Source organism: Bos indicus, chromosome 7, assembly GCF_029378745.1.
Source record: "Bos indicus isolate NIAB-ARS_2022 breed Sahiwal x Tharparkar chromosome 7, NIAB-ARS_B.indTharparkar_mat_pri_1.0, whole genome shotgun sequence".
NCBI lineage: Eukaryota > Metazoa > Chordata > Mammalia > Artiodactyla > Bovidae > Bos > Bos indicus.
Window position 1 is genome coordinate 95,278,763 of NC_091766.1, and position 72,089 is coordinate 95,350,851.

Sequence of the window (72,089 nt, forward strand, 5' to 3'; positions counted from 1 at the left end):
ACTCCCTTGAAGGACATATTGACCTCTCAGCCAGTGTTCTTTCTCTCCACCCTTGCTTCCTCCTAGTTTCTTTCTTGAATGCCTTCCCCTCATCCTTTCTTCTCTTGGATAATTCCTGCCCAGCTTTCAGATTTTGATCCAGCTGTTACCTCCTCCAGGAAACCTTTCCCCGGCCCCATCACGAAATGTTCCCACCTTACCTCTTCTGACCACCGTGCATCACACAACATGAGGGCAGGAGTACTGTTTTTGTGTTACTTACTCAGCATTTAGCAGAGTGCCTGGGGAGTTACAGGTGAATGAACACAAAGAGTAATCGGAGAAAGTCACAGAGAAGGTGGAGCTGAACTGACTCATTTTTTAATTTTCCTTTTGTTTATTGTAGGCAATATACAGTATTAGGATTTGGTTTACCATAAACAGGGTACATGCATTTGAAAAGTAGTGCTGGTTTTAATGAAAATTTTTAAAATTAAAGTAATAAGAACAGTGGGAATGTTTTATATCATTTCAATGACTAATTCCTATTCAAAATTAATTTCTCCAAAGTTCCACATAATATATTCATAAGACTCATCAAGGTTTGTTTATTAAAGTCACGAACTGACTCACTCTTGAGGGAGAAATAAGACAATGTATTTGAGGCAAACAGGATAACATGTACCGGTGCTTGAGACAACTTGCCATGTTTCGAGAAACTACAAATGGTTTAGAGCTGCTAAAGAATCAAAGGTGACATACAGAATTCTGTGGCACGAACCATACTCAGAGTTATGACACATTTGTTATTATCTGTGACCAGCTTCTCTCAAGGGTTGGAAAGGCTTCCTGTTGCTTTTCTTGAGACTCTAGGTACAGTTAAAACTGAAGCAGTGTCTGAACAGAATTACACTGGTAATATTCTTACATACTTACATTTAACAAATTAGCCCTTTTGACGTAAAATATTACAATGCAGTTTAATGTTATTATTAATGAGAAGTAATTGGATAAACATACAAGAAATATAGTACATAAATATGTATATAGCACACACATATATATGTGAATGACTTTTTTTTTTTGTAGACTGTAAGAGGTATGATCAGGTAATGGACTTGGACTACAGATTAAAATTTGTGAGATGAATGTCTCTTGTTACTATTGTTGCATGTCTCTAGGGCTATATATAGAGCCTCCTTGGGAGGTTATGTCAAATGTCTAATTTTGAAAATTTGATCTGGGAGCCAAAGAGTCCTTCATAACTCTCGGTCCCTTATCCCCTTCCTGTGGATCCTGTCTATGAAATGCTTCTTGGAAAAGTCAGGTTGAATGCATTACTCCTGGGAGCTTTCTCAGCTTATTTCCATTTTTTCCCGTTTTTGACTGCTTAGAAAGTGACAAAAGGGAAAAAAAAGTTACAGTGAGAAAGGGGAACATTTGAAAAATGAGAATAGAAAAGGAAAGACACATTAAAGAAAATATTCAGGGAAAAATGATTAAAATTTGAGGTAAATAAATAATAAAAAATAGAAAAAAACCCCATATTTACTTAGAAAAATAAAACAAATTCACAATTTCAAGTAAAATAGGTTGCCAACTCAGTAGAAATATTTAATTACCATCATTGAAGAAGATGGGCAAAGTGTAATTTCTTCATGCAAACAGTGGGTGCAGGAACAAGTAAATCCGGCTTGGATCAAGCTAGTAAGCAGACAGACCTCCCTGACCTGGCCAGCAGGTTCAGCTGTCCATCCTCCAGACTCCTGGAGAGTGTGAACTGCATCTAAAACCAAGCTGCCAAACAAATCTGTTTATTAAAGATAATTGTTCTATATGCAGTTGTGTGTGGTTCAGCGAGAAAGAAACCGCCTGCAATGCAGGAGCCACAGGAGACTTGGATTCAAATCCCTGGGTTGGGAAGATCCCCTGGAGGAGGGCATGGCAACCCACTCCAGTATTCTTGCATGGAGAATCCCATGGACAGAGGAGCCTGGCAGGCTACAGTCCATGGGGTTGCAGAGAGCTGGACATGACTGAAGTGTCAGACTTTATTTTTGGGGTCTCCGAAATCACTGCAGATGGTGATTGCAGCCATGAAATTAAAAGACGCTTACTCCTTGGAAGGAAATTTATGACCAACCTAGATAGTATATTCAAAAGCAGAGACATTACTTTGCCAACAAAGGTCTGTCTAGTCAAGCCTATGGTTTTTCCAGTGGTCATGTATGGATGTGTGAGTTGGACTATGAAGAAAGCTGAGCACCGAAGAATTGATGCTTTTGAAGTGTGGTGTTGGAGAAGACTCTTGAGAGTCCCTTGGACTGCAAGGAGATCCAACCAGTCCATTCTGAAGGAGATCAGCCCTGGGATTTCTTTGGAAGGAATGATGCTAAAGCTGAAACTCCAGTACTTTGGCCACCTCATGCGAAGAGTTGACTCATTGGAAAAGACCCTGATGCTGGGAGGGATTGGGGGCAGGAGGAGAAGGGGACGACAGAGGATGAGATGGTTGGATGGCATCACCAATTCAATGGACGTGAGTCTGAGTGAACTCCAGGAGTTAGTGATGGACAGGGAGGCCTGGCGTGCTGTGATTCATGGGGTCACAAAGAGTAAGACACGACTGAGCGACTGAACTGAACTGAACTGAAGTGACTTAGCACTCACAAGCAAAGTTTTTTCATAGAAACACACAATAGCATATGGAACCCTATTTTTTCTTTTTCTCTTTTACACTGTTAATGTACCTATTTTCTCTTCTTGCCATCAGATAAAGAATGCATGGGCATCTCTGAGAATATTCACAACAGGAAACATACTTACATTTTTAAAATGATCAAGCTGTTATGTCTTCATTCTCTTGACAGAATTTCTTAAATTCTTCATCTGGGGTGAAATTTTCCAGATTACTTTTAGTACCTGATGCAGCTTCATTAGAAAAATTCAAAATTTATACATCAAGATTTTTCTCCCTCTGGAGTCAGTGCAAATTTTTTCTTCAAATGAAAATGTGGGCAAATCCTGATGAGTTTCCAGATTCTGTGTATCAGGGTCTGCTTTTGTCCTTTGCCTCCTTCCTGGGGCTGCTGTTACCTTCTGAGGTGGACTTGGGACACTAGGCATCAAACGGTCTTGAGGATCCACAGTTAACTTCCCAAGAAGATTGGTAAGACTTGCAAGCCACCATTTGCTATTTTTTCTCATTTCTGTCTTTGATGTAACTGTGACTCTGGTCTTTGTTTCTCAGACGTAGAAAAGTGAGGTGTGGGCAGCTGGAGTATAACTGGTGACTCAGTAGTAGAAGCTAGTTTAGGAAGAATCGTTGTTATTTAGTTGCTCAGTTGTATCCAACTCTGTGCAAACCCACAGATGGTACCCTACTAAGGTCCTCAGTCTATGGGATTTTCCAGGCAAGAATACTGGAGGAGGTTGCCATTTCCTTCTCCAGGGGATCTTCTTGACCCAGTATCAAAATTATGGCTCCTGCCATGTCTCCTGCATTGCAGGCAAATTCTTTACTGCTTAGCCGACAACTTCCCTAACTCTGGCATAATTCAGTTCAGTTCAGTTCAGTTCAGTTGCTCAGTTGTGTCCAATTCTTTGCAACCCCATGGACTGCTGCATGCCAGGCCTTCCTGTCCTTCACCAACTCCCAGAGTTTACTCAAATTCATGTCCATTGAATCAGTGATGCCATCCAACCATCTCATCCTCTGTTGTCCCCTTCTCCTCCCTCCTTCAATCTTTCCCAGCATCAAGGTCTTTTCACATGAGTCAGTTCTTCGCATCAGGGGGCCAAAGTATTGGAGTTTAAGCTTTAACATCAGTCCTTCCATGAATATTCAGGACTGATTTCCTTTAGGATGGACTGGTTGAATCTCCTTGCAGTCCAAGGGACTCTCAAGAGTCTTCTCCAACACCACAGTTCAAAAGCATCTTGTGGCTAAGTGGTAAAGAATCTGCCTGCAATGCAGGAGACCCAGGTTTGATCACTCAGTTGGGAAGATCCCCTGTAGAAGAAGATCCCCTGGAGAAGGGAATGGCTACCCACTCCAGTATTCTGGCCTGGAGAATTCCATAGTCAGAGGAGCCTGGTGGGCTACAGTCCATGGGGTCACAAAGAGTCAGACACAACTGAGTGACTAACACTTTCACACTTTCACTTTCCCTAACTCATGCTCCTGTGTTTTTATTCTTCTCAGTATTTCTCAGGTTTTTTCTTTACTAGTGGAGTAGGGGAAATATGGTTTAATACTTAAATGACTTTATATACAGGTAAGTGGAAAAAGAGTCAGACTTGCAATATTTCATTTATAGTTAGTTGCATAAGTACACAGACACTAAATAGGAAAGTCAGAAGTTATAACATTCATTGTTGCTATATAAAACATTCAAAGGAAGATTAGAAATGGCAGCTTTGTCTGTTTTTGTTTTAAAAAATTTTGTTGGATTATAGTTGATTTACAATGTTGTGTTAGTATAGGTGTACAGCAAAGTGAGTCAGGTTTATATATACCCACTCTGTTTTTAGATTCTTTTTCTAAAGAGATCATTACAGAATATTGAGTAGAGTTCCTTGTGCTATACAGCAGGTCCTTATTAGTTATTTTATATATAGTGGTGTGTGTATGTCAATCCCAATCTCCAAATTTATCCCTTCCCCTGCCCCTGTTGTTGTCGTTTTAAGCAATTGGAAAACCTCAGTGACACCAGTTTTCAAAACGCAACATTTTTCTCATTTCTATAAAATATATGAGGAAGATAACAAAGGTGTGTTAACTTCTTATATACACATATATATGCATAACACTTAAATAAGGTCCTTGTGATTAAAAAAAGCCTTTCATATTTAGTTTCCATCTTTAACTTCCTCAGTGAGGTTCTTCATATCCTTGAAAAAACTTAGAGTTTCTCTCTTCCATTTGTATGCCCTGGCAAATAGCCCTCTGGATCAGAAGTCCCTTCATATTTCTTAGGGTGTTTCCTAATTAGTCTGTTAGTGGCCTGTAAGGCACTAATGAGAAGGTATCTGGTGATATGAACTGGACACTCTTGGCCAGTTAAGAAGTCCTCACTCATGCTTGGGAGTAGGGTCTGAAGTCAAGCATGGGTTTCACCTCTAGAGCCCTCCTCTGGGTTAGGGTGAGGAAAGAGGAAAGCAAGATTCTACTTCTGCTTCAGATTCAGGTTCTGGCTATCACCTGGGACTTAATTACAGGTGGGACTAGAGAAAGACTTAATCATGGAATCTTCTTTGGAAAAGGATGGATTGCTTTTATTTATTTTTTTAAATTAAATTTAATTTAATTTTTTAACTTTACAATATTGTATTGGTTTTGCCATATATCAACATGAATCCGCCACAGGTATACATGTGTTCCCCATCCTGAACCCTCCTCCCTCCTCCCTCCCCTTACGATCCCTCTGGGTCATCCCAGTGCACCAGCCCCAAGCATCCAGTATCATGCATCAAACCTGGACTGGCGACTTGTTTCATATATGATGTTATACATACTTCAATGCCATTCTCCCAAATCATCCCACCCTCTCCCTCTCCCACAGAGTCCAAAAGACTGTTCTATACATCAGTGTCTCTTTTGCTGTCTTGTATACAGGGTTATTGTTACCATCTTTCTAAATTCCATATATATGTGTTAGTATACTGTATTGGTGTTTTTCTTTCTGGCTTACTTCACTCTGTATAATAGGCTCCAGTTTCATCCACCTCATTAGAACTGATTCAAATGTATTCTTTTTAATACATTACATTACATTACATGAGTAATACTCCATTGTGTATATGTAACGCAGCTTTCTTATCCATTCATCTGCTGATGGACATCTAGGTTGCTTCCATGTCCTGGCTATTATAAACAGTGCTGCAATGAACATTGGGGTACATGTGTCTCTTTCAATTCTGGTTTCCTCAGTGTGTATGCCCAGCAGTGGGATTGCTGGATCTATTTCCAGTTTTTTAAGGAATCTCCACACTGTTCTCCATAGTGGCTGTACTAGTTTGCACTCCCACCAACAGTGTAAGAGGGTTCCCTTTTCTCCACACCCTCTCCAGCATTTATTGCTTGTAGACTTTTGGATCGCAGCCATTCTGACTAGCGTGAAATGGTACCTCATTGTGGTTTTGATTCGCATTTCTCTGATAATGAGTGATGTTGAGCATCTTTTCATGTGTTTGTTAGCCATCTGTATGTCTTCTTTGGAGAAATATCTATTTAGTTCTTTGGCCCATTTTTTGACTGGGTCATTTATTTTTCTGGCATTGAGCTGTAAGAGTTGCTTGTATATTTTTGAGATTAGTTGTTTGTCAGTTGCTTCATTTGCTATTATTTTCTCTCATTCTGAAGGCTGTCTTTTCAACTTGCTTATAGTTTCCTTTGTTGTGCAGAAGCTTTTAAGTTTAATTAGGTCCCATTTGTTTATTTTTGCTTTTATTTCCAATATTCTGGGAGGTGGGTCATAGAGGATCCTGCTGTGATGTATGTCGGAGAGTGTTTTGCCTATGTTCTCCTTTAGGAGTTTTATAGTTTCTGGTCTTACATTTAGATCTTTAATCCATTTTGAGTTTGTTTTTGTGTAAGGTGTTAGAAAGTGTTCTAGTTTCATTCTTTTACAAGTGGTTGACCAGTTTTCCCAGCACCACTTGTTAAAGGATTGTCTTTAATCCATTGTATATTCTTGCCTCCTTTGTCAAAGATAAGGTGTCCATATGTGTGTGGATTTATCTCTGGGCTTTCTATTTTGTTCCATTGATCTATATTTCTGTGTTTGTGCTAATACCATACTGTCTTGATGACTGGCTTTGTAGTAGAGCCTGAAGTCAGGCAAGTTTATTCCTCCAGTTCCATTCTTCTTTCTCAAGATTGCTTTGGCTATTCGAGGTTTTTGATATTTCCATACAAATTGTGAAATTATTTGTTCTAGCTCTGTGAAGAATACCGTTGGTAGCTTGATAGGGATTGCATTGAATCTATAAATTGCCTTGGGTAGTATACTCATTTTCACTATATTGATTCTTCCAATCCATGAACATGGTATATTTCTCCATCTATTAGTGTCCTCTTTGATTTCTTTCACTAGTGTTTTATAGTTTTCTATATATAGGTCTTTAGTTTCTTTAGGTAGATATATTCCTAAGTATTTTATTCTTTTCATTGCAATGGTGAATGGATTGTTTCCTTAATTTCTCTTTCTATTTTCTCATTATTAGTGTATAGGAATGCAAGGGATTTCTGTGTGTTGATTTTATATCTTGTAACTTTACTATATTCATTGATTAGTTCTAGTAATTTTCTGGTGGAGTCTTTAGGGTTTTCTATGTAGAGTATCATGTCATCTGCAAACAGTGAGAGTTTTACTTCTTCTTTTCCAGTTTGGATTCCTTTTATTTCTTTTTCTGCTCTGATTGCTGTGGCCAGAACTTCCAAAACTATGTTGAATAGTAATGGTGAAAGTGGGCACCCTTGTCTTGTTCCTGACTTTAGAGGAAGTGCTTTCAATTTTTCACCATTGAGGATAATGTTTGCTGTGGGTTTGTCATATATAGGTTTTATTATGTTGAGGTATGTTCCTTCTATTCCTACTTTCTGGAGAGTTTTTATCATAAATGGATGTTGAATTTTGTCAAAGGCTTTCTCTGCATCTATTGAGATAATCATATGGTTTTTATTTTTCAATTTGTTAATGTGGTGTATTACATTGATTTGCAGATATTGAAGAATCCTTGCATCCCTGGGATAAAGCCCACTTGGTCATGGTGTATGATCTTTTTAATGTGTTGTTGGATTCTGATTGCTAGAATTTTGTTAAGGATTTTTGCATCTATGTTCATCAGTGATATTGGCCTGTAGTTTTCTTTTTTTGTGGCATCTTTGTCAGGTTTTGGTATTAGGGTGATGGTGGCCTCATAGAATGAGTTTGGAAGTTTACCATCCTCTTCAATTTTCTGGAAGAGTTTGAGCAGGATAGGTGTTAGCTCTTCTCTAAATTTTTGGTAGAATTCAGCTGTGAAGCCGTCTGGACCTGGGCTTTTGTTTGCTGGAAGATTTCTGATTACAGTTTCAATTTCCATGCTTGTGATGGGTCTGTTAAAGTTTTCTATTTCTTCCTGGTCCAACTTTGGAAAGTTGTAGTTTTCTAAGAATTTGTCCATTTCTTCCACGTTGTCCATTTTATTGGCATATAATTGTTGATAGTAGTCTCTTATGATCCTTTGTATTTCTGTGTTGTCTGTTGTGATCTCTCCATTTTCATTTCTTATTTTATTGATTTGATTTTTCTCCCTTTGTTTCTTGATGAGTCTGGCTAATAGTTTGTCAATTTTATTTATCCTTTCAAAGAACCAGCTTTTGGCTTTGTTGATTTTTGCTATGGTCTCTTTTGTTTCTTTTGCATTTATTTCTGCCCTAATTTTTAAGATTTCTTTCCTTCTACTAACCCTGGGGTTCTTCATTTCTTCCTTTTCTAGTTGCCTTAGGTGTAGAGTTAGGTTATTTATTTGACCTTTTTCTTGTTTCTTGAGGTATGCCTGTATTGCTAAGAACTTTCCCCTTAGGACTGCTTTTACAGTGTCCCACAGGTTTTGGGTTGTTGTGTTTTCATTTTCATTCGTTTCTATGCAAATTTTGATTTCTTTTTTGACTTCTTCTGTGATTTGTTGGTTATTCAGCAGCGTGTTGTTCAGCCTCCATATGTTGGAATTTCTAATAGTTTTTCTCCTGTAATTGAGATCTAATCTTATTGCATTGTGGTCAGAAAAGATGCTTGGAATGATTTCAATTTTTTTGAATTTACCAAGGCTAGATTTATGGCCCAGGATGTGATCTATCCTGGAGAAGGTTCCATGTGCACTTGAGAAAAAGGTGAAATTCATTGTTTTGGGATGAAATGTCCTATAGATATCAATTAGGTCTAACTGGTTTATTGTATCATTTAAAGTTTGTGTTTTCTTGTTAATTTTCTGTTTAGTTGATATATCCATAGGTGTAAGTGGGGTATTAAAGTCTCCCACTATTATTGTGTTATTGTTAATTTCTCCTTTCATACTTGTTAGCATTTGTCTTACATATTGCAGTGCTCCCGTGTTGGATGCATATATATTTATAATTGTTATATCTTCTTCTTGGATCGATCCTTTGATCATTATGTAGTGACCTTCTTTGTCTCTTTTCACAGTCTTTGTTTTAAAGTCTATTTTATCTGATATGAGTATTGCTCCTCCTGCTTTCTTTTGGTCCCTATTTGCATGGAAAATCTTTTTCCAGCCCTTCACTTTCAGTCTGTATGTGTCCCCTGTTTTGAGGTGGGTCTCTTGTAGACAACATATGTAGGGGTCTTGTTTTTGTATCCATTCAGCCAGTCTTTGTCTTTTGGTTGGGGCATTCAACCCATTTACGTTTAAGGTAATTACTGATAAGTATGATCCCGTTGCCATTTACTTTATTGTTTTGGGTTCGAGTTTATACACCGTTTTTGTGTTTCCTGTCTAGAGAATATCCTTTAGTATTTGTTGGAGAGCTGGTTTGGTGGTGCTGAATTCTCTCAGCTTTTGCTTGTCTGTAAAGCTTTTGATTTCTCCTTCATATTTGAATGAGATCCTTGCTGGGTACAATAATCTGGGCTGTAGGTTATTTTCTTTCATCACTTTACGTATGTCTTGCCCTTCCCTCCTGGCTTGAAGAGTTCCTATTGAAAAATCAGCTGTTATCCTTATGGGAATTCCCTTGTGTGTTATTTGTTGTTTTTCCCTTGCTGCTTTTAATATTTGTTCTTTGTGTTTGATCTTTGTTAATTTGATTAATATGTGTCTTGGGGTGTTTCGCCTTGGGTTTATCCTATTTGGGACTCTCTGGGTTTCTTGGACTTGAGTAGTTATTTCCTTCCCCATTTTAGGGAAGTTTTCAACTATTATCTCCTCAAGTATTTTCTCTTGGTCTTTCTTTTTGTCTTCTTCTTCTGGGACTCCTATGATTCGAATGTTGTAGCATTTAACTTTGTCCTGGTTGTCTCTGAGATTGTCCTCATTTCTTTTAATTCGTTTTTCTTTTATCCTCTCTGATTCATTTATTTCTACCATTCTATCTTCTAATTCACTAATCCTATCTTCTGCCTCTGTTATTCTACTATTTTTTGCCTCCAGAGTGTTTTTGATCTCATTTATTGCATTATTCATTATATATTGACTCTTTTTTATTTCTTCTAGGTCCTTGTTAAACCTTTCTTGCATCTTCTCAATCCTTGTCTCCAGGCTATTTATCTGGATTCCATTTTGATTTCAAGATTTTGGATCAGTTTCACTATCATTATTTGGAATTCTTTATCAGGTAGATTCCCTATCTCTTCCTCTTTTGTTTGGTTTGGTGGGCATTTATCCTGTTCCTTTACCTGCTGGGTATTCCTCTGTCTCTTCATCTTGTTTATATTCCTGAGTTTGGGGTGTCCTTTCTGTATTCTGGAAGTTTGTGGAGTTCTCTTTATTGTGGAGTTTCCTCGCTGTGTGTGGGTTTGTACAGGTGGCTTGTCAAGGTTAGTTGGTTAGGGAAGCTTGTGTCGGTGTTCTGGTGGGTGGAGCTGGTTTTCTTCTCTCTGGAGTGCAATGAAGTGTCCAGTAATGTGTTATGAGATGTCTATGGTTTTGTAGTAACTTTGGGCAGCCTGTATATTGGAGCTCAGGGCTGTGTTCCCGTGTTGCTGGACTGAAGATTGGATTCTTAAAGGTACAAAATTGGTAACAAATACCAAAAAGCAAAAATTAAAAATCTAGAGTAGAGTTTGGAATTTCAAAAATACAATGTTAAAGAAAAGAAGAAGGAAAAGAAAGAGAGAAAAAGAAAAAAAAAGTCACAAAAATTATAAAGAAAATATAGGTACAAAATTGATAACAAATACCAAAAAGCAAAAGTTAAAAATCTAGAGTAGAGTTTGGAATTTCAAAAATACAATGTTAAAGAAAAGAAGAAGAAAAAGAAAGAGAAAAAACAAACAAACAAAACAAAGTCACAAAAATTATAAAGAAAATATAGGTACAAAATTGATAATGAATATGAAAAAGCATAAATTAAAAATCTAGAGTAGAGTTTGGAATTTCAGAAATACAATATTAAAGAAAAGAAGAAGTGAAAGAAAGAGAAAAAAAGTCACAAAAATTATAAAAAAAAATATAGGTACAAAATTCATAACAAATACCAAAAAGTTAAAATTAAAAATCTAGATTAGAATTTGGAATTTCAAAACTACAATGTTAAAGAAAAGGAAAAAAAAAAAAAAGCAAGAGAAAAAGAAGAAAAAAAAACAAGGTCACAAAAATTATAAAAAATATATATATGAAGTTTGCTTTTAAAAAAATAGGGTCTTTTAAAAATTTTTTTTGCAAAGTAATAGTAGGTTATAAAAGTGAAAATTAAAGGAGTAATAGAGGATTAAAAAATTTTTTTTTAATTAAAAAAAAAAAAAGAAAGAATGATCGTAAAAATAGTAAAATATATCTAGGACTTTCTCTGGTGTTGTTGTGGGTATTGTGGGGTCAGTTCATTTTCGGCTAGTTCCTTGTTCCGGCTTATATTTCTCAAGATCTATAGGCCCCTTCCTATGTAGTCGGTACTAACCACAGGGTTTTAATCTATTGCCTGTTGTTTCTAAGGCAGTTCCCTCTGTTATAGCTTCTTCTCTTTGCTGGTCTCTTCAGTGTCTGGTTTCCGCCCTGACACAAAGGGGGTGGTGGTGGACACTTTTTTTTTTTTTTTTTAAGGCTCACTTGTTCAGTCACGCTGTGGGGAGGGAGGGACGCTGCAAAGAAATAACACTGGTGTGTGCTCGCAGTGCCTCAGCCACACTGGGCCTGCCCCCACTCATGGCACGTGTAGCCTCCCTGCCCAGGCTGCTCAGGCTCTAGGTTGCTCTGCCGGGAACCATCCGTGGCCGGCCCTGGGCTGCTTGCACCTCCCAGGTCTAAGCCGCTCAGGTTCAGGCACTCAGGTAGTCCTCAGAGGTGCAGAGTCAGTTGGGCCTGAGTTTTGTGACCTTCCCAGGTCCCAGCAGCTCAGGTGATGAGGTGTTTGGCGAGCGCGATTGCTGCGACTTATCGCCTCCCCGCTGCTCGGTTTTCTGGGTGTACAACCGGTGCACCTTCTCAGGCGGGTGTTGACCGTCCAGAACCCCAAGAAGTCTTAGTTAGCAAAGAAGCCTGCTTATTTTGTAGATAATGTTTCTCTGGGGCTGCGATTGCCCCCTTCCGGCTCTGGCTGCTTGTCACTGGAGGGGGATGGTCTGCAGCCGGCTATCTCTGTTCAGTCCTTTGTTCCGTGCGCGGGCCTAGCGGTGTCTTAGGTTAGTGCGCGGGCCTAGCGGTGTCTTAGGTTAGGGCTGGCTTTTCGCGTGGTAGTTATCCCAGTCTGGTTTGCTAGCCCAAATTAGTTTGCTCAGATAGCGCTTGGGGCATTCAGGCCAGATCCTTACCTAAGCGATGCAGCCCACACCTCCCTGCCCAGCTCCCGCTTGCTACTGGCGGGTGCAGGCGTCTGCGCTGCTTCTCTGCTGGGGGAGTTACCATTGGGCTCGTAATCTGTGGATTTTAATTGTTTATTTATTTTTCCTCCCTGTTATGTTGCCCTCTGTGCTTCCAAGGCTCGGCACAGACTCGGCAGTGAGGGTGTTTCCTGGTGTTTGGAAACTTCTCTCTTTTTAAGACTCCCTTCCCGGGACGGAACTCCGTCCCTCCCTTTTTTGTCTCTTTTTTTGTCTTTTATATTTTTTCCTACCTCCTTTTGAAAACAATGGGTTTCTTTTCTGGGTGCCTGATGTCCTCTGCCGGCATTCAGAAGTTGTTTTATGGAATTTATTTGGCGTTTAAATGTTCTTTTGATGAATTTGTCAGGGAGAAAGTGGTCTCCCTGTCCTATTCCTCTGCCATCTTAGCTCCTCTCCCTGGATTGCTTTTAAATCAAGGGTAGCTGAAGTTTTGAACTCTTCCAAATTTTAGTGTTACATATCAGATTTTTATCATCTAAATACTGGACATAATATGTAATATACAAAGGTTGCTTGAAAATTTTAATCCTGGAGGACAACATGGCAGTATTAACTAATTTATTTCTTCAACTAAGATATATTGAGTATATATATTCCATAAGCCAGATGCTATCATTCAGTTCAGTTAAGTCATTCAGTCATGTCCGACTTTCTGCAACTCTGTGGACTGCAGCACGCCAGGCTTCCCTGTCCATCACCAACTCCCAGAGTTTATTCAAACTCATGTCCATCACGTCGGTGATACCATCCAACCATTTCATCCTCTGTCATCCCCTTCTCCTCCTGCCTTCAATCTTTCCCAGCATCAGGGTCTTTTCCAATGAGTCAGTTCTTTGCATTAGGTGGCCAACTGGAGTTTCCAACTGATGCTGGAGTTTCAACTTCAGCATCAGTTCTTCCAATGAATATTCAGGACTGATTTCCTTTAGGATGGGCTGGTTGGATCTCCTTGCAGTCCAAGGAACTCTCAAGAGTCTTCTCCAACACCACAGTTCAAAAGCATCAATTCTTCAGTGCTCAGCTTTCTTTATAGTCCAACTCTCACATCCATACATGACCACTGGAAAAACCATAGCTTTCACTAGATGCACCTTTGTTGGCAAAGTAATGTCTCTGCTTTTTAATATGCTGTCTAGGTTGGCCATAATTTTTCTTCCAAGGAGCAAGCATCTTTTAATTTCATGGCTGCAGTCACCTTCCAAAGTGATTTTGGAGCCCCAAAAGATAAAGTCTGTCACTGTTTCCATTGTTTTCCCATCTATTTGCCATGAAGTGATGGGACCAGATGTTATGATCTTAGTTTTCTGAATGTTGAGCTTTAAGCCAACTTTTTCACTCTCCTCTTTCGCTTTTATCAAGAGGCTCTTTAGTTCTTCTTCAATTTCTGCCATAAGGGTGGTGTCATCTGAATGTCTGAGGTTATTGATATTTCTCCCGGCAATCTTGATTCCAGCTTGTGCTTCATCCAACCTGGCATTTCGCATGATGTACTCTGCATATAAGTTAAATAAGCAGGGTGACAGTATACAGCCTTGACGTACTCCTTTCCCGATTTGGAACCAGTGTATTTTTCCATGTCCAGTTCTAACTGTTGCTTGTTGACCAGCATACAGATTTCTCAGGAGGCGGGTCAGGTGGTCTGGTATTCCCATCTCTTTCACAAATTTTCCACAATTTGTTGTGATCCACACAGTCAAAGGCTTGGCATAGTCAATAAAGCAGAAATAGATGTTTTTTTCTGGAACTCTCTTATTTTTTTGATGATCTGACAGATGTTGGTAATTTGATCTCTGGTTCCTCTGCCTTTTCTAAATCCAGCTTGAACATCTGGAAGTTCACAGTTCACATACTGTTGTAGCCTGGCTTGGAGAATTTTGAGCATTACTTTGCAAACATGTGAGATGAGTGCAATTGTGTAGTAGTTTGAACATTCTTTGGCATTGCCTTCCTTTGGGATTGGAATGAAAATTGACCTTTTCCAGTCCTGTGGCCACTGTTGAGTTTTCCAAATTTGCTGAAATATTGAGTGCAGTACTTTCACAGCATCATCTTTTAGGATTTGAAATAGCTCAACTGGAATTCTATCACCTCTACTAGCTTTGTTCATAGTGATCCTTCTTAAGGTCTGCTTGACTTCAGATTCCAGGATGTCTGGCTCTAGGTGAGTGATCACACCATCATGGTTATCTGGGTCATGGGTATCTTTTTGGTATAGTTCTTCTGTGTATTCTTGCCACCTCTTCTTAATATCTTCTGCTTCTGTTAGGTCCATACCATTTCTGTCCTTTATCGAGCCCATCTTTGCATGAAATGTTCCCTTGGTATCTCTAAATTTGTTGAAGAGATCTCTAGTCTTCCCCATTCTATTGTTTTCCTCTATTTCTTTGCACTGATCACTGAGGAAGGCTTTCTTATCTCTCCTTGCTGTTCTTTGGAACTCTGCATTCTGATGGAGAGTTTGCTTTTCTTCTTTGCTTTTAGCTTCTCTTCTTTTTCTCAGCTATTTATAAGTCTTCCTCAGACTACCATTTTGCCTTTTGCATTTATTTTCTTGGTGATGGTCTTGATTGCTGTCTTATATACAATGCCACTAACCTCCATCCATAGTTCTTCAGTCACTCTGTCTATCAGATCTAATCCCTTGAATCTTTTTGTCACTTCCACTGCATAATTGTAAGGGATTTGATTTAGGTCATACCCGAATGATCTAGTGGTTTTCCCTACTTTCTTCAATTTCAGTCTGAATTTGGCAATAAGGAGTTCATGATCTGAGCCACAGTCAGCTCCTGGTCTTGTTTTTGCTGACTGTATAGAGCTTCTCCATCTTTGGCTGCAAAGAATATAATCAATCTGATTTCAGTGTTGACCATCTGGTGATGTCCATGTGTAGAGTCTTCTCTTGTGTTGTTGGAAGAGGGTGTTTGCTATATCCAGTGCATTCTCTTGGCAGAACTCGATTAGCCTTTGCCCTGCTTCATTCTGTACTCCAAGGCCAAATTTGCCTGTTACTCCAGGTATTTCTTGACTTCCTACTTTTGCATTCCAGTCCCCTATAATGAAAAGGGCATCTTTTTGGGTGTTAGTTCTAGAAGATCTTGTAGGTCTTCATAGAACCATTCAAATTCAGCTTCTTCAGTGTTGCTGATCTGGGCATAGACTTGGATTACTGTGATATTGAATGGTTTGCCTTGGAAGCAAACAGAGATCATTCTGTGTTTTTGAGATTGCATCCAAGTACTGCAGTTTAGACTGTTTTGTTGACTCTGACAGCTATTCAATTTCTTCTAAGGGATTCTTGCCCACTGTGTAGATATAATGGTTGTCTGAGTTAAATTCACCCATTCCAGTCCATTTTAGTTTGCTGATTCCTAGAATGTTGATGTTCACTCTTGCCATCTCCTGTTTGACCACTTCCAATTTGTCTTGATTCATGGACCTATGGAGTTGCTATGGTAGATGCTGGTAGATGATATTCGTAAGCAGACACAGCACAGACTCTGTTCTAATTTTTCTAGTCTATTTTTAAAATACAGTGTCTTTAGATATAAATATTAAATAAATATTGAGTTGTTGTTGCTGTTCAGTTGCTAAGTCATGTCTGACTCCTTGCAGCCCCATGGACTGCAGCACTTCAGGCTTCCCTGTCCTTCACTGTCTCCTGGAATTTGCTCAAATTCATATCCATTGAGTCAGTGATGCCATCCAACTATCTCCTGGAATTTGCTCAAACTCATATCCATTGATTCAGTAATGCCATCCAATCGTCTCATTCTGTCACCCACTTCTCTTCCTGCCCTCAATCTTTCTCAGCATCAGGGTCTTTTCCAATGGGTTGGCTCTGAGATATTGAGAGTGTCTATTTATTATTGAGAGTACTTATTTTAAACATTGAGAGTACCTATTTTAAAATATTTCCTGTTTTTGCTTTTAGAAAGCAAAAATTTTATGTATGTGGATGATTAGCTACTTACCTTTTCCCTGGCTACTTTAACAGAATAGAAATTTATGCTTTTAATAATTATTTAAAAATTAGTTAAAATAGTTTGAAAAGAAATATTTTGTATTTTGGTAACCAGTATGTATTTATTTTGTCCAAGTAGAAAACAGCAATGGCACCCCACTCCAGTACTCTTGCCTGGAAAATCCCATGGGCGAAGGAGCTTGGTTGGCTGCAGTCCATGGGGTCGCTAGGAGTCGGATACGACTGAGCGACTTCACTTTCACTTTTCACTTTCCTGCACTGGAGAAGGAAATGGCGACCCACTCCAGTGTTCTTGCCTGGAGAATCCCAGAGACGGGGGAGCCTGGTGGGCTGCCGTCTATGGGGTCGCACAGAGTCGGACACGACTGAAGTGACTTAGCAGCAGCAGAAAACATATTAAAAAATATGGATCCCTTAAAAGCTTTTTTGAAATTTATTTCAGAAACACTGATGTTTCTACATCTATTGGTAATGACTAAATTAAGCATTACGTTTAATTTCTTTATTATCTTTGATTTTTTTTCCCTATCCTTTCATTTTCCTTTTGGTATATAGTATCCAGAAAAAAGAGCTTCTGGACCTGCACTTGGAAACTTGCTTTACATCCAGACTTTGCTCCTTGTGGTTGCGTAACCTTGGGAAGTCACACTTACTGTATCTTGGCCTAATTTTATCATTTGTAAAATGATAGGATTGTGTTGAATAATAGTTGAGGTCCTTTCCAATTTTAATGTTCTCTGGTTCTTCTATCTTCAGAACTTGAGAGGACAATGTAGACACATGGCCACAAACACATGTTGAGATACAATATTCAAAATAGAAAGTACCCAGAATTTTGGATTTAGTTGGAGTTACGAGTGACTTCTGGTTTGCTTATACCATAGCACAGACTTTTCTGTGCTAGATTTATACTTTACCAATTCATACTTTCCAAGGAAAATGCCTGTATGTGGGTAAGTGAGGCATTTGAAATGAATGTAGCATTTAATCACTTAATTTAATTTAAATTAAATTTAATCACTTAATTTAATCAGAAATCATTTAATCAGAAATTCAGAGCACCCCAAACTGGAGATCCCAACATTGTCCTTGGCCAGGGCAGGCACAGATCAGATAATATTGCTCTCAGATTATATTCCAAGTCACAGCGGCATCATGGCACTAGCCTGCAGGCATCCTGTTGATGAAAGGCCCAGGGTTCCACCTCACTTTGACTTAGTCTTTCCTGATCCCTTTCTAAGCTGGACACACTTTCTTCCTTCTTTATGCTCCAATCCACTTGCATTCAATCTTGTATTAAGATTAGCTGCATTCAGTTCTCTCTTGCTCAGTGGTTCTTAAGCTCCCTGAGAGAACATATCTGTTTTATTTATCTGTGTGTTTCCCATGGTGCCTTGTGCAAAGTAGGCACTCAGTCAATTTTGTTGAATAGCTCAACTCAGCTGCTGAGATTACTGAAGTTAAAACCAACTACAAAAGTTTTATGTTTTATCTCTTTTAAATTCCAAAGCAAAGTTAGAGCTTACTTGAAGTACTGAGACTTGGGCTTGATAGTGACAGAATGATGTCCAGTAATGAACGTCATCTTACTAAGGTATGGGAATCTTGGCAGCTCAGTCAAGATGAAAACAGATTCTTGCCTGGCCTGGGGTTTTGGAAGGAGACTCAAATGCTTTTGTAGTCACCCATGGAATGACTGGCTCACTTTGTTTAGCCAGTCACTGGTCCACTCTCCCATCTGGGGCTGTCTGCATTCTCCTATAGAGCCTGGCTATAGAACATACTACTATTTCCTTACATATTCATTACATGCTGACTCTATAGGCCTAAACCTTTATGTTGCACCAAAAGAGTACTAGCCTGAATGGAGACTGAGATGCCAAGTAAAAAAATCATCTAGTGTAGAAAGATTTAGTAATAAAATATACTACTCGATGGACATGGGTTTGGGTGGACTCCAGGAGTTGGTGATGGACAGGGAGGCCTGGCATGCTGCAGTCTGTGGGCTCACAAAGAGTCAGACATGACTGAGCGACTGAACTGAACTGAACTGAACTGATACTACTCTCTGTCCTTTTTGGAGAGTACATTCTTCTCAGTTAAAATCACTCCTAACTTTTTCAATAGTTTCTTCTATAAATACGGTAGTATATTTATAGCTATTTCTTGATCAAATAAACTTTAATTAGTGATGTTTTCCTGCTCTATATCCTGTGGATTTAACTTCTTGAAGCACTACTCGAATTTTCTTTCTTCTAGTGTTTGGTATTATATTATTAATTTTTGGTTTTCTGTTGTTACTTGTCCATGCCTGCAATAATACCAATAATATGTTTCATTTTTTGTTCCCTCTGCTTTAGATGTACTTCTTGAATCAGTACTAAGTTAGGTGGTGATAATATTCATAAGCTTTTCATTATGATCCTGTATCTTTTTATATTTTTTAATTTTTTGGAAAACTTTACTTTTCTCTGTTCTCTCTGTTCTTTTTCTGGAACCCCAGTTGGTTGAACACTGAAATTTGTATGTTGACATTTTATGGCTTTTATCAGCTCTTGATTTGTTTCATATTTTTCCATTCTATGTTCTGATGTATTTTTATTGATATCTTACTGCCCTTTTATGAATTTTTGAACTTTGCATTTAAAAAAATTAGGAATTAGTTCTTACTGTGATCTACCCCATTTTTTTGTAGATCTTGTTTTTAAGGTTATAATAGCATTTAAAAACTCATTAGGAGTCTAATTGAAATTTAAGATAAAGATTTCTTCTGTTCCTTGTATTTCTGTTATGTTCTCCTGGAACTATGGCTCTGATTTGATCTTGATCTCTCTTTTTTATGCTGTTAATCTTCCTCATATGCTGGTAGTCTTTGATCATCAGTTTCTATTTTAGACTAAATGTTTAGGTTGATTATTCCAGGTTGGGGTGCAGGTTTCCTTGACTACTCTGTAGGTCCTTTCTTTCTCCAGGATGCCTCTTCCCCTGAAGTGAAGGCTCTTTCTATGTACGTAGGGCTTATTATCTGCAGAATTTTCACAAGGGTGAGTGGATGAGAGAGTGAGAAACCAGGGCTCATACTAGCAACCTGTATTTTGCCCTGCAGCTTGCTCAATTCCTTTAGGTGCCTGCACTATTTTTCTCTTATAGAAGTGAACAAAGAACTACCTTTTACATGCAGAGGTCCTGAGTGTGTTAGATGTATGTGTGTGTGTGTGTGTGTGTGTGTGTGTGTGTATGAGTGAACCAGTGCACCTGTTTTATTCAAGGACCTTTGATGACCCCCTGTAGACATTTATTTCTGCTTTATTGACTATGCCAAAGCCTTTGACTGTGTGGATCACAATAAACTGTGGAAAATTCTGAAAGACATGGGAATACCAGACTACCTGACCTGCCTCTTGAGAAACCTATATGCAGGTCAGGAAGCAACAGTTAGAACTGGACATGGAACAACAGACTGGTTCCAAATAGGAAAAGGAGTACATCAAGGCTGTATATTGTCACCCTGTTTATTTAACTTGTATGCAGAGTATATCATGAGAAAAGCTGGGTTGGAAGAAACACAAGCTGGAATCAAAATTGCTGGGAGAAATATCAATAACCTCAGACATTCAGATGACACCACCCTTATGGCAGAAAGTGAAGAGGAACTCAAAAGCCTCTTGATGAAAGTGAAAGTGGAGAGTGAAAAAGTTGGCTTAAAGCTCAACATTCAGAAAACAAAGATCATGGCATCTAGTCCATCACTTCATGGGAAATAGATGGGGAAACAGTGGAAACAGTGTCAGACTTTATTTTTCTGGGCTCCAAAATCACTGCAGATGGTGATTGCAGCCATGAAATTAAAAGACGCTTTCTCCTTGGAAGGAAAGTTATGACCAACCTAGATGGCATATTCAAAAGCAGAGATATTACTTTGCCAACAAAGGTCTGTCTAGTCAAGGCTATGGTTTTTCCAGTAGTCATGTATGGATGTGAGAGTTGGACTGTGAAGAAGGCTGAGTGCCGAAGAATTGATGCTTTTGAGCCGTGGTGTTGGAGAAGACTCTTGAGAGTCCCTTGGACTGCAAGGAGATCCAACCAGTCCATCCTAAAGGAGATCAGTCCTGGGTGTTCATTGGAAGAACTGATGCTAACGCTGAAAATCCAGTACTTTGGCCACCTCATGTGAAGAGTTGACTCATTGGAAAAGCCCTGATGCTGGGAGGGATTGGGGGCAGGAGGAGAAGGGGATGAGATGTCTGGATGGCATCACCAACTCGATGGACATGAGTTTGAGTAGACCCTGGGAGTTGGTGATGGACAGGGAGGCCTGGTGTGCTGCAGTTCATGGGGTTGCAAAGAGTTGGACACGACTGAGTGACTGAACTGAACTGAGTGAGAGCCACTTATGTGACAGGCACTGTTCTAGGTACTTTATGTACATTATTCAGTTCTTACAATAACAGTATAGGGAAATACTGTAATTGTCCCCATTTTATAGATGAGGAAACTGAGACACAGAAAGGTTGACTCACTTGTTCAAGGTCACAGAACTCATGAGTAAAAAAAGCCAAGGTTCAGATTTCATCTCCTGAGATTGAACTCTTAAACTTTATGCCATATTGTCTCTCATAATCACATCATTAAAAAAAAAAAAAGCCATGAGGATAGAATATGGATGGAGTTTTGAATAATAGCTGATAAAAAATTTTCTTTAAAAAACAAAGACACTTTCAAAAAGAGAGAAAAGATTAATACAATTCTGTGGTGGTAAAGAATACTTGAGTGGGTTGCCATTTCTTTTCCAAGGGATCTTCCCAACCCAGGAATTGAACCCAGGTCTCCCACATTGCAGGCAGATTCTTTACTATCTGAGCCACCAGGGAAGCCCCCAAGGAATATTTGAATTATGGAATTCTGGCTACACAATTAAACATACTCTCATTGGAAAGAAAATGGGAGGCCTGAAGAGAAGCTGGCATATTTGCACTGAAAACTGATAAGGCTGGAAAATATCTGTGTAACTTGTGGATAGGAGAATACATAACTAAAGGGAATACAAAAGAATAGGACAAGAATTTCAAGAGTTAAAGCCAAGGATTAGCTGAGGCTCACAAAAACCACTAAAGACAGCAGCAGCAATTTTTAGAGCTATTTTCAGAACAATAGATAGATCAAAATTATAGGTCCATTGCTTGAGAATGAGGGTATCATGTTAAAAGAAAACACAGTACTTCCGTTTTTTTTTTTTTTTCCTGTCTATACCGAGAAAGATGACCTTTAAGCTGGCAACACTGAGAAATCATTGTGTTTAGAGGTCATTGACATCCAGGGTAAGAGAAACTTTTGATAACTTAAATATTTTAGATGAGCTCAAATTCCAGGCCCAGACAAATTACATTTTAGGCAATAAACAATCTTATTGATATGATCATAGTACTATCATATTGTTTGGGAAATTTTGGAAAAGACAGAAAAAAATACAAAAGATTGGAGAAAGGTGTGTAAGGCCCCAATTTCAAATAAGGAAAGATGATCAGTTATGTTGTGCGTTTTAAGTATTTACTCCCCTTTCCTGCATGAACCTCTCATTTAGGCCCTTTTGTGTAGAAAGAGTCTACTTCCCACCCCTTCAATGTCGGACTTCACCATGTATCTTGCTATGGCCAGTGGAATGTGAAAAGTGACATTAGCCACTTTCAAACAAAATCTTTAAGAAGCTCTGTGTTTTCTGCTATCCCTGTTAAAATATATGTTATCAGTTATTTGAACGACTGTATAGAAATTGTATTTCTCAAGTTTATTTAACATTAGACTGTTACATAAGATAATTCTCTGGAAAAGAGTTTCAATGTGTTGGATGGAAAAGTTAGCATCGAAAATGCTATAATCTGTTGAAAAGGTACTGAAAATATGTGATAGATTTTAAAACCTGAAGTTCTGAATAATTTCATGTATAACTTGAATAAATATATAACTTGAAGTTGTATTTGTAAACATCAGTTATATTGGATAAAGGAGAACTGCTTATTGAAATTCAAGTAGAGCCAAGTAGTATGGATTGGTCCAGACCTCAGATAGCATCAGTTTGCTGGTGTCTCTATAAAACTGAAGGTAATTTGAAGCTATAATAATAGTAGATATTTAATATCCAGTTTATTAAAAGGTGATTATGCATTAATATTATGTCCTGTTCAAGTATTATCCTTTAATAGAAATGTTGATAAAACCCAAGAGTGTTGAGGTCAGTTTATTGGGTAGAATTGGACAGATAGAGCTAGTGTGTCTAAAGCTGAAGGGAGAACACTTGGTCTGTTAAGAGAAGGCTTACCTTCTTACAGAGGAGGAGGAAAGGATACCAATTGCAGATGTGTCCATATCTAAGGGAGGAAGCTGACTACACATTCATGTATCAAGACCTGCTTGGCTGTATTAACACTTGATCAGACTCCTGCTTTCCTAATCAACTCTGCTCCCTGGTGATACTAAGCTATAAATACACGGGAGAGAGTCACTGAATAAATGCATATCATTTATGATAAAAAAACCAAAGGTATGGTTTTTCCAGTGCTTTCTAATTCTAATTCTTTCTAATTCTGGATGAGCATCAGGATCTTTGGGGAGCTTTTAAAAATGCAGATACCAAGCCTCACGTCAGACCTACTGAACCATAATTTCTGGTGGGGGGCCCTGGGTGGAATCTGTATTTTCATAAAACTCCATTGATCCTAATGATCTAATGATTTGTCAGCCACTGTGTCTTGTTAGGTGATAGGTGTTCCAGAGGCAAGAGCTGGATTAGAGAACAGTGGTAACACAAAAGGCAAGTCCAGGGCAGTGGTTCCTAGAGTTTGATCTTTATGGACCATTGCAGCTCTTCAAGAAATAGAATTCATCAGCATAGGATGGCTAACTTTCTAGTAAAACCAACCAACCAACCAAGCAAACTAGTATCCTTCTAGTTTCATTTAAAACAAAAATTTCAGAAGGACCTGGGCAGATCATGATATAGGAAGAAAGTACCAGAATCTTTTAGATGGAATGAACTTAGCTGTTTTTCTCCTTTCACCATTTTCCCTCAGCCTGTGGCGTCACTCGGCACGTCAGCCTTTGAGAGGCAACAGTGCAGGATGTGTACAGTTCCATATGATCTCCCAACATGCTGCTCCACTGCTGGGCAGGGCCGAAAGGCTCATAGCTGGGCTAGGGGCTCTCCTTCTGACTGGTGGAGGAGAGGCTCTGAAAAGAGAATGTGGGTGGTGTGGGAGGGTGCAGAGATACCTCGGGTGATACAGGATCTGAGAGCAGTTGTTTGGGAAACCGGGTGTCCAGCTATAGAAGAAAAACTTGAGGGTCCCCGAAAACTGCATTGAAATGCATGGACAGCTGTCATATATAATAACGCTTGTTGTGCCAGAGGGCAGACCTGTGGGAGGAAGCCACCAGCACCCATTTCAGTTTAAAGTAAACAAGTTTTCTGACAATCAGACCTTTCCAGTAGATGTTAACAAACTACATGGAGATGGGATTATCTCCTCTGGAAGAGCTCAGAACATGTCTGAGTAACAATTTTTTAGAAATGTGATAAATTAGGAGTGTGGAATTAACATATACACATTACTGTGTATAAAATAGGGTCTAAGTTGGAAGCTGAATGAAAATCACTGTTTGTGAAGCCTGGAAGGCCTTAATAACAACTTGGAAAGCCTTTTAAATAAGTCGAGATTCCTGGATCTCTGCTTAGATCCATAAAAACAGAAACTCTCTGAATAGGACTAAGGAATCTGTATGTTTAATAGATACCCCAGGAGTGGAGTGGAGTGAAGTGAAGTCACTCAGTCGTGTCTCACTCTTTGTGACCCCATGGACTGTAGCCTACCAGGCTCCTCCATCCTTGGGATTTTCCAGGCAAGAGTACTGGAGTGGGTTGCCATTGCCTTCTCCAGGAGATCTTCCCAACCCAAGGATCAAACCCAGGTCTCCTGCACTGTGGGCAGACGCTTTACCATCTGAGCCACCAGGGAAGCCCAGGATACTGTAAGTTAAATTGCCTGCTGCTGGAGAAAACAATTATATGAAGTGAACTCCCAACATTTTGAAGCATCTGTGATGAAAGATTCTACAAAATTTATAAAAAGAGCATTTTTTAATGACATTAACATTTGAATATCCACTTAATATCACATTTTATTATTAGTTATTTAAAAGTTACATCTGAAACAACTGGTTATCTGACCATCAACACAAAATAAAAGCACTGAACTGTTTTTAAAATATGGTTTGATTTGAGCTTGAAAGAGGAATTAGCTTCACATGAGGAAAAAGAGTTATGGACCTGATTGTGAAATATGGTTATGTAAAAATGTCAAACAGATACATGTTTGTGCCAAAGTTTTTAATTTATAGGGATTAGTGATTCATTATTTCCAATTTCAAATAACCTATTAGTTTAAAATGGTAGTAAATATATGTTTATTTTTGCAGAAGAGGACTTTAATTGGGACTTTTGTTATTTTGAAGTAATTTTTCCTTTTTGAGTATTTCATTTTATTATAGCTTGAGTGACTGTCTCAGTAATACCATTATGAAGGCAGACTAGAAGAGTAGCCCAAAAGTCCTCTGAGTAGGACTTATCTAGTCTTATTTCTTTTGAGGGTTTTTTTTTTTTTTTTTTTTTCCTATTGAGTTTCTGTTCTAGTCTTCTCTGTATAGATGATCTAAAAGGCTTTCAACTGTTGACAAGAGGCTAGGCCTTAAATTACAGGTATAAGAAACTAGACAGATGCCATCAATCAATTGAATATATAAACATTGCTCAAATTTTTTTGAAAGTCTTGAGAAAAATTTTTCTAATATATTTTGAGCTGTTCAATGCCTTAGAAATGTTTCTCATAAACATATTTTCCTTCTCTTAGCATCTAGACTCTATTTGAATATTATTCATTTACATATTCAGCAGAAACCTAGTGGGAGCTAACTTTATGCCAGGCACAAGGCTAGGTATTGGGTAAATAAGACCCCTGCTCTCAGAAAGCTATGTTCTGATAAAAGGAAAGAGATAATAAGATTGTGGGTAAATATATAAGAATTTCAGCTAGTGACAAATGTTATAAGGGAAATCAGTTGGATCAGAGAACTGTTGGGGGACTTTTCTTTAGATGAGGTGGTTTGGAAAAGGAGGTGATATTTGAGCCAAGACCTGAGCAGTTGTGAGAGAAAAGCTTCTGGGAGAGACAGTATCCAGTTCAAAGGCCCTGAGATCAGAATAAGCTGAGGAATTGAGAGGTTAATATAGTACCATTGTAATGAAAACTTTGGGGGGAGGGGACAAAAGGAAGTTAAAGGAAAAAAAAAAGGCAGGGGCTAGATAATGCAGAATCTCACAGGCCATGATAGGAGTTTGAATGTATTCTAAATGTGATAGGTTCTAATTAGGCAGTGATGTTGTGGTTTTGTTGTTGTTCAGTTGCTCAGTTGTGTCCGAATCATTGCAATCCTATGTGTGACTACAGCACGCCTGTCCTTCACCATCTCCCGGAGCCTGCTCAACCTCATGTCCATTGAGTCGGCAATGCCATCTAATTATCTCATCCTCTGTCGTCCCCTTCTCCTCCTGCCTTCAATCTTTCCCGGTATCAGGTCTTTTTACTTTTGTATTTTACAGAGATAATTCCAGCTCTGTGTAGAGAAGGGACCCCAGTCAGAGTGGAATGAAGACCAGCTCGAAGGCTATTGCATTAGTTCAGTTTATACATGATGCCTGCTTGTTAGAATAAAGCTTTTAACTGAGAGAATGTGTGTGACAATCACATATGTGCCCCTTTCAATAGACATTCACAATCAATAAAGTCATGTGTGTGACTCGTACAACTTGATTCTTGAGTTTGCCTTTTTCAGCCTTGATGTTCACATGTCTAGCAAATATCATCAGTTTCCTTTCTCCCTGCTCTTAGCTTACTACTGCCTTCAGTTGAGAATCACTCGGTTAGATGACTGAACAAGAAAACTTGGTCTTTATAGGCCAAATGTGTATCCCAGTTAAAATCCAGAGACCAATACTCAGTTTTTTCTGCCATTTCCTTTTTTTTCCCCACAGGCTCCTTCCTTTTAGTTGCTACCTTTTAATTTCTGTCCCCAGAGGAACATAGCCGCCCAACTGCTCCCCTTCTCATCCATCTACTCTAAAACACACACGGATCTTAATTGTTATCCTGTCATTTTGAGGGATTTACTTTTTGTATGTGGAGGAACACAGAGATGAATACAAATAAAAATGTAGGAAACACCTTAATTTATTCCACTGGAGGAAGGGAGGATGAACAAGTTACCTTTCCTTTTCATTAAATCATAGGTAGAGCTGAAGGGGGTGGGGACACATTGTTAACACTTTTTTTTTTTTTTAAAAAGAAAAGTAATATGTTGACGTGACAGTTGATAAGAATATAACAAAATCTAAAGTTTATTGAGTGATTGTTATGTGGCCCAGGGTTTTCTTGGATTGATTCTCTTATTGTTAACCCTCTTCACAGATGAGGAAACTGAGGTTCAGAACTATTAAGTGACTGGTTCAAGGCCCCATAGAGCAGTGGTCACCAACCTTTTTGGCACCAGGGACCAGTTTTGTGGAAGACAATTTTTCCACTGACTGGGGTAGGGGAATGGTTTGGGGATGATTCAAGGACATTGCATTTCTTTATTTCTGTTATTCCATCAGCTCCACCTCAGATCATCAGGCATTAGATCCTGGAGGTTGGGAACCCGGCCACAGACTGAGAGGGGTCACCCAGGATTTTCTCTTCTTTAGGCTACGCTGCCTCTCCAGGCGGGAGGACTTGGGGATCTGCAGAGAAGGGAGCCTTTGCAGGTGTAGTGCTGAAGACCCGTTTACCAGGTAGGTGTCCTGTCTTCCTGACTTCCAGTGTGGCCCTGTCTCCTCCTTCAGTCTCTCTGTGAGGTCACCCTTGGGCCTTGCTTCAGCCCCACTTTGCGTCTACCTATTCTTCCCTTGGGTCTTTATTGATAAGTATCTCTTTCATCATCTGGCTGCCAAAATGACAAGAAACATTCCCCCTCTCCTTAGCCCTGAATTCCCGACTCAGATGGTCCAACACTCATTTGCTTCACCAGCTGCCGTCTGCTTCTCTGTGGGTGCTCTCGTTATGTCTGAAGTGGGGAGCAGGAGAGCAGAGCCCCCTAAGCTACGGGGACACAACGCTTTCCTCTCTGTGGTTTGTCCCCTTGGGTGTTGGGACATTCATTTATCAGCTTGTCGCTCTCACAGGTATACTCCTGCTCACAGCAGGCTCCAGGAGATTGCTTGTCTCGTTACTGAATTTTCTTTATATGTTTTTTTTTTTAAGTATGTATAAAATTATAGTCTTGAGCTTTCCTTTTTCATACACAAACTAATCATTATGAAACCCAATAATGATCCCTGAGGGAAAAACCACATGGAGCAAAAGGGCTCAGACGTGGAGTGAGGGTGTTGGACAACAGACATCATTCTGGGACCGTGGACACAATTCCTTCCGGGGGGTCGGTGCACTGCATTTTTATGACTTGAAGCTATTTTTCAGGGTATTACGCCATAGTTTCCACAGAGCACAATTGTGTGCTGTAATGTCCATTTTGCATCCTCTATATCAGTCGTGAGCCTGAAATTGCAAGGCTTGAGCATCATGTATTATTGATCCGATGTTTTGACTTTAACACAGGAGAGGGGAAAGCTTAAAGGACCAGAAAATTCAAAAACACTTCATGAGATAAAGGGACTGATTTTCCGTAATCTCTTTGACAAAAATGCTTTAACAGTTTATTCCTATAGGTGATGTGACTATAGGACAAGTTAACTTGATTATTTGCTTTTGAATATAAGAAAGGAGTGTGAGGGAGAAGTTTCTTTTAAATTTGAGATACAAATATAATTTCTATTCCAAGAAATAGAAGATGAGTGTACATCAATATTTTACTTTTGAGAGAGAGATTTTGGCATTTCAGTCTTAAAGGCAGAACATCCCTGTTCTTGGGCCAAAATCAGAACAAGGAACATTCTGGCTTCTCTGCCTCTAGGAAAAGAGGAAGAAAGTCTCACTTTTTATCTTCTAGCGAAATCTGTTCTTAAGAAAGCCTCAAGTACATGTTTATACTAAAGTGAAAATGATGAATACTGCTTAAAACACCATCTCTGTCTCCCAAAGAATGATATAGTTTCACAAGGATCAAATCTTTAGGTGAAAGAGTGGAAAATCCTCCCAATTATTGATTTATGTATTTGTTTGTCTGTTTACTTCTTTCTAAAAATTTATTTTTGTACTTTGTTCTGAATGGGAGATTCAAGGCCATGCCTCATATGATTAAAAACAGTAAAAATAAATAATTGAGAATATTAGGATGACTCTAATATTGAGAATTTGGTGCTTTAGGGAGACATGGAAAGGACTCTTTGTTTTGTTAGAGTTGTTGTTGTGTGTTAGTTGCTCAGTTGTGTCCGACTCTTTGTGACCCCATGGACTATAGCCTGCCAGGCTCCTTGGTCCATGGAATTCTCCAGGCAAGAATACTGGAGCGGGTTGTCATTTCGTTCTCCAAGAATTGTTGTTAGAAATTCTTATTTTATCTTGAAATATTACTGGGGCAAGGAGTGGGGTGAATTTATTAACTCCCTTATAGCAGATTAGCTTTTCAGCACGTTTAGGATAATTTTTGGTGAAAAGTTAGTGTTTCTTAAACTCTCAGCTTGCTTGGGGCATTTAGTATGGTTTACTATTCTAAGTCAGTTCTTTGATAGTCTTCTCGTTGGTTATTGTTTAACTTCCCTTTAAACAACTTAATCTTCTAAGGAAGGTACAAAGTTCAGTTCATGTTTCTATTGTTTCCAATTATGATAGCATATAAGACCACTGTATAACTAAAAATGCCTCCTAAAACAAAAAATTCATGTCAAACAATTAGCCTGACTTGGGATATATCAGCATTATGCAGGGTAATCCTGCACTAACAGGAAAATGCTGCCATGTCAATGAAATGTTTGTAGAGATAAATCGTCTGCGTGCTTCAGTCCTAACTTCCACCACCTCCTCCTGCCCCTGTTGCTCTCCTTACAAGGACAGGATGTCAAAGGAGATCAAATACTCCCCTAGAGGGATCCAGAAAGAAGAAAGTGGTAGATCTCCTCCTTTCTAGAGGTATGTCTATTTTGCAGTTCATCGAGGAGGAGGATTGCTTAGGATCCAGAATTCAAACTCAATACAGGGGTTTAGTTTTTTTCCCCTCTTTAAAAGTAGAGGAAAACAGAGCCCTAGGAAACTTGAGTTAAAAGTGCTGCATGTAACAAGCAGAAGGAGATGGTGGTTCCCTTGCCGGTCCTCCCAGAACCTAGAACAGTGCCCGCATATATATATGTTCAGTAAATACTTGTTAATGTGTAATGAAATCTTCCTTCTGAAACCTCGTTTCTAAATGTCAATGTAATAGGAGCTCTGAGGTACTTTCCAGGTATGAGAAATCCTTCAATTCCTATCTTGCTGATTGACTGAAGATGAGCCAGCCTTGACTCCTTATACTGTGTTGGTCAAGGGTGCTCAGCTCTGAAATCAAGTTACTTGGATTCAACTGGTACCTTCCCCATTGTCTAGCTGTGTAAATATGGGGAACTTGCAGAGCTACTCTAGAACTGAATTTCCTCAGCTACACAAAGGGTGGTTAGGAGAGGGGAGGGATGTATTAAGTGCACAGCACTAGACACTCACTATGCTTAGTTGCTCGGTCGTGTTCGACTCTGTGACCCCATGGACCGCAGCCTGCCAGGCTCCTTTGTCCACGGGGATTCTCCAGGCAAGAATACTGGAGTGGGTTGCCATGCCTTCCTCCAGGAGATCTTCCCAACCCAGGGATCGAAGCCAGGTATCCCACATTGCAGGCGGATTCTTTACTGACTGAGCTACCAGGAAAGCCCTGACCCCCACTGCCTGAAAAATATTGGCCAGCAGGCTACGGTATAGTAGCCCTAGGCCCAGGAGAGCTCAAGTCCTGTGGGCTAAAAGGAAGACTCTTCTTGGCTGGAAATAATAGGAGCTCCCAGGGGTTTAAAGACAGATCGACAGCTACCATGACTTTCAAGATAGGTAATAGTTAAAAGGTCATTGTAAAGGATTGCTTTCGAGAAAGAAGTAGGCTGCTATCAAAAGGTTTTGAGTCAGGAATAAATGTTCGTGGATTTCTTTCTTCAAAGAGGTTTTTAGAATTATTTCCAATAAAATAAAGAGAGTTTATGGGTCTAAAAAAATAACTTTTAAAAACCTTAAAGATGAGATTTTGTTTAGAAGTTACTTTTCGTTAACAAATACGGCATTCATTCAGCAAATACTTACTAAACCACTACTATATCTCAAGCACTGTATTAGGTGCTAATGAGAAAAAAGTAAAAAGAAAAGTATGGTGCTTATTCTTCATAAGTTTAGAGAAATATTCATATAAGCAGTGCCCTTCAAAGACATTATCCTGAGATCCTATACATTTGTTCCAGTGTTGCTGCTGTTGTTCTCAACACCTTCAAACAACTTTTGGGCAAGGCCCAAACCCCATAAAAACAGCAGTGGTCTCTACTTTTGGAAGGACCAATATTCAACTGACATTAAAATACCCCAAATCTCCTTTATTGGTTGGTTATTGCCATAGTTCAGAAATGGAGAAGGAAATGGCAACCCACTCCAGTGTTCTTGCCTGGAGAATCCCAGGGACGGCGGAGCCTGGTGGGCAGCGGTCTGTGGGGTGGCACAGAGTCGGACACGACTGAAGCGACTTAGCATAGCATAGTTCAGAAATCCCCAGGTGCCCACTCATCCCACCACTACAGTTTCCCCTACTGGACCCTCTAGAAGGACTCACAGTCCTGCCACTAAAGAGTCAGTATTTGGATGTTGGTCAAAGTCCCCTGGCTCAGTGACATCTGTTTTGATTGATCTGTGCCCTGCCATACCTATTGCTGAGTATCTAATATATCACCCCTAATGTAGTGGCACATTGAAAGTGAAAGTGGTAGCCACTCAGTTGTGTCTGACTCTTCCATGGAATTCCCCTGGCAAAACTACTGGAGTGGGTAGTCATTCCTTTCTCCAGGGGATCCTCCTGACCCAGGGACTGAACCCAGAGCTCCCGCATCGCAGGCGGATTCTTCACCATTTGAGCTACCCAGGAAGCCCATAGTGTCACATTACATTTAGTGTCACGTTGCATTTCCCCTAATCCAGGTGCTCAGGGGGTAAGGAATCTGCCTGCAATGCAGGGGCCACATGAGACACCGGTTTGATTCCTGGATTGGGAAGATCTTTTGGAGTAGGACATGGCAACTCATTCCATTTTTCCTGGCTGGAGAATCCCATGGACGGAGGAGCCTGATGGGCTACAGTCCGTAGGGTTGCAAAGAGTCATAAATGAAGCAACTGAGCACACATGCAATCCTGTCACATTCACTGTTTTTTGTTTTTTTTTTTTAACCTGGTGCACCTAGGATCCCATCTCCTACTCTAGATTACCTTTACCTGACTTTAAAGGGCAATGCTTTGCCATATTTAAAGACATTCATTTTTTTAAAAAGGAACAGAGCACAATCAAGTCTAAAAGAGAGGTCCTAAGATTGTTCTGAACAAAGACAAACCTCATCAAGGTTTGTCTGAGGTGTCCCAAGGTGACTGCTCAGAGAAGATGACATGCATTTCCTATGTAAAGTCTGGTGCTTTTATGAACAAAGAGAATTATATTAGGCTAATTCCTTAAAGTCACATCTTGCATATTAGATGAATGTCTGCTTTTAGAAAAGTTGTATTTAAAAGTCATAAACCTCATTTAGGAGCATTATTAAAACCTAGCATATTTTTTCCAGCTAACAAAATGTTAGCATAAAGGGATATGATATGCATTTTGGAATTCCTAATACCCAGATATAAAAATAAAATAACAGTGAATATTTTTTCCAGTGCCAATGACAATGTGACCCAGAATCAATCAAAATTGTATGGTGTGGCACAATCATAGAGAAAGGAAAAGCTTGTGTTTCCAGGAATGTGAATTCAGAAACATGTATTGTTATAAAATATGCTGACTTTTAAGAGGAGAATTGATATGAGGGGATCTAAATTTATATTTACTTTGTTAAATGACACTCAAAAAACAAAAATGCCAATCAGCAAAACAAAATAAAACAAAAAGGACTTTACGAAGATAAAATTATTTAATGATTGGTGGGACACAATTTTGAAAGTGATGAGTATATGATATTTGTGCCAATGGCAATTTACTTTAGGTTTCATAGCCTATAAAGTTGATAAATCGTGCCTAATTAACCCTTTTACTAGTTCAGCTGCTAAATCATTGTATGAAAATCAGTAGATTTTTTTCCCCATAATGATGGGAGATTTTATAGATAGCATTAATTCATTTTATAACATTGACCATTGAACTGAAGTTTATTTGTTGAATGACTGTACACAGAACTGATCAGAAGTAAGAATAGCATATCTTTATGGATATTTCCTTAGGGCTTTATTTAAAAATAATAATTTTTAAAAATTTTCTTGCAAAAATAATTATAAATGTGTAGAAACTTTTTACAAATGAGATAACAAGATTATCTACAGTTCCTACCAACTGTAAGTGACCACCATAAGCGTTTTTGTGTGTCTTGATACACATTTTCTGTCCATGTATACTATAAGTATGTATATATGTGTATGTATGTGTGATTTACAAAAAAATGATCATATGCACTTTTTATTTTAGACAATATATTGTGACATCTATCCATGTAAGCCATTAGTGTTCTATAGAATTTTGTTTAGTGACTGCATAATATTCTGCTGTATGTATATATCATAATTGATTTCACTAATCTTCTGTTATTAGCATTTAGGTTGCTTTTAATCTTTTAACTATTATCTTGTAGACACTTTTGGCCATTTCAAGAATTTAAAATCATTTTTGTGCCATTATTGTCTTGGACAGTTTAGTTGAACCTGTGAATCCCTTCTCAGAATAATTTTTTGCATAAAAATATAGGCTAACAGAAGAAACCAATTATATCAAAAGGATTATCAAAATATTTTTTTTAAATTTGTGATATATGTGCCTCTTGTTAAATAACAATATCTAATGGCACATCTAATAATAACAATAATTTTAACTGGTGATAAACATAAATGAATTTTGAGATGCCTAAAGCAATTAGAGTAATAGTAGCTGCTATGTTCCATTTACTTCATTGTAATCTGTTGCTTATCTTAGTGATAGAAGGAAACACTCAATTTCAGTGAGAGGTTAATAAAAATAAAGATGTGAAATGTGTCCCTTCCAGACTCACAGATAGCTTGAATTTTATATGTGAACCTTCATTGCTACAGGCCTCAGATTAAGAACCTTACTAAATTTATCAGATTAAAAAGATTATTTATCAGATTATTGAGAGCACTGAAACTAGTAATCAGGGAGAAGTATTGTATGTTCCCCAAAGATTAGCTATATGGACTTAAAATTACAAAATGGTACTAAACTTGGTGAAACCAATGGAGGCTGAGAATCATAATCTGTAACACAAATAGACCAGGATGATGAGTAATGGTGGAAGAAACCAAGGAGAGTTGTGGGAAGCTAATTATGAGTAGGGTTTCAAAGGAATGGAAGAGCAGAGAAAAACCCTGCTATTTAAGGCTTCTAATGAAAAGACAACGGGTTATTGAAAAGGGGAGACTGAACTTTTCTCTTAGCTTAGTGAAACCAAATGTCCCTGCTTCAACAACCAATATTTCCTAGTCACGAAATATTATCTTAAGTGAAGTGAAAGTCGCCCAGTTGTGTTTGACTCTTTGCAACCCCATGGACAGTCCATGGATTTCTCCAGGCCAGACTATTGGAGTGGGTAGCCTTTCCCTTCTCCGGGAGATCTTCCCAACCCAGGGATTGAACCCAGGTCTCCTGCATTGCAGGCAAATTCTTTACCAGCTGAGCCACAAGGGAAGCCCAAGAATACTGGAGTGGGTAGCCTGTTCCTTCTCCAGTGGATCTTCCCGACCCAGGAATCAAACTGGGGTCTCCTGTGTTACAGGTGGATTCTTTACCAACTGAGCTATAAGGGAAACCCTACGAAATATTATCTTATTTCCTCTAAATACCCAAGCAATACAAGCTCTGGTCTCACAGGCCTACCTGCCTGAAATTGGCCCCTCCCGCAAGATTTCCTCTAAGTTTCCTTCCCTTCCCCAAGGATGCTGTCCTGGGGATGCACAGAATAGAGCAGATCCTCGCATTTTTCCACCTGGCTTTCTGCAGAGCCACCACGTATTGCCTCTGTTGTCAGTCACCCTCATGAGGTTGATATGAAGATGTTTGTTCTACCTCTCTGACTTGGTTTTGGGGGCAGGTGTGCAGGAGTCTTCTCTGTGCCTCAAGCACAGACCAGTTCTCCTAATTCCACACAGCAGAGACCAGGCTGCAAGTTCCCACAAAACTTCACCCGTTGTGGGATGTGGGCCAGGTAATGTTGGGAAGTACCACCCAGAGTATAACAACTTATATCTAGGACCAGCCTTCCCTCAGGGCAGCTAAAGGGATTTCTCACTCTCTGGCTCAGTTTGGGAGTGTTGTTAAATACTCCCCAAAAGTCCCCAGACAGATGAGAATTTCTCTTCTCTCAGTGAAAGTCCTGCTCCTCATAGTCTACCTTTCCGACCCTTCCTGGGATCGACCGTGAAAATACTGTATGGAGAAGACCCGAGCTATACCCACAGAGATCAGCCTGTAATTTATTAGTTCATCATCTGTATATTCTGGATTATTTAGTACAAAATAACATCTTGAGTAGAAATGCCAAAGTCTAGCCTTTTTTTTGTTTTTTCTCCAATTTCTCTTCTAACATTCAGCGAAGTTCATACCTGCATATATTTTTTATGTCTTTAAGTCTTCTGGCAACAACTACTGTGACAAACACATCTTCATGTCTTTTGCCCATTTTCTAATTGGATGATTTGTTTTTTTACAGTTCGGCCTTGAAAGTTCCTACGCAATAGGCTTTTGTCGAATATGTGGTTTGCAAATATTTTCTTCCCGTCTGTTTTTCTTTTTTTTTCTTTTTTGGTCTTTTGCAGAGTTTTCCTTTTGATGAAAGGACAGTTTATTGATTTTCCTTTTTATGGGTTGTGTCAAGTCTAAGAACTCTTTGCTTGGATCTCAAACCCAAAGATTTTCTCCTGTTTTTTTCCTACTAGTTAGAAGGTAATATAGTTTAACATTTTACATTTAAGGTCATGATCCATTTTGTATTAATTTTTGTATAAGACACTTAGGTTGAGGTCTCTACCTATTTATTTTCTTTCTCCCTCTCCCCTCCTTTCCTCCCTTCCTTCTTTCCTTATCCAATTGTTCCAGAACCATTGGTTGAAAAGTCTATTCTTCCTACATTATATTTCTTTTGCACTTTTGTCAAAAGTCAGTCAGGTGTAGGTGTACTTCTAGGTTTTCTATTCTGTTCCACTGATCTGTATGTCTGTCCTTCCATCACCCCACAATTTTGATTACTGTAGATACACAATAATTGGCTAGACTGATTTCTCCTCTATTATTCTTCTTCAATTTTTTTAAAAGCTATTCTAATTCTTTTGCCTTTCCACATAAATTTTAGAAAGAATAATCTTGCCTATATCTTTGGAAGGACTGATGATGAAGCTGAAGCTCCAATACTTTGGCCACCTGATGCGAAGAGGTGACTCATTAGAAAAGACTCTGATGCTGGGAAAGATTGAGGGCAGAAGGAGAAGGGGGGTGACAGAGGATGAGATGGTTGGATGGCATCACCAATTGAATAGACATGAACTTGGGCAAATTCCAGGGGATGGTGATGGACAGGGAAGCCTGGTGTGCTGCAGTTCATGGGGTCATGAAGAGTTGGACACGACTTGGCAACTGACAACAACAACATATCTACAGAAATTCTGGCTAGGGTTTTGATGAGAACTGAATTAAATCTATATATTCATTTAAGGAGAACTAACATCTTTACTATGTTGACTCTTCCAGTCCAGAGACATGGTGAGTTCAGTTCGGTTCAGTTGCTCAGATGTATCCAACTCTACAACCCCATGGACTACAGCATGCCAGGCTTTCCTGTCTTCCACTGTCTACCGGAGTTTGCTCAAACTCATGTCCATTGAGGTTCATTTTTTCCCCATGTATTAGCCATGAAGTTATGTGGCCAGATACCATAATCTTAGTTTTTTGAACGCTGAGTTTTAAGCCAGCTTTTTCACTCTCCTCTTTCACCCTCATCAAGAGGCCCATAAGTTCCTCTTTGCTTTCTGCCATAAGGGTGGTGTCATCTGCATATCTGAGGTTATTGATATTTTTCCTGGCAATCTCGATTCCAACTTGTGCTTCATCGAGCCCAGCATTTTGCATGTTGTCCTCTGCATATAAGTTAAGTAAGCAGGGTGACAATATACAGGCTTGACAAGACACAGTATGTCTCTACATTTATTTAAATATTTTTTATTTTTATTTCTTTCATTAGCATTTTGTAGTAGTCAGCACATACAAATCTTGTTAGGTTTACACCTAAGTATTTGGGTTTTCTTTAATGATTGTAATTAGTATTATATTTTTAATTTTGATATTTACTTCTAGTATTTAAGAGTGGGATTGATTTTTGTATAATCAGTTTATTTTGTATCCTATGCCCTTGCTAACTGACATAGTATTACTAGAAGCTTTCTTGTCGATTCCTTGGGATTTTCTATGTAGACAGTCATGTCATCTGTAAGTAGGTAGTCCTATTTCTTTCTTTCTGATCAGTATGCCTTTTATTTCCTTCCCTTGCTTTACTGTATTATCTAGAACTTCCAGTAGTATGTTGAATAAGAGTATGGGTGTCTTTGCCTTGTTTCTGATATTGTAGAAAAACATTTTGTCTTTCATTATTAACTATAATATAAGCCTTATCAAGTTGAGGAAGTTCCCCTCTATTTTTAGTTTTCTGAGAGTTTTTATTATGAATGGGATTTTATTATGGGATTTTGTCAAATGTTTTTTCTTATCAAGTGATATTATCATGATATTTTTATTAGCCTGTAGGAAATCAGTCCTGAATATTCATTGAAGGACTGATGCTGAATCTCCAATACTTTGGCCACCTGATGCGAAGAACTGACTCATTAGAAAAGACCCTGATTCTGGGAAAGACTGAAGGCAGAGGAGAAGGGGACGACAGAGGATGAGATGGTTGGATGGCATCCCTGACTCGACAGACATGAGTTTGAGCAAGCTCCCGGAGTTGCTGATAGACAGGGAGGCCTGGTGTGCTGCAGTCCATGGGGTTGCAAAGAGTCAGACACAACTGAGCGACTGAACTGAACTGAATGGTTGGTATACTACATTTGTTGTTTTTCAGTCACTAAGTCATGTCGATGCTTTGTGACCCCATGGACTGCATCACACCAGGCTTCCCTGTCCTTCACTATCTCCTAAAGTTTGCTCAGATTCATGTCCATTGAGTCAGTGATGCCATCCAACCATCTCGTCCTCTGCTGCCCCCTTCTCCTCCTGCCCTCAATCTTTCCCAGCATCAGAGCTTTTTCCGATGAGTCAGGTCTTCGCATCAGGTGGCCAAAGTATTAGAGCTTTAACATCAGTCCTTCCACTGAATATTTAGGGTTGATTTCCTTTAGGATTGACTGGGTTGATCTCCTTGCAGTCCAAGGGACTCTCAAGAGTCTTATCCAGCACCTCAGTTCAAAGGCATCAGTTCTTTAGTACTCAGCCTTCTTTATGGTCCAACTCTCACATCTGTACATGACTACTGAAAAAAACATGGTTTTGCCTATACAGACTTTTGTCCACCAAGGGATGTCTTTGTTTTTTAATATACTGTCTAGGTTTATCATAGCTTTCCTTCCAAGGAGCAAGCATCTTTTAATTTCATGGCTGCAGTCACCTTCCACAGTGATTTTGGAACCCAAGAAAATAAAATCTGTCACTGCTTCTGCTTTTCCCCTTTTAGATTACATTGACTGATTTTCAAATATTGAACTCTCTTTGTGTCCCTGGAATAAACTGTACTTTTTTGTGGTATATAATTTCTTTTATTTATTGCTAGATTTTATTTAGTGTTTCTTTTATGGCTTTTTACAAGTGTGATGTTGGCCTGTAGTTTTCTTTTCTTGTACTCACTTGGTCTGGTATCAGGGTAATACTAGCTTCATAAAATGAACTGGAAGTGTTCTTTCCTCTTTTATTTCAGGAAGAGATTGTGTACAATTGATGCTAATTTTTCTGTAAATATTTGGAAGAATTCTCCAGCAAAATCATCTGGACCTGGAGATTTCTTTTTTGGAGATTTTAAATTACGAATTTAATTTCCTTTATAGTTATTGGGTTATACAAATTATTTGTTTAATACTGTATCACTTGTGGTAGTTTGTGCTTTTCAGAGTTGGTCATTTCATTTAAGTTGACTTACGTGTATAAAATTTTTCACAGTACTCCTGTATTACCCATGGCCTATTGTGATATCCCTTGTATAATTCCTAATTTTGCTAATTTGTGGATTCTTTTTTTTTTTTTTCTTTTTGGTCTTTATTATTTATTTTGGATATGCTTTTTTCTTTTTTTCTAGGTTCTTCTGGTAGGAGCTTAGATTACTGATTTAAGACTTTTCTTATTTTCTAATATAAATTTCCCTGTCAGCAATTGCTTTATTTGTGACTCCCAAGTTTTCATATATTCTACTTTAATTTTCATTAGGTTCAGTGTTATTTTTAATTTCTCTTGAGACTTCCCCTTTGACTCATGGATTATTTAGAAATGTATTGTTCTTCTTTCTGTTATTGATTTCTATTTTACTTCCATTGTGGTCAGAAAACAAACTGTATGATTTACATTTTTTAAATTTGTTGGGATTTGTTTTATAGCCTGTGATGTGGTTTATCTGGGTATATGTTCCATAGTTTTGTAAAAGAATGTGAGTTCTGCTGTTGTTGAGGAGACTGTTCCATAAATGTTGATTCCATTCTGTTGGTTGATGGTGTTTTGAATTATTTTTATATTCTTGCTGATTTTCTATATAGTTGTCCTACCAGTTGTCAAGAGAGGGATGTTGAAGTCTCAATTATAGTTGTAGATTTTTCTGTTTCGTCTTTCAATTCCACTGGTTTTTGCTTCAGATATTTTGTAGCTTTGCTGTTTACCTACCCAGGATTGCCATGTCTTACTGATGGTTTGACTCTTTTATCATTTTGTCGTGTCACTCTCTGTCTCTGGTAAATCTTTGCTCCTTAATTTATCTGATATTAACATTCGCTTTCTTCTTCTTCATTTTTTAGACTTTATTTATTTATTTTTGGCTGTGCTGGGTCTTCGTTGCTGAACAGGCTTTTCCTGTGGGGAGAGGAGGCGACTGTTCCTTGCAGTGTGTGTGCTTCTCATTGGTTGCAGAGCACAGGCTCTCGGCATGAGGGTCAGTGGTTGCAATTCCCAGGCTCTAGAGCAGAGGCTCAATAGTTGTGGTGCAGGGGCTTAGTTGCTCTGTGGCATGTGAGATCTTCCCAGACCAGGAACTGAACCTGTGTCTTCTGCCTTGGCAGACGGATTCTTTACCACTGAGTCACCAGGGAAGCCTCGCACCTGCTTTCTTTTGAATAATGTTTGTATGATTAATTTTTTCTATCTTTCTACTTTCATCTTATGTATATTATATTTGAAGTGAGGTTCTTATAAGCAGCATATAGTTGGGTCATGTTTTTTAAATTCCACTGCTAATCTCTACCTTTAATTAGTGCATATAAACATGCTTTTATGTATGACATTTATTTTCTAAACCTTAAATAAGTAATACAGTGTACAAAATTCAAAAGATATCAAAGAGAACATATTAAAAATCAGGCTCCTTCTACTCTTTCCCCCAGTCTTCCCATCTAAGCAACTATCTTCTTCAGCCTTCTATCATCTTTCAGAGCCATTCTGCTGCCGCTGTTGCTGCTAAGTCACTTCAGTCGTGTCCGACTCTGTGTGACCCCATAGACGGCAGCCCACCAGACTCCTCTGTCCCTGGGATTCTCCAGGCAAGAACACTGGAGTGGGTTGCCATTTCCTTCTCCAAGTCAGAGCCATTCTACGTACATATAAATACTTATAGGACTATATATCTTTTCTTTAAAAAGAAAATACAAATAAGAGTAAAGTATATATACTGTCCTATGTCTTGCTTTATGTATGTGGGGGAGTGCTAAGTTGCTTCAGTTGTGTCTAACTCTTTGTGACACTATGGACTGTAGCCCGCCAGGCTCCTCTGTCCATGGGGTTCTCCAAACAAGAATATTGGAGTGGGTTGCTATACCCCCCTCCAGGGGATTTTCCCAACCCAGGGATCAAACCCAGACCTCCTGCATTACAGATGGATCCTTTACTGCTGAGTCACTGGGGAAGCCTTCTTTGCATATACTTAATACCATATCTTAGAGATCTTTCTATGTTGGTATATATAGAGCATGCTGGTAACATATAAACAAAAGTATTTTCTTCTAGCTTCAAAAGTCTTAAAAGCCAGTCTCAGGGGGCACTCTCCATCCCTCTTCTGATGTCTTGTCCGAAGCTTTCTATGTCCCTTTTCTTACTTTAATAAAACTGTGCTACACACACACAGAAAAAAAAAAAGCCAGTCTTGGTAAGTGTGCTATTCTGCACAAGAAGATTAAATCTGAAAATCTACATGAATTGAAGACATTTAAGGAACAGAATGGAGAATATAATTTATCATGGAATATGTAAATTGCTAAATGTATATAGCTTGAATAAGAAATAATTTATAAGAAACATGATGGGAATCTATTTATAAGTCATAAATTTCCAGGGAGTTGTGAAGTTATTGAGTATCAATATATACATGGCTAAGAATAATGGAATGAAACCAAGAAAAGGAAAAGCTATATTGTAAGTAAAAATATAGCTCCTGGAAACTTTGTAGAATACTTTATGCTCTTATTTCTTACATTGCCAGATCAGAAAAGCCTAATATCCCATGAACTAAAAGACAATTTTAAATCTTGGAATTTTCATTTGCCTTTTATGAATTGCAGAATAAACAGATTTATGAAGAGGAGATGTTTAATCTATTAAACAAAAATATATTAGGTACCTACTGCATCCCTGACACAGTTCCAGTCAATAAAGAAGGCATACAAGGTTCCTGCAGTTTTAGAGCTCATATTCCAGGGAAGGTAGTGAGGAAGAATGAAAACAAAGGAATAAAAATCAAGGAAAAAAAAAAGGTAGTGTTCAGCATTTCGGTGAGAACAAAACATGAGTTATGTGTTACAGAGACACAGGGAGAATGTTTTAGAGTTGGTGTTAGGAGATGCTGTTAAACGGAGAAGCCCAGGAAATCATATCCATAATCCAAGAAAAAGTCTTGTGCTTACATTGCTCTAGTTTGCTCTGTCCTCCTCTGACCTTTTTCTGGCCAGATCCTTAAGCCACAGCACAGTCCCACATTCTTGGTAAAGCTTTCTGGGATATTCCTGCCAGGAGGAAGAAAGCGCACCTGATGTAACAGCCACTGTAAGGACTGAACTGGACGATGATCTGATTGGCCTGGTGCAGGACGGGTTGGAGAGCAGAAGAAACCACAAGCAGAGAGGCCAGATGAGGAAATTAAGCTAAATATATACTATCTCAAGGATATTCCCAGAAGTTACTGTTAAAATTAAATCCTTGCTCACAATGAAATACTGTACAGCAAAGGTTCTCAAACTGTTTGGTCTGAGGACTTTTGTGCCCTTAAATATTACTGAGGACTCTAAAGAGCTTTTGAGTATGTAGATTATAGCTATCCATGTTTACTGTATTCTTATACAAAACTGAGAAATTTAAAAAATATTTAAACATTAAAAAATAATGCTAAACTCATTGCATGCTAGTGCAAATAGCATATTTTTATTTAAAAATCTGTTTTCCCCAAACAAAAAATTAGTGAGAATAGGGGCCCTGTTTTACATTTTGCGATCTCTTTGACAGTTGATTTTGAGAAAGTAGCTGGCGTATCACCCCTGCTTCTCCAGTGATCTATTGATATATGTTTTATTTAAAGCATGTGAAGAAATCCCAGCCTCATATAGATAAATTCATTGTTTCTTTTTTAGATAAATGTGGATATTTTTTGATACTACATTGAAAGTTGACAAGTGGTCAAAAAGCAAAGGAAAAAAGGAAAGATATAAGCATCTGAATGCAGAATTCCAAAGAATAGCAAGGAGAGATTAGAAAGCCTTCCTCAGCGATCAATGCAAAGAAATAGAGGAAAGCAACAGAATGGGAAAGACTAGAGATCTCTTTAAGAAAATTAGAGATACCAAGGGAACATTTCATGCAAAGATGGGCTCGATAAAGGACAGAAATGGTATGGATCTAACAGAGGTAGAAGATATTAAGAAGAGGTGGCAAGAATACACAGAAGAACTGTACAAAAAAGATCTTCATGACCCAGATAATCACGATGGTGTGATCACTCACCTAGAGCCAGACATCCTAGAATGTGAAGTCAAGTGGGCCTTAGGAAGCATCACTATGAACAAAGCTAGTGGAGGTGATGGAATTCCAGTTGAGCTATTTCAAATCCTGAAAGATGATGCTGTGAAAATGCTTCACTCAATATGCCAGCAAATTTGGAAAACTCAGCAGTGGCCACAGGACTGGAAAGGTCACTTTCATTCCAATCCCAAAGAAAGGCAATGCCAAAGAATGTTCAAACTACCGCACAATTGCACTCATCTTACACGCTCGTAAAGTAACGCTTAAAATTGTCCAAGCCAGGCTTCAGCAATACGTGAACCTTGAACTTTCAGATGTCCAAGCTGGTTTTAGAAAAGGTAGAGAAACCAGAGATCAAATTGTCAACATCTGCTGGATCATCAAAAAAGCAAGAGAGTTCCAGAAAAACATGTATTTCTGCTTCATTGACTATGCCAAAGCCTTGGACTGTGTGGATCACAATAAACTGTGGAAAATTCTGAAAGAGATGGGAATACCAGACCACCTGACCTGCCTCTTGAGAAACCTGTATATGCAGAGTAAATCATGAGAAATGCTGGGTTGGTTGAAGCACAAGCTGGAATCAAGATTGCCGGGAGAAATATCAGTAACCTCAGATATACAGATGACACCACCCTTATGGTAGAAAGTGAAGAAGAACTAAAGAGCCTATTGAGGAAAGTGAAAGAGGAGAGTGAAAAAGTTGGCTTAATGCTCAACATTCAGAAAACTAAGATCATGGCATCCAGTCCCATCACTTCATGGCAAATAGATGGGGAAACAGTGGAAACAGTGGCTGACTTTATTTTTTGGGGCTCCAAAATCACTGCAGATGGTGATTGCAGCCATGAAATTAAAAGACACTTGCTCCTTGGAAGAAAAGTTATGACCAACCTAGACAGCATATGAAAAAGCAGAGACATTACTTTGCTAACAAAGGTCTGTCTAGTCAAGGCTATGGTATTTCCAGTAGACATGTATGGATGTAAGAGTTGGACTATAAAGGAAGCTGAGCGCCAAAGAATTGATGCCTCTGAACTGTGGTGTTGGAGAAGACTCTTGAGAGTCCATTGGACTGCAAAGAGATCCATCCAGTCCATCCTAAAGGAGATCAGTCCTGAATGTTCATTGGAAGGACTGATGTTGAAGCTGAAACTCCAATACTTTGGCCACCTGATGCTAAGAGCTGACTCATTTGAAAAAACTCTGATGTTGGGAAAGATTGAAGGCTAGAGGAGAAGGGGATGACAGAGGATGAGATGGCTGGATGGCATCACTGACTCATTGGACGTGAGTCTGAGTGAACTTTGGGAGTTGGTGATGGACAGGGAGGCCTGGCGTGCTGCGATTCATGGGGTCACAAAGAGTCAGACATGACTGAGTGACTGAACTGAACTGAACATTGGGTGCAGTTGAGGTCCTTTTTGCATACTTTATATCACACGGAATATTAAAAGCAGTACTCATGGGTTGAAAGTGACCATGTCGTTAGATGCCTTTCTTCAGGAATCTCACCAGGAAAAGGTCTTTTCAGTTTATTCCTGAGGGAGTGGAGTGAGGAATCATGGTATATACTCTGCCAGGCCATTAATAACCTACTTTTAAGGGTTGTTTGCCCACAGCTCCTTGCCATTCAGTATGTAGGTAGGAAATGAAGAGAAAGTGAGACAGCAGAGTATATGTAATTAATATAAATTAATTATGTTAAGGGCTTTCTAAGAAAGAGGAGTAGAGGGGAGACACATTTATTGTGGATCTTCTGTATTTCAGGCACTATTTAGGCACTTTACATGTATTCTCTCACTTAATCCTCAGAATATATCTCTGAAGTAAGTATTATGCCTATTTTATAGATGAGGAAACTGACCCCTGTAAGGATACTAAGTAATTAATCCAAGGTCATAAAGCTAATAAATGATATTATATAGGCCATGCCGAAGTTGTTGGCGTGACTGACAAAACTGATATCTCTGAAATTCTTCTCTCTCACTGAATCCACTGAAGATCCTGCTCTGTCTCTTGCTAGGAGGCCATCAGAATCTGTCACAAAGGTTCTAAAGTCACTTTCTTTGGGGGCCTCTGACTAGCCCTATTTGTTGCCTGATAAACAATTTTCTCTCCCCTTTCTGCCTTGCTATCTGTCATGGTAGAGGCAGAAAATGCTAAATGCTAGTTTTCCCTTCCTCCTTTGTTGTTATGGGGTGGGCCTGTGAATCAGTCCTGGCTAATGGAACCAGAGAAGAAGTTTCCTTGGAGACTTCTGAGAAAGGTTCACCTCTTATTATAAAGATACATAAGAAGAGTCTCTACCTTTCCTACCTTTCCTGCTTTGGACATTGATTTGTGAAGATGTGATGTTTGGAGCTGTAGCAGCCATTTTGTGACCATAAAATTCCCTTATACTTTTTTTTTCTGCCATGCTGTATGGTTTGTGGGATCTTAGTTTCATGACCAGGGACTGAACCCAGACATTTGGCTGTGAAAACCCAGAATTCTAACCACTGGACTGCCAGGGAATTTCTTCCTCATGATTTTTATCTTCACATGGTAAAATATACCATCAGGCACACTGGAACTTAACTATAATTAATCTCTTTTATTGATCTGTGAAGCACAGGCTATGTAAATAAAATGACTATAGTAAAAAATATAATTTTATGCAAGTATTTTTTAGTAGAAAGAGACTTTTGAGATTATCTTGATTATCAACTCTTCATTTTACTGAGAAAAGAAACCCAGAGCAATTAACAGTCATTCCCAAAGTTACAGAGCTGGCTAGATCCTGTACTAAAACATGGGTCTTCTGACTATATTCAGTGTTAGTTCCAGAAGACATTCCTTGATGAGTAAGACATCACTCATATGTAGCTATGCCATTGAAAATATTTGTGACTAGTTAAGTTGACTATCTAAAATGATTCAGCTTGTTTGGTTCATTTTTATTACTAAATAGTTCTGAACTTAGTTGGCTATTTAGTGATATTATCTGACATTCTTTTCTTATGACAGTCTTCCTTGAGTTTAATAAGTTATTTGAAATTAAAGTACTATGATTTCACTTATTCTGCAGAAAATAGACCTAATATATTTTCTCTGATGCCCTTGGCTATCAGAGAAAGAAGAGCTGTATCACTTTCTGGTACCATGATATATATAAAGTTTATGCTTTACTGAAGGAGATTATAGTTAATTTCGTTCACAGGATATATTTTCAGTGCTAAATTAAGCAGTGTCAGGTCATTATGAATGACCTGAAGGTCACTTTGTCCTCTGTAGCCTATTCTGGGTTGATTTGTGTCCCCTAAGAAGATATGCTGATGTGCTAACATCTGATGCCTGTGAATATAACCTTATTTGGAAATAGGATCTTCATGGATATGATGAAGTGAAATGAGGTTCTACTTGATTAGGGTGTGCCCCACATCCAGTGACTGATGTTCTTATGAGGAAGCAGGGATTTGGACACAGAGACACAGAGGAGACGCTAGAAGCGTCCCATGTGAAGATGGGGGCTGAGATGGTAGTGACGTGTCTACATGCCAAGGAACACCAAGGATTGCTGGCAACTACCAGAAGCTATGGATGTGAGAGTTGGACTGTGAAGAAAGCTGAGCACTGAAAAATTGATGCTTCTGAACTGTGGTGTTGGAGAAGACTCTTGAGAGTCCTTTGGACTGCAAGGAGATCCAACCAGTCCATTCTAAAGGAGATCGGCCCTGGGTGTTCTTTGGAAGGAATGATGCTAAAGCTGAAACTCCAGTACTTTGGCCCCCTCATGCGAAGAGTTGACTCATTGAAAAAGACTCTGATGCTGGGAGGGATTGAAAGCAGGAGGAGAAAGGGACGACAGAGGATGAGATGGCTGGATGGCATCACCAACTCGATGGATGTGAGTCTGAGTGAACTCCGGGAGTTGGTGATGGAGAGGGAGGCCTGGCGTGCTGCAATTCATGGGGTCGCAAAGAGTCAGACACGACTGAGCGACTGAACTGAACTGAACTGAACTGAACCAGAAGCTAGGAAGAGGCAGAGAAGGGTCTTTCCTGGAGTGTTCAGAAGGAGCATGGCCCGGAGGATACTTCAGTTTTGAACTTCATACTTCTACCCTCCAGAACTGTGAGAAAATACATTTTTGTTGTTTTAAGATACCAAATTTGTGGTAATTTGTTTCGACTGCCACAGACTACTAATTCATCTTCTCAGATGACACACGGTGGCAAGTTGCTTGTCAGAGCTCTCCTCAGGGTTCAAGTCGGTTGAAAAAGACAGCGTTTGTTGTTATGGCTTGCACACAAGTGGTAGAATTCACTTTGACGTGGCCAGCTTGGGTCACCTGCCCACCCCTGAATCAACTGGTACCGTCTAGGTAATTAGCTGTTCTGATTGGCTGCATCTGAGTCACGTACTCAGGAGTGAAGGCCCGCCCATCCACTTGCACTGATTTCCCAAAGGAAATTTACCAGTTAACTCCGAGCCAACAAGTATCTACCATGTGACCCCTGCCAGAATTCCTTCATGTCTTGATGCTATCCTCTTCTCAGTCCTTATTAGTTTGCTTTGGACTTATTAGATCATTTAAAGTACTACACTATGGTTTGTTTTGTATTTATCTGGCTTCTCTTCTTTTTAAGGAGAAAAATTCCTGTAAATTCGTGGAGGTTAGTGAAATGTTTATTTTTAGTTGGTGGCCCAAATTGTACATAATATTTTCTTGTTGGTGTTGTTGAATTTAAAATTAAAGGGATACTTAACAGTAAATTTAGTGTTATAGTGCTAAATGTCTTACTGTAATAGCAAAATTAGCCAGGAATACATCTAGAATACATTCAGATTAATTTGGTACAGTATGACTTCAATTCTATCTTATCTGTTATGTACCAACTCAGTATACATGTCCTTTCTTTTACTTTCTCCATCAAATTATCTTTTTATTTATGCACCACACCTCATTTTTTTAATGATGTAAACATAATCAATGTTTTATTTCATCATTATAGCAGAGCCTACAATGTTCAATATATAATCATTTCATTAAAATATATTTCATATATATAGATGTTTTGTTTGTCAAGAAATTCATGTTGATCAGCAGGTAGGGCTTTGAGGCAATCACTAGATCAAGTGTTGTAAGAGCAACTTTGAAGACTGAAGGAGAAGATATACTTGCATTTTTAAAGAGATGTGTCATTTGCTTGCTCTTTTCAGGTTTTATTCAGCCAGTGCATCAGTAGCTTCTGTTCTTTATGCCATGAAATTTATCGTTTTTTAAACAATAGTGGCAAGCAGACATGTATCTTCATGGTCCTTAATGCTTTGTTTTTGGCCTTTAATGTTTGTGTTATAGGTGCCTCAAGAAACAGAAATTTATGTTTCAGATCTATTTGAATTATATTCTCTCATCCATTGTAATATAGAATGTAAAAGGTGAATTTTCTTTCTCACATTCAAGTAATCAATATATGTGCCACCTAACATTTAAATGACAACATATTCTGTCCTCAGTGAAGACAGAAGGAAAGATTGTTAGAAACCCTCTTCTCCTTAGGTGTGTGAACTTGACATTTATCTATACTGTTGGCTGATAATCAGGACATGCATTTTTATAAGGGATGCCTCAGATCTGTGAAGTAGACCAACACCAGATGAATCCAAATGACTTGAGATAGAATAAAATAGTCAATAGTCACCCAGTGAAGAAATGAAAAATGAAGTTTCAGATCTATTTGAATTATATTCTCTCATCCATCGTAATATAGAATGTAAAAGGTGAATTTTCTTTCACACATTTCAGTAATCAATACCAGTAATAGTCTTTGAAAGGATAAATAAAATTGACAAACCATTAGCCAGACTCATCAAGAAACAAAGGGAGAAAAATCAAATCAATAAAATTAGAAATGAAAATGGAGAGATCACAACAGACAACACAGAAATACAAAGGATCATAAGAGACTACTATCAACAATTATATGCCGATAAAATGGACAACGTGGAAGAAATGGACAAATTCTTAGAAAAGTACAACTTTCCAAAACTGGACCAGGAAGAAATAGAAAATCTTAACAGACCCATCACAAGCGCGGAAATTGAAACAGTAATCAAAAATCTTCCAGCAAACAAAAGCCCAGGTCCAGATGGCTTCACAGCTGAATTCTACCAAAAATTTAGAGAAGAGCTAACACCTATCCTGCTCAAACTCTTCCAGAAAATTGCAGAGGAAGGTAAACTTCCAAACTCATTCTATGAGGCCACCATCACCCTAATACCAAAACCTGACAAAGATGCCACAAAAAAAGAAAACTACAGGCCAATATCACTGATGAACATAGATGCAAAAATCCTTAACAAAATTCTAGCAATCAGAATCCAACAACACATTAAAAAGATCATACACCATGACCAAGTGGGCTTTATCCCAGGGATGCAAGGATTCTTCAATATCCGCAAATCAATCAATGTTATACACCACATTAACAAATTGAAAAACAAAAACCATATGATTATCTCAATAGATGCAGAGAAAGCCTTTGACAAAATTCAGCATCCATTTATGATAAGACCTCTCCAGAAAGCAGGAATAGAAGGAACATACCTCAACATAATAAAAGCTATATATGACAAACCCACAGCAAACATTATCCTAGGGTGAAAAATTGAAAGCATTTCCTCTAAAGTCAGGAACAAGACAAGGGTGCCCACTTTCACCATTACTATTCAACATAGTTTTGGAAGTTTTGGCCACAGCAATCAGAGCAGAAAAAGAAATAAAAGGAATCCAAATTGGAAAAGAAGAAGTAAAACTCTCACTGTTTGCAGATGACATGATCCTCTACATAGAAAACCCTAAAGACTCCACCAGAAAATTACTAGAACTAATCAATGATTATAGTAAAGTTGCAAGATATAAAATCAACACACAAAAATCCCTTGCATTCCTATACACTAATAATGAGAAAACAGAAAGAGAAATTAAGGAAACAATTCCATTCACCATTGCAACAGAAAGAATAAAATACTTAGGAATATATCTACCTAAAGAAACTAAAGACCTATATATAGAAAACTATAAAACACTGGTGAAAGAAATCAAAGAGGACACTAATAGATGGAGAAATATACCATGTTCATGGATTGGAAGAATAAATATACTGAAAATGAGTATACTACTCAAGGCAATTTATAGATTCAATGCAATCCCTATCAAGCTACCAATGGTATTCTTCACAGAGCTAGAACAAATAATTTCACAATTTGTATGGAAATACAAAAAACCTTGAATAGCCAAAGCTATCTTGAGAAATAAGAATGGAACTGGAGGAATCAACCTACCTGACTTCAGGCTCTACTACAAAGCCACAGTTATCAAGACAGTATGGTACTGGCACAAAGACAGAAATATTGATCAATGGAACAAAATGGAAAGCCCAGAGATAAATCCACGCACCTATGGACACCTTATCTTTGACAAAAGAGGCAAGAATATACAATGGACTAAAGACAATCTCTTTAACAAGTGGTGCTGGGAAAACTGGTCAACCACTTGTAAAAGAATGAAACTAGAACACTTTCTAACACAATACACAAAAATCAACTCAAAATGGATTAAAGATCTAAACGTAAGACCAGAAACTATAAAACTCCTAGAGGAGAACATAGGCAAAACACTCTCCGACATACATCACAGCAGGATCCTCTATGACCCACCTCCCAGAATATTGGAAATAAAAGCAAAAATAAACAAATGGGACCTAATTAAACTTAAAAGCTTTTGCACAACAAAGGAAACTATTAGCAAGGTGAAAAGGCAGCCTTCAGAATGGGAGAAAATAATAGCAAATGAAGCAATGGACGAACAACTAATCTCAAAATATACAAGCAACTCCTACAGCTCAACTCCAGAAAAATAAATGACCCAATCAAAAAATGGGCCAAAGAACTAAATAGACATTTCTCCAAAGAAGACATACAGATGGCTAACAAACACCTGAAAAGATGCTCAACATCACTCATTATCAGAGAAATGCAAATCAAAACCACTATGAGGTACCATCTCACACCAGTCAGAATGGCTGCGATCCAAAGTCTACAAGCAATAAATGCTGGAGAGGGTGTGGAGAAAAGGGAACTCTCTTACAGTGTTGGTGGGAATGCAAACTAGTACAGCCACTATGGAGAACAGTGTGGAGATTCCTTAAGAAACTGGAAATAGAACTGCCTTATGATCCAGCAATCCCACTGCTGGGCATACACACTGAGGAAACCAGAAGGGAAAGAGACACGTGTACCCCAATGTTCATTGCAGCACTGTTTATAATAGCCAGGACATGGAAGCAACCTAGATGCCCATCAGCAGATGAATGGATAAGAAAGCTGTGGTACATATACACAATGGAGTATTACTCAGCCATTAAAAAGAATACATTTGAATCAGTTCTAATGAGGTGGATGAAACTGGAACCTATTATACAGAGTGAAGTAAGCCAGAAAGAAAAACACCAATACAGTATACTAACGCATATATATGGAATTTAGAAAGATGGTAACAATAACCCTGTGTACGAGACTGCAAAAGAGACACCGACGTATAGATCAGTCTTATGGACTCTGTGGGAGAGGGAGAGGGTGGGGAGATTTGGGAGAATAGCATTGAAACATGTATAATATCATGTATGAAACGAGTCGCCAGTCCAGGTTCGATGCACGGTACTGGACGCTTGGGGCTGGTGCACTGGGACGACCCAGAGGGAGGGTGGGGAGGGAGGAGGGAGGAGGGTTCAGGATGGGGAACGCGGGTATACCTGTGGGGGATTCATTTCGATATTTGCAAAACTAATACAATATTATAAAGTTTAAAAATAAAATAAAATTAAAAAAAAAAAAGAAAATTGAAAGGGAGGATAAAGGGATGTAACAATACAAGTAATAAAATTATTTGCAACTTATACTGTAAAACACATGAGGAACCTACTAAATAGTAAAGAGTTAATGGGAGTCCAAAAATAAAGGGTGGAAGAAGCTCACTCATGTTGCTGTAGAAGAGGGGAGAGTATTGAGTTTACTTGAAAGCAGTGAAAGTAAAACTATAAATATGTTGGAAGTTTTCTGAAAAGATGTTACTTATGAACTATGAACCTCCTTAAGAATGTAGATAGCTAGTTATCTCTCTTGGGTGATTTTTTGTTGTTGTGGTTTTTGAATATTTGTAGATATAACAGAAAGAGTAATGAAGACAAATTATTGCTTAAAGATAAATGAAGTGAAAGTTAGTTGCAGTCATGTCTGACTTGTGATCCTGTGGACTGTAGCCTTCCTGGCTCCTCTGTTCCTCCCTCCATGGGATTCTCCAGGCAAGAGTACTGGAGGGGGTTGCCACTTGCTTCTCCAGGGGATCTTCCCCACCCAAGGATCAAACCTGGGTCTCCTGTATTTCAGGCAAATTCTTCATCAACTGAGCCACTATGACTGATAAATATTATTAACAGGAAGTAAGTTGGCTGTATCAGGAAGTTTATACTTAGAGCTATTCTATAATATGAATCTATTGAGGAAGAAAAACCAATTTAGTTATTAATAATTCTCTTTCATCCTCCCATCTCTTCCCCTTTCTATGTTTTTGAATGTCTACAGCTCTTCAATTACTAAACTACCTAACTTAGCATCCCTCTGAGGAAGGTCAAACTCCTAATATGGCACTAACTAGATGGCACCCCACTCCAGTACTCTTGCCTGGAAAATCCCATGGACGGAGGAGCCTGGTAGGCTGCAGTCCATGGGGTCGCGAAGAGTCGGACACAACTGAGCAACTTCACTTTCACTTTTCACTTTCATGCGTTGGAGAAGGAAATGGCAACCCACTCCAGTGTTCTTGCCTGGAGAATCCCAGGAACGGGGGAGCCTGGTGGGCTGCCGTCTATGGGGTTGCACAGAGTCAGACATGACTGAAGCGACTTAGCAGCAGCAGCAGCATAAATATATTTATAGTTAAACAATAACTATAGTTATTTCCTGAACAGCCTCTATTTTTACCTGTTTTCACCTTGTACTTCTCAGATAGGGTGAGAATAAGAATCAGTACAAGCATGAGTCTTTCTGAACCTGCAGAAATTCTTACCAAAAGACCTCAATTGCCTGTTGGCTGTAGCAGCTGGGAAATAAGGACAAGAAGTACTCATCTCTTGTCTCTATACAAATTGGATGTCTTTCTTTAGTCATTTATCAACCAGGTAATTGACCCAAAGGTGACAGCAGATTTTATAATCATTGGGACAAAGAGCAGTAGGGACTCCTTAAGCATAAACAGCCTTCTGAGTGATGACAGTTAGAGGGAAATAATCAAATTATTTTGGATTATAAGAATTATTTTATTGCAGAAAGTAAGTAATATTTTCACCTTTTCCAGTTTCTTGTTGTCTAAGTTTAACTGCCCCCCGCCCCCCTGCTCTTGATTCTGCTCAACAGCCATCTTGGCAACTATGCCATGGAATCATTTCCTGTCATGACATTTTTGGAAACCAAAATAACAGCATTTACAATGTAACAGCTAAATATTCTCATAGGATACCTGGGTAAAACAAGCATTTTTGCACAGTAGTTTTGAGTACACCATTGGGTGTGTATTCAGGTGGAATATCATCTAGGTGTCCACAGTTTCTAACTAACCAACAGGCTGATTGGAGCATTGCTTGCTGTCATTCTAAATCATACCTCATGTACACAGCTGGCAATATTCTAGCCTCCAAGCTTTTCCCATTTAGTTCCTTGTTTTAATTTTAGTGTGAATGTATATTTGGTGTTGGATGCTTTTAATAAGAAAAGGCTGCTGTGTAATTTTCTGTAAAAAAAAAATAAAGTAGAGGTACATTGTAATATTTCATGGGCGTATGAGACATCATAAATAGAATGTCAGTTGGACAAATTCAATACATTTTGAATTCTTTGGATTTTTTTTTTAAAGAAAAAGATTACTCGTGTTTTTCCAATAGAATTATTTACTCAACCTTTTACATCATCAATTTTCCATTTCAAATTTAGTGCAGAGTAAACTCAGAGAGGTGGTGGGAAAATCATCTGAAGTGTCTATAGACAGTCAGTGCTCTTAAACCACGATGGCAAGACCTCAAAAATAGATGCAGCCCCATCAAAGTTAAATTGAATGACTCAGTGTCTGGACCACTCAGAAGCGTTTTTTTCCCCCCTAGTTAGGAAAGGGGAAACACTTGTCACTTTAGAACTTCAGATTCATGGATGGAGGAAGTTTGTTTGGTTTTGTTTTTAGATGGAGGAAAAATTCCATCACAGGAAGCTTGAAATAAAAACTGAAGCCTCTTAAAAACATATAAAGTAGAAGTCAGATGACTTGTTTTTCATTCATTAGTCTAGAGCTATGCCTGAGAGATCAGTTGATCCAATTCCCACATTTTTTAGACAGAGCTATGAGGCTCCCTTCTTCCTTGTCTGTCATCTTCTTTAAGAGACTGGATAAGCCAGATCCTCACTTTGCCAGACTCTCTTGTATATACAGGTGGCCATGTGACCAATTTTTGGACAACAGTATAAAAGGAACAATTTGCTGGATTGTTTCAGGAGAAAAACAATCTTTTCATTGTTAAGGGGAAGTAGCTAGATGGAAGATAAAAATCTTTCTCAGCCTTCCTGGCTTTATGTTTTTGAATAGGAGTGTAATACTCAAAGGTCAGCAGCCATCTGGGGACTGTGAGGTGGCAAGACTAGGGATGGGGTGACCACAGAGCAGAAGGATGGGAAGAGCTTGGGTCTTTGGTTCCTGCAGCAAGCCACTGCAACACATCTGGAACATCTGGTTCTTCTCCTTCATGAGACAATTAAATGTCTTTCTTTCTTAAGCCACTTTTCGTCAGTTTTTCTATTACTCATATCTCTGCACATTTCTAATGAATAAATCTTGAGAAATTAATCTGCTCAAGTTCATAAGAGAACATGGTAACATAGTCTTGACTCGACTACTTGATTAGCCTTCTAATTTCTCGTTTCATATATTTTCCTCACTTCTTCTACCCTGTTGCATCACTAGATTATTCTCTGCATGAATAAATGGCTTATTGTCTTGATTAAACCTATTTTTAAGTGTGGGACTCCAGCCTTCTAATTTCTTATTTCATATGTTTTCCTCACTTCTTCTACCCTGTTCCATCACTAGATTATTCTTTGAATGAATGAATGGATTGTTGTCTTGATTAAACCTGTTTTTAAGTGTGGGACTCCAGTAAATTTTATTTGTCCTGTAGATTAGTGTCTGCATTTGCAATCCATTTATCCAAAGAAACTTATGTAAAGTTTATAATCCATCTCTGCACAGAAAGCCTTGACAAAGTAAGCTCTGGATTATTGCATGATTCATTTACATACTGAAAACCTTGATTTGAAAAGAAGATATAACTATTCTGAGTCACAGTAATACTCAGAGAGAATTTAATGTGTCAGCATGCTTGCAAAGTTGATTGTATTTCAAAACCTTGAATTTCTATCCTGGAGACTGTTTTAAGGAACAAGTAGATGACATTATACCAAAATAGAAAATTATGAGCAAATATTTTATGAAAAATGTGAAAGTAAGAATAAAATATGTAGGAGACAATATCTCAAAATATAGGGAATTTTAGATGAAAATTACCTGAATATTCAGTTCTGTTCCTATATTTATCCGTTTTGTGTAAAAACAAAAACAAAAAACAAAAAAAAACCTTTTCTGGTTGGTTTGCTCTCTGTTTAAAATAACCATTTTGTGACTCCACAGAATCCTGGGGTTGGAAAGACTGAAAAATTCAGGTTATCCACTATCCAACTTTAAAAGAGAACCCATCAAACCATTCCACTTAGGTGAGGATAGATTCTCTTCTAAATGCTCTGTTTCTCTACAGAATAGAGAGTGATCCTGTGTTATGAAGATGTATCAAATCATGTGTTGAGTACTTCTAGATTATTACATGAAGGATGCCAGACAGACAACACTTTGCTCTTTTCTCTATCAGGTCCTTAGAAAACATTTTGTTTTCCACTAGGCTGGCAAATGACCTTTCACATTTCACCATTGTGTTGTGATTGGGTTTGTTTTTCATAAATGATGCCTTCTAGAATGCCTTCAGGGTATAGTGACTTAGTTGTATCACATAGTTCACAGTGACCCTTATGTTCCTTTTGTGTTTTGAAGTGAAGGAATAAGGTTTCAACACAGTGTGTGCTGTTTTTCACTCCTGTGATCCATTCATTGAATTAGGAGACATTTACTTTTCACATAGTACCGGAAATGTGAAGGGGAAACTAGATTCAAAATGCCCATGATACTCATTTCTTTTTATTTTGACAGGCCATCAGTAAATTCTTCTCTTATCCTCACCCATGTTCCTTCTGTTGTAAAATAATAGTATCTTCCTGGTTCTTCTTCCCATCTGGACCAAGGAGAACAGTTGACCAATGACTCTTGGTAGTTGGCTGTTGGACCGATGGTGACAAAGCTGATACTTCCTTGTGCTCAGATATACCTCTTAACCAGTTGAAGAAAGAAACCTCTCATTCTTATGGTGACAAATGACTGATCAAGCCAGTATGGTATCAAGCCTGAACTTGGTTGTATAGCCTGGAAGTGACTCCATTCCCTCTAGCTGATATCCTACAGTATGAGGGCAGGAGTTAGGGTTCCTGACTTCTCCTTTATGATTGGCAGCCATTAGAACTGCTTTGGAATGTCCCCCAGAGGTGCCCTGGGCAGGGAGACAAAGTCCTCTGATTTCTCACTAATCCAGGTTCCTACCTATTCCTTAAGTGTTTTTAGGTTCACCATGACTTTTCAGTTCTCTCTTTATTGATACTTCTTCTATCAACTTACCTGTAGTTGGAGTTAATGCCCAGAAACTATCCCATAATCCTAGTAATTATTATCTGTAAAATTAAGTAATTGAAATATTTTCCCTGGATAGTTCTTTGATTATACCACTTTAAATTTCACTTCCCATTCATTCATATCTATAAAAGTAGTCATGGTAATAAAAATTGTGGAAGAAAACACAGAAGTAACTCTTCATCTTGGATTAGGCAATGATTTCTTAAACACAACAGCAAATGCATAAGCAATAGAAGAGAAGACTGTTAACTTGGACTTCATTAAATTAAAAACTTTTGTGCTTTAAAGGACATCATTAGGAAGAAAATAGACAGTCTATTGGCCGAGGGAAAATATTTGTAAATCATATATTTAAACATATATCCATACTATATAAAAAACTCTTACAACTCCATAAAAAAATGACAATAGATTTTTTAAATATGCTAAGGATAAGAATAGACATTTCTCCAAAAAATATATACAAATTACCAACAAGCATATGAAAAGATGCTCAGCATCATTAGCCATTAGGGAAATGCCAATCACAGTGACAATGAAATACTACTTCACATTCACTGCTGCTGCTGAGTCACTTCAGTCGTGTCCGACTCTGTGCGACCCCATAGACGGCAGCCCACCAGGCTCCCCTGTCCCTGGGATTCTCCAGGCAAGAACACTGGAGTGGGTTGCCATTTTCTTCTCCATTTCCTTCACATTCACTAGCATGGTTTTAACAAAAAAGACACAATATATAATAGCAAGTACTGTCAAGGATGTGGAGAAATTGGAACTCTCATACTTTGCTGGTGGGAATGTAAAATGATACAGTCACTCTGCAAAACAGTTTGGCAGCTCATCAAAATATTAAACACAGAGTTACTGTGATACAGAAATTCTACTACTAGGTATGTACCTATGAGAATTGAAAACAGTCTAAATAATAACTTGTACATGAACATGCATAACAGTATTACTCATAATAGCCAAGAAGTGGAAATATTCTAACCGTCCATCAACAGATGAATGGATAGACAGATATTATATTGTCACACAATGGAATATTATTTGGCCATAAAAAGAAATAATGATATGTGCTACAACATGGATGAACTGCAAAAACACTACACCGAGTGAAAGAAACCAGTCATAAAAGACCACATATTGTGTGATTCCATTTGTATGAAGAACGCACAAGAAGCAAATCTATAACAACAGAAAGTAGATGAATGGTTGACCAGAGTTTGTGGGAAAGAGAGGGACAAGGATGAGAAGTGACTGCTAATGGGCATGGGGTTTCTTTTTGGAACGATGACAGTATTTTAAAATTAGAATATAGTAAGTTTCACAATCCTGTAAATATTTTAAATACCATTGACTTACATACTTACGTGTACTTAAACAGGTGAAATTTATGGTATAAATTATATCCTAATAAAGTTGTTAAAAATAGTTATGGTAAATAAACTGAAAACAATGACATTAATATTTTATGATTTATTATTTTCATTGTAGACCAAAATGATTAGATTATAAATAAAAATATTAAAAAAGAAAGGCAAAAACATGCATATTGAATTTTGGCAGTGACCTAGGTATTTAGATGCTATTCAGTAAAGCACTGCATGTCAGAGCAGAAGAGATAGCCAGAAGGTTATGTAAAATAAGAACTTGGTGGTGGTTTTGTTGCTAAGTTGTGTCCGACTCTTGTGATCCCATAGTCTGTAGCCCTCCAGGCTCCTCTGTCCATGGGATTTTCCAGGCAGGAATATTGGAGTGGTTTGCCTTTTCCTTCTCCAGGGGATCTTCTTGACCCAGGGATTAAAGCTGGGTCTCCTGCACCGCCGGCAGATTCTTTACTGACTGAGCTACTAGGGAAGCCCCAAGAACTTGGTGCAGGAGGCCAATCTCAATTCAGCAGATGCTTAACCTATTTTTTTTTTTTTTTACTAATCAGGATTGAATGGAGAGAGTTGAGACGCCAATAGGGTCACTGTGCTTTAAAGAATATGTTATATGTTGATGGTAAAAGGAAGACCACAACTGTGGGTGTATACTTTATCTACAGAAGTGTTTCTATGAATCGGGGTCAATTCCCATCAGTATTTTGGGTGGAGAATACTTATCAAAAATGAAAATTTATCAATCTCACCCTAGACCTATGAATCAATATCTTTGCAGGGTAGGGTGATAAAAAAAATGGAAGGAATTTTAATGTTGCTAGGTGATTCTTTTTTATTTCCGTCTTTATTGAGTTATAATGGACAAATAAGCATTGTATGTATTTAAAGAGAATGACCTGGACTTGATAGTTCAGTATACATATACATTGTGAAATAACGAGCTAAATAACACATCAAGCTAATTAACATATCCATACCTCATATAGTTAACTAGGTAATTCTGAACACTGACACTAAGCAAGAAGGCCCTGTTGATTGGATTTATGATATTTGTTCTATGAAGTTGCAGAATGTAACAAAGCTTAATTTGAATCATCTCTGGTGGCTCAGAATCCAGCTGCAATGCAGGAGACCTAGGTTCGATCCCTGGATCAGAAAGATCCCCTGGAGAAGGGAATGGCAACCCACTCCAGTATTCTTGCCTGGAAAATCCCATGGACAAATGTACAGTCCATGAGGTTGCAAAGAGTTGGATATGACTGAGCAACCAATACTGGGCTAAGTAAGCCTGAGAATCTCAGAATCTTGAATCAAGGTTTTTATTGTAATTCTAAATGAAAATAGTTTAACAGTTTAAATTAAAGGATCTGATTTAAAGAAGACAAACTGTTGTCACTCAAGGTCATTCACCTTTCCTTCCCAACAAATGCATAACTCCTTACCCTGATCATGAAGGTCTTAAAAGTGACCTTCTTATAAATTACCATTATAGAGGTATGTTATAAGTGATGGCTTGGTATAGTTGAAAGAACGTATTTTGTACTTGTTTCTGGTATATCATGGAATAAATAGATTTTTATGAGTTAGTGTGAGAATTTAATAATTTTTTTTTTGATTTTCAAAGTAGAATTTTATTTTATTTTATTTTTAAATTTTATTTTATTTTTAAACTTTACAATATTGTATTGGTTCTGCCATATATTGAAATGAATCCACCACAGGCATACACGTGTTCCCCATCCTGAACCCTCCTCCCTCCTCCCTCCCCGTACCATCCCTCTGGGTCGTCCCAGTGCACCAGCCCCAAGCATCCAGTATCATGCATCGAACCTGGACTGGCGACTTGTTTCATATATGATGTTATACATACTTCAATGCCATTCTCCCAAATCATCCCACCCTCTCCCTCTCCCACAGAGTCCAAAAGACTGTTCTATACATCAGTGTCTCTTTTGCTGTCTCGTATACAGGGTTATTGTTACCATCTTTCTAAATTCCATATATATGCGTTAGTATACTGTATTGGTGTTTTTCTTTCTGGCTTACTTCACTCTGTATAATAGGCTCCAGTTTCATCCACCTCATTAGAACTGATTCAAATGTATTCTTTTTAATGTCTGAGTAATACTCCATTGTGTATATGTACCACAGCTTTCTTATCCATTCATCTGCTGATGGGGAATGTTTCCATTAGAAAATATTTTGCATGTGCATGATAATCTGCTTAAAAAATGAATTTTAAGATCATTTGCTCCTCACAAGTAGATTATCTTTTGGGCAAAAAGCAGTCAAGAAGTTGCCCCATCTTTAGGAAAAATGACCCCAAACAGATTAGACAAGCCAGTAATAACAGTAAAGTGGGATATTACCATGTTTTGCCTTTTTATTCTCTGTTTTTTTAAACTGAAGTATAGTTGATTTATAGTATTGTGTGATACAGAAATTACACCCATATTTATTTATATACACTCTTTTCCATTGCGGTTTATCACAGGAGATTGAATGTAGTTCCTGGTGATATAGAGTAGGACCTGGTTGTTTATTCCTTCTAGATGTAATAGTTTGCAGCTAGTAACCCCAAACGCCCAGTCCATCCCTCCTCCTCCCTTCTGCCCCCACCACCCTATCACCCCCTTGACAACCACAAGTCTGTTCCCCATGTCCGTGAGTCTGTTCCTGTTTTCATTTGTGACATATTTTACAGTCCACGTATAAGTGATATCATATGGGATTTGCCTTTCTCTTTCTGTCTTTCTTCACTTTTAATGGGATACTCTCCAGTGGCCTCCATGTTGCTGCAAATGGCAGTATTTCATTCTTTTGTGTGGCTGAGCAGTATCCCGTTGTACATGTGCACTACATCTTCACTATCCACTCATCTGTCAATAGATGTTTCAGTTGTTTCCATGCCTTGGCTATTGTGAACAGTGCAGCTATGAACATAAGGGTGCATGTATCTTTTTGAATTATTCTTTTGTCCTGGTATGCCTAGGAGTGGGATTGCTGGATCCTATGGTAATTCTAATTTTAGTTTTCTGAGGAACCTTCATACTGTTTTCCATAGTGCCTTCACCAACTTAATCTTCCTACCAACCTGGACTTTTAAAAAGTTGCTTTAAGTGTTTAGAGTTAATTTTGATTATTTGCCTATGTCCTATCAAAAGAGTTAATTGTATTAGTAGATGGAAGGTATTAATTATGTGCTGTTTCATCAAGTGAGATGACTTTAAAAATTCCTGTTAATATTTGAAATTCATTTTTAAACTATTTAGTTCTCAAAGTTCCCCAGACTTTTTGAAGGAATTTTGGACTGGGGCTTCAAGATATGACCTGATGTATAGAAAAATTATTACCCATGTTTATTTAGAACAATCAGATTAAAAAAAAATTTTCATTATGGTCATCTGTTATTTAAACACTCTATTTCTGGACATTGATAATGAAACTTGGAAACTTATAAAATGACCCACTGATTAATGATAGTAATTGATAACAAACTAGGATCATTAGACCTAGAACCATTAGCTGTATTTTTTTAAAGGCAAAATGAAGACAAAGATGCTTTTTTCCCCCCAAACTTTTATTCTATATGATAACATAAGTTCTAGCTAACAAATTAAGATAGGAAAGATAATGTGCGATGACTGAAAAGAAGTGACAATGTCCTTATCCACAAATAATGTGTTTCTGAAAGAAAACCCATGGGAATCTGCAGACAAAAGCTTTTGGAAAATCCAGAAACATCCTGAGGTAAATAAAAGAACCTTTAGAATTTATAGTGTTCATCAAGTTTGCTGAATACAAAATTAAGACCAGAAATTCAATGTAAAAAAAAAAAAAGCAACTCAGTAGAGTATGTGTATAACAGCACAACCTTGTAAGAATGCAATATGAAAAATGGTAAAGTGTAACTCAAAAATGCAATAAGTTAAAAAAGCATGGGGAACAGTGTGGAGAGAGAAAATATACAATATCTAGGGGAAAAAATCTCACAGAAACTTTTCCTTTTTTCATGCATGAAATTATGAAACTTTATTTACAGACATAAAGTAGATGATCTTAGAATTTTCAGAGACATACCATATTCACAGGTAAGTTTTAGATTCCTAAAAATATTAAGTCTCCTTAAATTTATCTAAAAATTGAATGCCATTCCAATAAAAATTCCTATAGAGCCTTTGGTAAAAATGCACAGAAGTGCACAGCAATTCTACTTTAAAATACAGTCACATATTTTAGTGAAACACTTGCATATATGTACACAAATATTCTTTTTTAAAGCATTGCTGGGTATAGTGAAAAATGAGGAACAGCCTAACTCTCCACTAATCAGGGGATGGATAAGTTAACTGTAGATTATTACTAGCTAACAGTTAAAATAAAGTACTTGTGTCAATCTTCCTATATCAGTAGGAATAGACTTATAAAACAAAATACATGCAAGTTAAATTTAAAAACAAAAATAATAATATATATTAATTCCTGCATATGCATGTGGTAAAATTATACAGTCTTACATGGAATTGCTTCCCCCCAAATTTAGGATACCTCTGGAGAAAGAAGAGAGAGAAAGCCTGGGGTGGGATTAGCACTTTAGCTGTGTCTAGAATACTTTAAAGAGTAAATAAATAACATCAATATACAAAAATTGATTTCTGGAGTTTACAGTACTGATAAAGTTTTGAAATGAGCTGACACAAAGCCCTATACTTAGTTAAAATCCTCTCATCAGTATTTGCCATACCTGAAGGCTGCACAGATGGCAAATATATTATTTCTCTTTGACAGATGGGTGAACTGGGAGGTTTAATTAGTTTCTCCTAGTTACATAACAAGTAGCTCTGGAAACGAAATATTTGGTCAATAATTTGTGGGTTTGGCCAACACACAGAATGTTAGATCACAGTGATAAGTCTTTATCATAACATATTTACTTATATATTCTGTTACATATATAAAACTTTATATCTTCATGTATAATCAGATATGGTAGAATAGGAAAAATATTCTTAAAATTTTGATTTTTCTCATAACCACTGCTGTAAATGAGCTTTTCCATTCTAACATTCCAAATACATAACTTATTAATCATTTTTTTAAAGGTGATAGTCTTTCATATTAAAAAAAAAAGCCAAGAGTAAATCAGGTCTCTTACCAGAGCATTTGATTTTCCTACTCCAGAAATGGATATTTAAGGCAAAAGCATCTGGCTTATATTTAGAAGACAAATTTTCTTCTCAAGTCTTCCACTGGCCACTGTGATCGACATAAATTCTTTGAATCTTCCAAGGCCTGTAAAAGATTATGGAAGGAAGACATATCAGGTTAGGAAAACAGCATTAATCTTAAAATACATTGCTTATTTGGAATAAGGGAAAGAGCCTGCTAGGCTTGGAAGGACGTGTTTATGAAAGGCCATAGTAGGAGATAAGACTAGGGAGGCTTGGGTCTTACAACTGAAGATTTTTTGAGGAATGGTGCAGGGTTCTCTTCTTTATGCTTTGCTTGGGAATACTGTCACTCAGCAATTGCAAGCAGCATCTGAAGAAACCATGCAGTGTCAGGTCAACCAAATAGAGATTTATTTTTCTCACAAAGCAAGAAATCAGGAGGTGGGCCAGCCAAGGCAGGTGCAGCCTCTCCAGATAGTTACCAGGGACTAGTGATCAGGTTCCTTGTAGTCTCACAAAGCAAGAAATCAGGAGGTGGGCCAGCCAAGGCAGGTACAGCCTCTCCAGATAGTTACCAGGGACTAGTGATCAGGTTCCCTGTAGTCTCACAAAGCAAGAAATCAGGAGGTGGGCCAGCCAAGGCAGGTGTAGCCTCTCCAGATAGTTACCAGGGACTAGTGATCAGGTTCCTTGTAGCTTGCTGTTTCACTGGCCTTAGCTTGAGGCTTCTGTCCTTATTCTCTCAGGACAGCTGTTTCACCTCTGGACAGAAAGAAAAGGGAAACTCAAAGGCAAGAGTTCATCCATCTGAGCCATCAGGGAAGCAATATGTAGACAGCAAAACCTCTGCTATTGTCAGGGGCTGTGGTCAATTCATGATTCCGTGTAGTTTTACAGACACATTTTCTAATCCACACTGAGGACCTCCCTGTAGAGCTGAGGAAGGCCCTGCTATTAAAATGATTGAGTGGAATTTCGTGTTATTAATATTCAAATTGAACAGTATCACAATAGCTTTAATGGAAACCCTATCTAGTAGACTTATGTACACTTACGAAATCTTCACGACAGTTAAGCTACCAAACATTTCTCATAGGTGAATGCATAGATCAAAGTTCTTTTAGCAAGGAGAAGATAAGATGCTTGAGAGGTCACGAGCAGTGTCTGCCACAGCGTTTTGCTTCGTAGATTCTCCACAGGGTGTCCTTCCAAGTGGTTTTCCCAGTTGGTAGAAAAACTTGGTGGACCCCAGGACAGGCTGGAGGGAGACAGCCAGGGCAAAAACTTGCATTGCAGTAGCTTCTGGCCTGTGTGTTTTGCCTGGCAGGGGCAAGTGTGGTTCTGAGCGTCAGACTAGGGTTCAAATCCCAGCTCCTTCCACTAACTCGCTGTGTGGCTTTGATGATTCAGCTCAGTGAATATTTATTAAGTACCAACTACGTGCCAGGCACGCTGCCGTTCCTTGAGCATATGCAGTGAAAAGGGGAGACACAGTCCGTCCCTTCACAGAGCGTACTTTCTGGTGGCGACTGAGCCTTTTCTATAAACAGGAGTTGTGGTCAGGGTAAATTTAGTCCTTATAGCATGGAAATGTAGTTAAAATGGTAATTGTTCAGGAGCTGTCCTAGATTTGGTTTCATCCTACCGAAACTAGTACTTACAATTTGGGAGCTTGGATCTCTCCACCAGAAGTTCTGCTTGCTTTTGGATTAATCCCAGGAGTCCTGGGCTTTTTTGGGAGCTAATTAAGGCCAACTATCTTCTCTCTCCCTCTCCACTGTGACCCTAAACCTCATTGGGTTAAGAGCACACGACCTAGTTTCTTCCCTCTGGGGGAAGAACGTTCTCAAATATCTTCTTGGAATCTCAGAAATTCCCTGCTTCTGAAAATTCTTCTACTTTGAAGTCGCTCAGGGACTGGAGTGTATTTCCCCACCCCTCCCTGCTCTCTGGGTAACTCTGGTTTCCTCTCCTAACAGCAAGAACCTGAGAACACTCTGAGCACTCTAGAGACATTGGATGCCTAGGGATGCTGGAATGGGTCCTAGATGATGGCCCTTTGATTCTGGCCCACATGATTCCTGAGCTCTCTCAGGGGTCTAAGGAAATACTGAGAAGAGCAACAGTTCTAACTTTTTTTGTCATTTCTTTTGCCTTTGGTTACTTAGAACATCCTGGAATATTATAGAGATTACCTCTTACTAAGTAACTTCTATGAGCTAGGTGTGCGTGCGTGTGTGCTCAGTCACTTCAGTTGTGTGACTCTTTGCAACCCCATGGACTGTAGCCCACCAGGCTCCTTTGTCCATGGGATTCTCCAGGCAAGAGTACTGGAGTGGGTAGCCAGTCCCTTCTCCAAGGGATCTTCCTGGCCCAGGGAACCCACAAACTTCTGTGTCACAGGTGGATTCTTTACCCACTGAGCCACCTGGGAAGCCCATGAGCTAGGTATTTTTTTTTTTTTTATATTATCTCATTTAATAACCTTGCGATTTTCCCCATTTTACAGAAAGGAAACTGAGTCTGCAGAGATGACTTACACTCTGTCCAAGGTCATTTGACTCACAGGGGGTGGGGTCGGGACTAACACCCAACTCTGACTTCAGACTCCATTTTTCAAACCACTATGCTCGACTGGTTGTTTTTGGAATTACCTATTCTTGTGAAATATTTATCACAGCCGTCTTTGGACACAGTTTTGTGGAAATCCCAAATACCACAATGGTTAGCTCTCTTTCCCTTTTAAACTCACAATTCAGTGATATGTCCAGGAAAAGCAACTGTCGTTGCCAAGCTCCTGGGTTTTCTGCCTTCAGCCTGGCTCTCTGCTCGCTTGCCTGGCCCAGTGGTCAGTCACCAGTTCTGAGAGCTTGGTGCACTCTGTGTCCTGGTGGTGACCGGAGCTGGACTCACTACACACGTGCTTCTCTAGGACTGCCTTCTGAAGGTACTCTGGAGGCCTTCCCTTTCCTTAGCCCAAAGTTATGTGCTTGGATGGCACTTCCAGTGTATCTCTCTGAATTGTTGTGAGTTGAGGGCTAAGGAATGGAGGAAAGGCAAAACAAAATCATGCTCTGAATGTCCAAAGAGCAAGTCAAAGGCATTCCTGCTGAACTTTCTGGTATTCCATTCCTAGCTCTGTGGTGGTTTCTACCCAAGGTTGCATGTTTGGGCATACTTATACTAAAAACTAGGCTTCCCCAGTGGCTCAGCAGTAAGGAAGCTGCCTGTAATGCCAGAGCAGCAAGAGACATGGGTTCCATCCCTGGGTGGGGAAGACCCCCTGGAGGAGGGCATGGTACTCCACTCCAGTATTCTTGCCTAGAGAATACCATGGACAGAAGAGCCTGGCAGACTACAGTTCATAGGGTCTCAAAGAGTCGGACACAACTGAAATGACTTACCATGCACATACTAAAAATTATTTGCTTATCTAAAATTCAAAGTTAACTGAGTGGCATGTATCTCATCTGGTGGTCCTACGTTGGACAATATCTTGTGAATCTTTGAAATACCAACTCAGATGCCACCATCTCTTTCCTGATTCCTCATCCTTCCAATCAGAAGTAAATCTTCTTCCACTGAATCCTTTAGCCCACCTCTAGTTTTCTTTGTGTGTTTAACATACAGTGATGGAAGCATTTCTCAGAGAGAAGCTGAGACCCAGGTGCTTCTGGTCATTGAGTTCAGCCCTCTGGCCTTCTAGCAATTCAAATCCATTGATGTTCAACAGGAACTAAAACTGTGTGAGTTCTGTCCACACTGAATCTGCACCAGGGGCTGTGGTGACTCTCAAGAGTCTTGTTCTGTAGGGAGAGGAAAAAAACAACCCTGAGAAGAGGGCTGGCATAATGAGCCACCTCAGAACCTTCCTACAGGGGTGAGTACCCTTGGCTTGTCTCTGCTGGAATTTTATGTATATGAATCTTTTTCAAATATGTGTTTAAATTTTTTTTAGGTATATCTGTTTTCTAATTTTGCCTAATGTGGGAGTTAGGGGTAAATTGGTTTCTTAAAATGCTGTCCAGAAGTTTGTGGAAGCAATCACTAGTAGTTTGAAAAATCATCAATTCCTTGGACATTTTCTATCATTTGTACATAAAAATAAAATGGACCTGGAACCATATTCTGGAAATGATCTTTGACAAAGTCTTAAATTCTTTTCATAATCATTGATCTGTTGAGGTTGCCTCTATCTTCTTGATTGAATTTTGGAAATTGGTATGTTTTTCTTTAAGCGTATCATTTTTATTCACACTTCAAGTTTATTTTTCATAAAACTGAATGTATGTATTTTAGCAATGGGAAAAAAAAACCTCTCTGTATCTGTTGATTTGTCTCCTTACTCATTCTTAACTTTTCATAAAGCTTATTTTTATCCAAAGGATTTGTCATGGATTTATTTTTAATTTTATTTTTCTATTTTTGAATTTATTAAGATATATTTTTACCTTTATACTTCTTTTTTGTTCTTTTCAAAAAACATTCTATGTATTTTGGCTGCAGGCTGCAGGATGGTTGGCTGCAGCATTCAGGCTTAGTCACAGCATGTAGCCTCCTGGTTGCAGCATGCATGCAGAAGGGATCTCGTTTCCCCACCGGGGACGGAACGGTGCCGCCTGCCTTAGGGGTGTGGAGTCTTACCCACTGGACCACCAGGGAAGCCCCTCTTTTTGTTCTTTAGGTTTGCTTTACCTTCTAATTTATTGAAATTGTATACTTAATTCTTTCATTTTCATTATTTCTTGGTTTAATAATGGAAGATCATGTAAGTATAACCCAAAAGTTTAAACCATCTCCCTTAACTAAGAAAAAATTAAATACAGTGCTACTTTTTTCAAATCATTTTGAGAAAAGTGAAAACAAGAGAAAAGTGTAATCTGTATAACCTGGTTTAACAAATGTTAAGCTTTTGGGGGCATATTGTTTTGGATTGTTCTCTTTCCTCTGCTTTCATTTTCCCTCTGTACATATTTTTCAATGACATCATATTATATACAATTTTGCATTTCTTCAATTTTTAGATAAATTTTAATGTCATAAAATTAAAACCTATTCATCATTTTTGATAGTTGCATAGTTTTCCACAGTTTAGATACAGTATAATTTATTTAAACTATCCACCACTGATGAATATTCACAATGATGAATATTCATGAATATAAATACTAATGAATATTAAATATGCTTCCTGTTTCCTATGTTAATAGGTTCACTATTTAATAAGGGCTAGGAAAGTAATAAGGGAGGAGCCAATAAAAATACTGCCTTAAAAATGATCCTACATACCTCTTTGTGCAGCTACCTTGGTATTTCTAATTTTATTTTCTGCAGTGTCCACATAGGTTAAAGTTATGATACTACATCTTTTGGTCTCCGTATGATATTACCTCCCCCTTTTAGCCAAGTAAACTTCCATCGAATTTATAATCTAATCCCATTTCATGTATTCTTAATCTTCTTGGGGACATGAAGGTCATGTTTTCTAACATTTACTTGTATTTCCCTGTGTAGTAGGTATGTAAGTTTGATTTTTAAAAAATCTTGAATGCTGTCTTCAATTTGTTATGCCATAGAATGTCTTTATAAACCAATCCTACATAGTATTTTTTTCTCCCTGTTTCTCATTTTTCTGTGAGCAGTGGGCTATTCATGTTTGTTGTCTCCCCACATGCTGGTAGGTTAGATTCCAGCTTTCTTAAGCTTGGTATTAGTTATTTTGTTGATTAGCAGATTCCTCTCCTGAAGACTGTAGAGAGAAGGAAGGGAGAGGGACACCTGTGTAGTCCAATCGAGGAAGGTTGATTGGGCAGTGTTTTCTCTCCATATTTGGTGAAGGTGCTATGCAGGCTTCTTGACTGCCTGTTTGTTAGCCAGCTCGCCTCATGCTATATGTAAGCTGCATCTATGCCCAACTGCAATCTTACAACTTGATACGGCCTCTATAATAATTTGAGGGCTTCAAATGGTGCTTATTCAAATCTTTGAGATACCAATTGAAGGGATGTATTTTTACTCTCTGCTGTCTTAGAACACCCAGCTATTAGATCTTGTCCTTACAAATAAGTGACTAGGTGCTGGAGAATTTGAGAGTTATTCCTTGACTGTTCTTGTATGCTTTATATCTTATCTACTTTATATAGCTGAAACTCCTCTAAGTGTTTGCTTTGTGGAAGATTATTACCATGGCTTCTAATTTGAAAGTGACTTTCTCATCTTTGATAACCCTTTGAACGTCAGTGGAAATCTAAGAATAGGGGGTGTGAGGCACTTACACTTTGATTCACATATCGAGTTCTTTTAACATTATCCTATTGACTTGAATGTCACAGGCTTTTAAAGAACATGTAATGACGAAACAAAGGATGAATATCACCTTGAACTTAAAGGATACGAATTATCATTGTATAACTTTTGTATTATTCTTTATGTGTTGAAAACTTTAAGGTTTCTTCATGTTTCTAAGATACTTCAAATGGTAGTAATGACAATCAGGTTCTGATTAGAAAAAAAAATGGGGACTACTCTTGAAATAGCTTCGATTGTTTGTTCTTTTCACTTATAACTTTTGACTTGTTCCTACTATCCCGCAGGAACCTCACATATAGTTTATTGGCAGCAACTGCTTTTTTCCCCCCTTTTTCAGGTCAAACATCAGAACTGATTTTTGAAAATGAAAGTTTGCGGGATAATAGAATGTCTTTTTTTCTCTGGCAGTGGGAGTCTCGTTTATTTGAGTAACTCAGTGAAGGGATTGTTTTACCAGGGGCTTACAAGAGATTGGGAGAATGTTTATCTCGCTAATCCTGGGGTAATGGAGGGAGAATTTCCTTCTCTCTTCTATGGTTCCTAGACCCAGTGAAGTCAGGAGTGCTAAACTTGACTGAATTTACAGTTTCTTTTTGTTGTTGTTCAATACCTATTTTTTAATTTTATTAATCACTGGAATCAGTGTGCAATCATATATTCATTTTGAGTATTTCTGTATTTCTATCCACATATATAATAGAAGACAAAGTATAACTTCCACTTCTGGAAGACAGGCATTTTATTTTTGAACTTTCTAATGACCTGCCTCTTGAGAAACCTATATGCAGGTCAGGAAGCAATAGTTAGAACTGGACATGGAACAACAGACTGGTTCTAAATAGGAAAAGGAGTACGTCAAGGCTGTACATTGTCACCCTGCTTATTTAACTTATATGCAGAGTATGTCATGAGAAACTCTGGGCTGGAGGAAGCACAGCAGGAATCAAGATTGCTGGGAGAAAGATCAATAACCTCAGATATGCAGATGACACCACCCTTATGGCAGAAAGTGAAGAGGAACTCAAAAGCCTCTTGATGAAAGTGAAAGAGGAGAGTGAAAAAGTTGGCTGAAAGCTCAACATTCAGAAAACGAAGATCATGGCATCCGGTCCCATCACTTCATGGGAAATAGATGGGGAAACAGTGGAAACAGTGTCAGACTTTATTTTTCTGGGCTCCAAAATCACTACAGATGGTGACTGCAGCCATGATATTAAAAGACGCTTACTCCTTAGAAGGAAAGCTTTGACCAATCTAGATAGCATATTGAAAAGCAGAGACATTACTTTGCCAACAAAGGTTCGTCTAGTCAAGGCTATGGTTTTTCCTGTGGTCATGTATGGATGTGAGAGTTGGACTGTGAAGAAGGCTGAGCGCCGAAGAATTGATGCTTTTGAACTGTGGTGTTGGAGAAGACTCTTGAGAGTCCCTTGGACTGCAAGGAGATCCAAACAGTCCATTCTGAAGGAGATCAGCCCTGGGATTTCTTTGGAAGGAATGATGCTAAAGCTGAAACTCCAGTACTTTGGCTACCTCATGCGAAGAGTTGACTCATTGGAAAAGACTCTGATGCTGGGAGGGATTGTGGGCAGGAGGAGAAGGGGACGACAGAGGATGAGATGGCTGGATGGCATCACTGACTCGATGGACGTGAGTCTGAGTGAACTCCGGGAGTTGGTGATGGACAGGGAGGTCTGGAGTGCTGCGATTCATGGGGTCGCAAAGAGTCAGGCACGACTGAGTGACTGAACTGAGCTGAAATGCTCATCAGTGCATATCACTAATAGAAAATATTTTGCCAACTAGAAATAGAGACATAGAATCTTTCAAAGCGAGACATATGGGTTCTATCAAATGTAGTAGATATTTGTGGATTTTACCTGCCCAGCCACGCTTAACCCTTCTTTTGCTAAAATTACCATGGCGTTGGCTATTCCATCTCACCTTGGTGGGACTATCAGATGAGATACATCCTTACCCAATGCATAGGAACATGACTCAAGGTATACTGATGAGACTTTACTTTTTTCCTGAGAATTACCCTGTCTCATAAATCCTCATTAAGTTAGGATTGACTTAATGCATGCATAGTACTTAGAAGCAGTATTGGCACAGGGTAAGCAGTATACAAGTGTGAACTTTCTTATTAAGCAGAGTGACAGAACATTAGAGAGTGGTTAGACTTGGAACATTCCACCTGGCTGCCCTAAAGCTCACTCCTAGTTCCTCTACCCTGGTCTCCAGAGTGACCTAGTTCTGTCAGTTCCTCCAAGGCAAGATTATAAAGCATTTCCTCCAATTCTG